Consider the following 72,089-nt stretch of genomic DNA (forward strand, 5'->3'; position numbering starts at 1 on the left):
TCTTGTGGTGTCATTTTTCTTTTCCTGTGGATAAAGGTATTTTCCGTAAAATCCACTGTTCTAAACATCTTAAAACACCCAATTCAGTGGCATTTAGTACACACACAATGTTGTGCTACCATCACTCCTGTCTGGTTCTCAAACATCTTCATCTTCTCCAAAGAAGGGCACATACAGCATCGCCCTAGCCTTTCTTGTGGGCCCTGGCAACCAGTGATCATTCTGTATTTGTGTACTTGGTTACCTTTGATTTAACCTGAATATTTCATAAAAATGAGTTGTACAATATGTGACCACTTATGCTGACTTCTCTCACTTAGCATGTTTAGAACATTCATCCCTACTCTAGCCTGTACCAGAACTTCATTCCTTTTCAAGTCTGAATAACATTCCGTTGTATGGATATACCATGTTTCATTCACCCATTCATCATTTGATGAACATTTAGCTAATTCTACCTTTTTGCTACTGTGAATAGTCCTGCCATGGGTGTTTTTGCAGAAACTTTTGTTTGGACACCTATTGTCAATTTTCTCGAGTACATACCTACAAGTGGAATTGCTGGGTCATAGGTACTTCCATCTTTAGCTTATGAAGCACTACGGAACTGCTTTCCAAACTGGCTACGCCATTTTCATTCCCATCAGAAGTGTGTGGGGCTCTAATTGGTCCCCATTTTCATTAATTTGCTATTTTAACTTGTGATTTTCTACTTCCAAGATGGTGACATGAAGTTACCTCTCATTCTGATTTTGATTTACATTTTCTTTGTTGACTAATAATATTAAGCATTACTTCAGGATTTTTTTTATATCTTCTTTGGAAGAATGTCTATTCAAGTCTTTTGCTGGTGTTTTAATTGAGTTGTTCATTATTTGGCGGTTGCATTGAAAGATAACAAATACTAGATAGCAAAATCTTAGCAGACATATTATTTGCAATATTTTCTTACATTTTGCAAATTCATGTTTACTCCCTTGATAGTTCTCTGGGATGGAAAAAGCTTCTGATTTTGATAAATTATATTTTTATCCATTTTTTTCCTTCTGTTGTGTGTACTTTTGGTGTCACATCAAAGACGTCGTTGCCAAAGCCACGGCCATGAGAACTTTTCCGTGTTTTCTCCTAAGTATTTTATTTATTTTTAGCTCCCACATTTAGGCCTTTGGTCCATTTTGAATTAATTTTTGTATGTGGTAGAAGACGAGGATCCACTTTTACTCTTTTGCATGCAGATACGCCCCAGGGCATTGATTATAAGGCTATTGATTTTGCACTGATCTCGGCCACCTTGCAAAATAATTGACCACAGATGTGTGGCTTTATTCCATATTTTTGATTATCGATAATTCTTGATTCCATTCCATTAATCCATCGATCTACAGGTTTCTCCTATGGCAATATCCACTGTTTTGCTTATCGTAGCTTTGTAGTAAATTTTGAAATAGGGAAACATGAGTATTCCAAATTATTCTTCTTTTTAAAAAGAGTATTTTGGCTATTTTTGGATGGGGGGATGGAGAGAGAGAGAGAGAGAGAGAGAGAGAGAGAGAGAGAGACACTCTACTTACCACGTACAAAATATGTATCCCAAAGACATGCACCCCCTCCCAATGACCCACCTCCTCCTCTACACCTACCTGCCTACAGTTGCCAATTAGGTTAATTAGGTTAACTCTCACAACCCAATGATTTCACCTGCAAACTTTCTTGCATTGTCTCACATATGAGCTTCAGTGGGGGACAACTAATATCTAAACCATAACAAAAGGTATTTGAATCTGTAGATTATTTTAGGTAGTATTGCCATTTTAACAACCTGATGTAAGAGTTTCAATTCACAAACATGAAATTTTTCCCATTTCTTTAGGTCCTGTCATTTCTTTCAGCAGTGTTTTGTAGTTTCCAGTGTTAAAATATTGCTCCTATTTGGTCAAATTCATTACTAAGTATTTTAAATTTTCATGCTATTAGATATGGGATTATTTCTTGATTTTCTTTTCAGATTACTGATTGATTGCACATAAATATCACTGATTTTTGTGTGTTGATCTTGTATACCATATCTTTGCTGAATTTGGTTGGAAAAATTAACAACTGATTTTGTGTGTGTGTAGATTCTTTTGAGTTAGAAGACCATGTCATCTGCTAATACTTGAAGCCTAATTGAATAATTGAAGCCTAATACTTGTGATGCCTAATTGCTCTACACAGAACTGTTTCAATGTTGAATGGAAGTGGTGAAAGTGGGAATTCTTGTCTTGTTCTGACCTTCAAGGCAAAACTTTCAGTCTGTCAATGGTGACATTGGCTGTGGGTTTTCTATAGGTGCTTTTCTATTAGATTGAGGAAGTTTTTTTTTTTTTTCTCTTCCTTCTTGGTATTATGTAAGAATGTTGGATTATGTCAGATACTTTTTCTGCATCAATTGAGATGATGGCTTCGTCTCTTCATTCTGTTAATGGGGTATATTAACAATGATCGGGTTTTGAACGTTGAACCAAAGTTACGTTCCAGAAAAAAAATATCCCATTTGTTTGTTGGTGTAAGACTCTTTAAGTATGCGGCTGACTAGAGTGTGCTAGTGTTTTGATGAAGACATTTTCACCTATGTTCATAGTGTATTAGCCTAGCACTTCCTCTCCTTGTGATATTTTCCTATCAGGGTGATGCCCTGGGGAGGCAGCATTCCCTCCTCTTCACATTTCTGGAAGAGTTTGAGAAGGACTGGTGCCCATTCTTCTTTACACGTTTGCTAGAATTTATCAGTGGATCCATGTGGTCCTGGATTTTTTTTTGCGGGGGGGGGGTGGGAGGTGGGGAGATTTTGATTACTGACTTAATTTCCTTGCTCTTGATATTTCTATTTTATTTTTTAGTCTGTTTAAATAATTTTATGTATCTAGGGATCTGTCCATTTCATCTGGATTGTCTGATAGACAGTTGTTCATTTTATCTCTTTTAAAATTCATGTCTGCCTCCTTCTAAGCTTAGTAGCAATGACTCTACTTTCATTTCTCATATTAGTTGTTTGTATTATTATTATTATTATTATTATTATCATCATTATTTTGGTCAGTCTAAAGATTTGTCAGTTCTGTTGATCTTTTTAAAGAACCAATTTCTGGCTGATTCTATTATTTTTCTTTTCTCTTTCTTTCTTTCTTTCTTTCTTTTCTTTCTTTCTTTCTTTCTTTCAGTTGTAGATGAACACAATACCTTTATGTGGTGCTGAGGATCCAACCCAGGGCCTCACATGTGCTAGGTGAGCACTTTACCACCGAGCCCCAGCCCCAGCCCCAGCCCCCTCTTACTTTTCTATTCTCTATTTTATTTGTCTTACTCTTTTTTAAAAAAAAAATCATTTCCTTTCTTCTACTAGCTTTAAATATATTTTGCTTCTCTTTTCCTACCTCCTTCCTTTGGCAGCTTAAGTTATTGATTTGAGATCTCTCTTCTTTTTCAATGTAGTCATTTACATGCATAAATTTCCCTGAGACTCCTTTGCTGCAATCCATACACTTTGGTATGTTGTGTTTTATTTTCATTTCTCTTACAGTATATTCTAGTCTCCTTGTGAAATTTTCTTTGGTCCATTGATGCTAAAGAGGGTATTTTTTTTTAAGGTTAAGTTTCCAGTTTTGCTTCATTATCAATTCTTATTTTCAATCTATTGTGGTTGAAGAAGACACTTTTCCTAATTTTAATCCTTTTAAACGTATTGAGATAGTTGTTTGGCTGAACACAATGGTGCATCCCTAAGTTTAATTCGTATGCACATCAGAGGAAAGCATATTGTCCCGCGGAGTGTTTGCACAGGTCTGTAAGATCTAGTTGGTTTGAAGTATTGTTTCAATCTTTACTATATTGCTTTAACTATTATTGAAAGTTGGGCATTGAAATTTCCAACCAGGATTGTAGAACTGTCCATTTTTTTCCCTTTTATTCTTTAAGTTTTTATCTCATATATTTGGGGGCTCTGTTGTTAAGTGTGTAGATATTTTTAATTGTCACACTTTTTGATGGCTTGAGCATTTGTTAATATATTAATCTTTGTCTCTTGTAACAATTTTGACCTGAAGTCTATTTTGTCTGATGTTAGTTTGGCCACCCCAGATCTCTTCTGGTTAATATCTTGTCTGTCCTTCCACTTTTAATCTGTCTTTGTATCTAAAAATGTGTCTCTAATAGACAGCATCTAAATGGATCTTATTTTTAAAATATTTTATTGCCAATCTCTTCCTTTTAGGTTGGAGAATTTAATCCATTTACATTTATAGGTATAGTGATGGATAATAAAGAAGGGCTTACTTCTGTCAACTTGACATTTTATTTCTGTATGACATTTTTGCTCTTAATGTTTTTTCCTTAATTCCTCCTTATTTCCTTTTTTGTATATATATATATATATATATATATATATATATATATTTTTTTTTTTTTTTTTTTTCCCCTAGTGTACTGTTTCATTACCCTTCTCATTGCCTCATCTGCTCACTTAAAAATCATTTTCTTAGTGGTTACTGTCAGGATTGCAATTAACATCTTTAATGTCTAACACTCTAGTGTGAATCAAACCTAGTTTTTATAGTATTCAAACTTCAGTTCCAACAGCTCCACCTTTCTTTATGTCAGAAATTACATCTTTATGCATTGATGCTCATTAGCAGATTTTTAGTTATTGTTTTATACATTTGTCTTTTAAATCATATAGGAAAGAAAAAAAGATTAGAAGAGCTACAAGCAAAACATATAAGAATAATAGCTTGTATATTTCTTTTTAAAAAATATTTTATTAGTTGTAGTTGGACACAATACCTTTATTTTATTTTTATTTATTTATTTATTTTTTAAAATTTTTTATTGTGGGTTGTTCAAAACATTACAAATTTCTTGACATATCATATTCCACACTTTGATTCAAGTGGGTTATGAACTCCCACCTTCACCCCATACACAGATTGCAGAATCACATCAGTTACACATCCATTGATTTACATATTGCCATACTAGTGTCTGTTGTGCTCCGCTGCCTTTCCCATCCTCCACCCTCCCCCCTCCCCACCTCTCCCCTCCCCTCCCCTCCTCTCTCTCTACCCCCTCCACTGTATAACCCTGAGGGTCTCCTTCCATTACCATGCAATTTCCCTTCTCTCTCCCTTTCCCACCCACCTCTCATCCCTGTTAAATGTTAATCTTCTTCTCCTGCTCTTCGTCCCTACTCTGATCTTAGTTACTCTCCTTATATCAAAGAAGACATTTGGCATTTGTTTTTTAGGGATTGGCTAGCTTCACTTAGCATAATCTGCTCTAATGCCATCCATTTCCCTGTAAATTCTATGATTTTGTCATTTTTTAATGCAGAGTAATACTCCATTGTGTATAAATGCCACATTTTTTTTATCCATTCATCTATTGAAGGGCATCTAGGTTGGTTCCACAGTCTTGCTATTGTGAACTGTGCTGCTATGAACATCGATGTAGCAGTGTCCCTGTAGCATGCTCTTTTTAGGTCTTTAGGGAATAGACCAAGAAGGGGAATAGCTGGGTCAAATGGTGGCTCCATTCCCAGCTTTCCAAGAAATCTCCATACTGCTTTCCAAATTGGCTGCACCAATCTGCAGTCCCACCAGCAATGTACAAGTGTACCCTTTTCCCCACATCCTCGCCAGCACTTGTTGTTGTTTGACTTCCTAATGGCTGCCAATCTTACTGGAGTGAGATGGTATCTTAGGGTGGTTTTGATTTGCATTTCTCTGACAGCTAGAGATGTTGAACATTTTTTCATGTACTTGTTGATTGATTGTATGTCCTCCTCTGAGAAGTGTCTGTTCAGGTCCTTGGCCCATTTGTTGATTGGGTTGTTTGTTCTCTTATTGTCTAATTTTTTGAGTTCTTTGTATACTCTGGATATTAGGGCTCTATCTGAAGTGTGAGGAGTAAAGATTTGTTCCCAGGGTGTAGGCTCCCTATTTACCTCTCTTATTGTTTCTTTTGCTGAGAAAAAACTTTTTAGTTTGAGTAAGTCCCATTTGTTGATTCTAGTTATTAACTTTTGTGCTATGGGTGTCCTATTGAGGAATTTGGAGCCCGACCCCACCGAATGTAGATCGTAGCCAACTTTTTCTTCTATCAGACGGCGTGTCTCTGATTTGATATCAAGCTCCTTGATCCATTTTGAATTCACTTTTGTGCATGGCGAGAGAAAGGGATTCAGTTTCATTTTGTTGCATATGGATTTCCAGTTTTCCCAGCACCATTTGTTGAAGATGCTATCCTTCCTCCATTGCATGCTTTTAGCCCCTTTATCAAATATAAGATAGTTGTAGTTTTGTGGATTGGTTTCTGTGTCCTCTATTCTGTACCATTTGTCCACCCGCCTGTTTTGGTACCAGTACCATGCTGTTTTTGTTACTATTGCTCTGTAGTATAGTTTGAAGTCTGGTATCGCTATACCGCCTGATTCACACTTCCTGCTTAGCATTGTTTTTGCTATTCTGGGTCTTTTATTTTTCCATATGAATTTCATGATTGCTTTCTCTATTTCTACAAGAAATGCCGTTGGGATTTTGATTGGCATTGCATTAAACCTATAGAGAACTTTTGGTAATATCGCCATTTTGATGATGTTAGTTCTGCCTATCCATGAACAGGGTATATTTTTCCGTCTTCTAAGATCTTCTTCTATTTCTCTCTTTAGGGTTCTGTAGTTTTCATTGTATAAGTCTTTCACCTCTTTTGTTAGGTTGATTCCCAAGTATTTTATTTTTTTTGAAGATATTTTGAATGGAGTGGTTGTCCTCATTTCCATTTCAGAGGATTTGTCGCTGATATACAGGAATGCCTTTGATTTATGCGTGTTGATTTTATATCCTGCCACTTTGCTGAATTCATTTATTAGCTCTAATAGTTTCTTTGTAGAGCCTTTTGGGTCTGCTAGGTATAGAATCATATCATCTGCAAATAGTGATAATTTAAGTTCTTCTTTTCCTATTTTTATGCCTTTAATTTCTTTCGTCTGTCTAATTGCTCTGGCCAGTGTTTCGAGAACTATGTTGAACAGAAGTGGAGAGAGAGGGCATCCCTGTCTTGTTGCAGATTTTAGAGGGAATGCCTTCAGTTTTTCTCCATTCAGAATGATGCTAGCCTGAGGCTTAGCATAGATTGCTTTTACAATATTGAGGTATGTTCCTGTTATCCCTAGTTTTTCTAGAGTTTTGAACATAAAGGGATGCTGTACTTTGTCGAATGCTTTTTCCGCATCTATCGAGATGATCATATGGTTCTTATTTTTAAGTCTATTGATGTGGTGAATAATATTTATTGATTTCCGTATATTGAACCAGACTTGCATCCCAGGGATGAATCCTACTTGATCATGGTGCACAATTTTTTTGATATGTTTTTGTATCCGATTCGCCAGAATTTTGTTGAGGATTTTTGCATCTAGGTTCATTAGAGATATTGGTCTGTAGTTTTCTTTCTTTGAAGTGTCTTTTTCTGGTTTAGGAATCAGGGTGATGTTGGCCTCGTAGAATGAATTTGGAAGTTCTCCCTCTTTTTCTATTTCCTGAAGTAGCTTGAAAAGTATTGGTATTAGTTCTTCTTTAAAGGTTTTGTAAAATTCTGCTGTATACCCATCCGGTCCTGGGCTTTTCTTAGTTGGTAGTCTTTTGATGGTTTCTTCTATTTCCTCAATTGATATTGGTCTGTTTAGGTTTTCTATATCCTCCTGACTCAATCTGGGCAGATCATATGACTTAAGAAATTTATCTATGCCTTCACTATCTTCTAATTTATTGGAGTATAAGGATTCAAAATAGTTTTTGATTATCTTCTGTATTTCTGAAGTGTCTGTTGTGATATTGCCTTTTTCATCCCGTATGCTAGTAATTTGAGTTCTCTCTCTTCTTCTCTTCGCTAGCATCGCTAAGGGTCTGTCGATTTTGTTTATTTTTTCAAAGAACCAACTTTCAGTTTTGTCAATTTTTTCAATTGTTTCTTTTGTTTCGATTTCATTAATTTCAGCTCTGATTTTAATTATTTCTTGCCTTCTACTTCTTTTGCTGTTGTTTTGCTCTTCTTTTTCAAGGATTTTGAGATGAAGTATGAGATCATTTATTTGTTGGTTTTTTTCTTTTTTTAAGGAATGAACTCCAAGCAATGAATTTTCCTCTTAGAACTGCTTTCAATGTGTCCCATAGATTCCGATATGTTGTGTCTGTGTTTTCATTTATCTCTAAGAATTTTTTAATTTCCTCCTTGATGTCTTCTATAACCCATTGATCATTCAGTAACCTATTGTTCATTCTCCAAGTGATGTATGCTTTTTCCTTCCTTCTTTTATCGTTGATTTTCAGTTTCATTCCATTATGATCAGATAAGATGCATGATATTATCTCTACTCCTTTATATTGTCTAAGAGTTGCCCTGTGACATAATATATGATCTATTTTTGAGAAGGATCCATATGCTGCTGAGAAAAAAGTGTAACTGCTTGATGTTGGGTGGTATACTCTATATATGTCAATTAGGTCTAGGTTATTAATAGTGTTATTGAGTTCTATAGTTTCCTTATTCAACTTTTGTTTGGAAGATCTGTCCAGTGGCGAGAGAGGTGTGTTGAAGTCTCCCATGATTATGGTATGGTGGTCTATTAGACTCTTGAACTTGAGAAGAGTTTGTTTGACGAACATAGCTGCACCATTGTTTGGGGCATAAATATTTATGATTGTTATGTCTTGTTGGTGTATGGTTCCCTTAAGCAGTATGTAGTGTCCCTCTTTATCCCTTTTCATTAACTTTGGCTTGAAATCTATTTTATTTGATATGAGTATGGACACTCCTGCTTGTTTCCGAAGTCCATATGAGTGATATGATTTTTCCCAACCTTTCACCTTCAGCCTATGTATGTCTTTTCCTATCAAATGCGTCTCCTGTAGGCAGCATTTTGTTGGGTCTTGTTTTGTGATCCATTCTACTAGCCTGTGTCTCTTGATTGGTGAGTTTAAGCCATTAACATTTAGGGTTATTATTGAGATATGGGTTGTTCTTCCAGCCATATTTGTTTATTTCTGTTACTAAACATGGTTTGTTTTCCTCTTTGATTATTTTCCCCCCCTTTACTGTCCTACCTCTCACTGTTGATTTTCATTGTTATTTTCCATTTCCTCATCCTGTAATGCTTTGGCGAGGATGTTTTGAAGAGATGGTTTTCTAGCTGCGAATTCTTTAAACTTTTGTTTGTCGTGGAAGGTTTTATTTTCATCTTCCATCCTGAAGCTTAATTTCACTGGATACACAATTCTTGGTTGGAACCCATTTTCTTTCAGTGTTTGAAATATGTTATTCCAGGATCTTCTAGCTTTCAGAGTCTGTGTTGAAAGATCAGCTGTTATCCTGATTGGCTTACCCCTAAATGTGATCTGCTTCCTTTCTCTTGTAGCTTTTAAAATTCTCTCCTTATTCTGTATGTTGGGCATCTTCATTATAATGTGTCTAGGTGTGGATCTCTTATGATTTTGCACATTCGGCGTCCTGTAGGCTTCTAGGATTTGGGATTCTGTCTCATTCTTCAAGTCTGGGAAGTTTTCTCGTATTATTTCATTGAATAGACTGCTCATTCCTTTGGTTTGGAGCTCTGTACCTTCCTGTATCCCAATGACTCTTAAGTTTGGTCTCTTAATGTTATCCCATATTTCTTGGATGTTCTGCTCATGGTTTCTTAACAGTCTTGCTGAGCTGTCTATGTTCTTTTCCAGTTGAAATACTTTGTCTTCATTGTCTGATGTTCTATCTTCTAAGTGTTCTACTCTGCTGGTAGTATTCTCCATTGAGTTTTTAAGTTGGTTTATTGCTTCCTGCATTTCTAGGATTTCTGTTTGTTTGTTTTTTATAACCTCTATCTCCCTGTATAGTTGATCCTTTGCTTCCTGGATTTGTTTGCGTAATTCATTGTCGAAGTGATCTTTCATTGTCTGATTTTGCTGTTTAATGTCTTCCTTGATACTCCAGATCATCTGAAGCATGTATATCCTGAATTCTTTATCTGACATTCCATCTGCTGCAGCTGTTACCTCTTCTAAAGTTGCGTTGACCTGCATTGCTTGTGGTCCTTTCTTTCCTTGTCTTTTCATACTGCTTGCGTATCTTTCCTGCAGGCGCGGGCGGCGGCTCTGCTCTCTCCTTATTCCAATTGGGGTGTCATGGCTACCACGCCGGCAGGTCACTGGGCCTGTTCTGGGCGCTGGCGGCGGCTCTATTCTGCCCCTACTCCAATTGGGGTGACGAGTGTACCACGCCGGCAGGCCACCGGGCCTGATCCGCCGGTTGGTTGCAGGTTTGCCTACCCTGCAGGTGCGGGCGGCGGCTCTACTCTGCCCCTACTCCAAATGGGGTGACGTGTCTGTCGCACCGGCAGGCCACTGGGCCTGTCCCGCTGGTCGGTCACAGATCTGCCCACCTTTCGGGCACGGGTGGAGGCTCTGCTCTGCCCCTACTCCAATTGGGGTGTCGTGACTACCCCGCCTGCAGGATGCTGGGCCTGTTCCTGGCACGGGCGGCGACTCTGCTCTGCCCCTACTCCAATTAGGGTGGTGTGTGTACCACGCCAGCAGGCTCCTGGGCCTGATCCGCCGGTCTGTCGCAGGTCTCCCTACCTTGGAGGCGCGGGTGGCGGATCTGCCCTGCCCCTCCTACCACGCCTGCGGACCCCTGGGCCTGATCTGCAGGTTGGTCACAGGTCTGCTCACCCTGCGGGCACGGGTGGCGGTTCCGCTCCGCCCCCACTCCAATTGGGGTCACGTGACCACCACACCGGCAGGGCCTGATCCGGGCGTGGGAGAAGGATCTGCTCTGCCCCTACTCCAGTTGGGGTGACGTGTGTACCACACTGGCAGGCCACTGGGCCTGACCCGCCAGGCTGTCACAGGTCTGTTTACCTTGCAAGCGCGAACGGCGGCTCTGCCCTGCCCCTCCTACCACGCCCATGTACCACTGGGTCGCGGGTCTGCCCACCTTGCGGGTGTGGGTGGCGGCTCCGCTCCGCCCCCTCTCCAATTGGGGTCACGCGGTCACCACGCTGGCGAGCCGCTGGGCCTGCTCCGGGCGCTGGCTGCAGCCCGGCTCCTCCCCTCTGGCTCGACGACAAATTGAGGAGACTCGGGTGTCTGTGCCTCACCCCCCCTACCAGGAGACCAACTGTTTCTGTCCCCTTTATTTTATTTATTTATTTTTATGTGGTGCTGAGGATCGAACCCAGCGCCTTGTATATGCTAGGTGTGCGCTCCACTTCCAAGCCACGACCCCAGCCCTAGCTTGTATATTTCTCTTTGTAGTTATCTTTATAGTGTTTCTTATTTCTTTATATGACTTGAAGTTAGTTTCTGTGTCCCTTCTTTCCAACGTGAAGGACTTCCCTTAGCAATTTTTGGAGGTTAGATGTACCAGTGATGGACTCCATCAACTTTTGTTGATCTGGTAATGTCTTGATTTTTCCTTCATGTTTGAAAGATGATTTTTCCTCACATAGATTTCTTATTGACTTCTTTTCCCCTTCCAACACTTTACAGATGTTAGATCACTGGCTTCTGGCTGTCACGCTTTCTGAGAGCTTCATCTTCTAATGTTACTGAGGCTCTCTTGTATATGATGAATTGCTCCTTCTTTTTTTTTTGCGGGGGGTGAAGGAATTGGGGAATGAACTCAGGGGCACTCGACCACTGAGCCACCTTCCCTAACCCTATTTTCTATTTTATTTAGATACAGGGTCTCACTGAGTTGCTTAGAGCCTTTCTTTTGCTGAGGCTGGCTTTGAACTCACGATCCTCCTGCCTCAGCCTCCTGAGCTGCTGGGATTATCAACGTGCACCACCGTGCCCAGCATGAACTGCTTCTTGTTGCTTTTAAGATCCCTTTTGTCTTTGGCAGTTTGACTGTGTGTCTTGGTGAATCTCTAGGTTTATGTACTTGGGGCTGTTGAGGTCCTTGGATATGCAGATGCATGTATTTGTTGCGACCCCTTGCCCGCAAGGAAGACGCAACTCAGGAATCTTCTTTCAGCAGTTTATTCAGGCCCTTGATATTTCTTCTTGAGAGCATTTTTAATCAATCTCAAGTTAATCTCACAGGACTTTTTTGTTTCAGCCTTGGAAACGCTAATTGCATCAGCCTTAAGACCCAAAATTTGACTAACTGGGAGGACCCATTGCGGTCCAGTCAGGTCTCAGGGAGCATTATCAGTGCCATACTGAGCCAAGTAGTTTCGGGGAAGCAATCAGGCTCAGGGACCCCCGCAAATAGCTCTACTTTAAACATAACTACCTTGGCTATTATCTCCAAGGTACTAATCCCAGTGCCTCCTTCTTCTAATAGTACTTACAATGCCACTCATTTCAAGGCCTCCCCTTACTGTACCCCTAATCTTGGTTTCCCCCCAACATTTACGCCTTGTCAGGATCATTCTTGGGAGAAACATCAAATTTACCTGGGACTAACCCCGCTTTGATCGCGGATCCCACTTATTGGGACTAACCCCGCTTTGGTCGCGGATCCCACTTACCTGGGACTAACCGGTGCACCACCCCTGACTGCTGAAAGTTCTGGTTCCCGGGTTTCGGCACCACTTGTCGCGACCCCTTGCCCATAAGGAAGACGCAACTCAGGAATCTTCTTTCAGCAGTTTATTCAGGCCCTTGATATTTCTTCTCCTTCTCGGATGCCCCTCCCAGCCTTAATAAAGCATCTCAAGCCCCAATGCGAAGCTGCCATGTGGAGCTTTCTCATAGGGTGGTGAAAAACCATGCGCCAACTCTCCCAAATAAGGAGTTGTTTGTCACAGACCACAGCGGAGCCAGCGCCATCTTGTAATGGCGACCATAGTCTGCAGAAACGGCAGAAGCGGCTCACCACATGTATTAGATCATCTGTGAAGTTTTCTACCATTATTCCTTCAAGTGTTTGCTCTTCTCCTTCTGGAGCTCCCAGTGTGTGCGCGTTGGTTTGCAGGGTGGAGTCCACAGGCATTGTTTTCCTTCTGTTCTCTTTTCTTCATTCTTTTTTTCTTTGCATCATAGACTGGGTAATCTCGACTGAACTGTCATCTCCAAGGTCACTGATTCTTGTTTTTCCCTTTGGTACAATCAATCCTGCTGTTGAAAAACTCTGGTGATTTTTTTTCTGCTTTCAGTTATCGTTCTTTTCAGCTCCGGAATTTCTGTTAGTTTCTTTTTTGAAATAATTTTAATCTCTTTATTGTTTTTTTCTATATTGAGACATTTCTGGTTTTCTTTGGCTCTTTGAGCATACGTAAGACAGTTGACTTAACATTTTTGACTGGTAAATCTGGGCTTCCTCTGGGGAGGGTTTCCATTAATTTCTTTTTTCCTGTGGACTATGGACCTGCCAAGTATTCCTATTTCTTTGCTGGTATTTTTGGTTGTTGTTGAAAACTGGACATTTTGAATATTAAAATGGGGTAGGTCTAGAAATCACATTCTCTCCTTCCCATAAATTTATTTTTGCTGCTTGCTTGGGGTCGTAGCTATTTGTTCAGTGACTCTCTAAACTATTTTCATAAATATTGTTTTCTTTATCCCGTGGTCCATGAAAATTCACTTTGTTTAGATTTGTAGCAAGATAGTGATTTAAACAACCTTTTCTTAAATGCTTAGAACCAAAGTCAAAAATCCAGAAACAAACAAAATCCACACACACAAAACCACCACAACAAAACCATCAACAACAACAACACAATCAAAACCCCACGTACCTTTCCCACACTTCTCCCTGTCTTTGCAGACTGGCTCTGTGTCGGGGGCGTTGCTTCAATGCTTAGCCCTTAACGATTCTGCTGTAGCCTTCACTTCCTGCTTTCATGGAGCCTAAATGTCTGTGGGAGATAAAGGAAGGAACCCTTAGTAGGTCTTTTCTGACCTCTCATCCCAGCCCTGGGCATGGTGGAGCCCTCCAGATGCCCCAGTGGGTGCAGAGAGCGTCCCCAGCCCTTCTTCCTCTCCCACCTGCCTCCTGCCCTGCTTCTGCCTCCCCAGGCTTCTTGGTGGTGTGCCTGCCGCCCTCTCTCTTTTCTCTCTCCCTTCAGGGCGCTGCTTTTGATAACTACCCTCCTGAGAATGTGTTGAGGTGGGCACAGCAAGTCCCTGAGCCGACTCTGCAGGAAAACCCCCAATTGCATCAGCAGAGACGACCACAATCCTTCGGAAACAACGCCAGTATTTCCCTCTCTGTCATCTGTGGGCTGGTGTCCCCAAGGCCACGGCCGAATTGGAGGGTCTGTAAGGGGGTGGGGTGGGGGTGACAGATGGGTAAGTAAACGGCCACCAGGCTCTGACCCTGAAACCGAGTGGCTTGTTTTTTCGCTCAGCATTCTCCTGCTTGATTGAAGTCTTCGATTAGATTCCAGAGATCTATGAAAACCAACCCATTGCTTCTTTCATGGAGAGTTGGGATTTTTTTCAATGCCTTACTTTGCTGTTTTTGGTGATGTCACTCCTCTTGTGTCTGGTTCTGATATTAGGACGGTCTCGGGTCCACACAACATGTTGGGAGGCATTTCCTCTACCCCTATGTCCGGTAAGACGGAAACTCATTTTTTTTTTCCCTAAGCATTCAGTAGAATTTACCATCGACACCACTGAGCCTGTGGTTCTCACGTGGAACAGATTTTGGTAAAGAATTTATTTACGAGGTAAAAAGTTATTCATTGTTTCTATTTCATTTTACGTACTTTCTGATAAGTATTAAGTGTATATTTTCATTTTATCTAAGTTGTCAAATGGATTTTCATGACCTTCTTTGTTCCCTATCATTCAACTGTCTTTACGACTTGTAGTGATGTGCTTTTCCTTAACCTAATATTAGTCTTCGTTGTTTAATCTCCTCTTTATTTTTTGCCAAGGTTTATGGATTTATTATTAATCTTTTTTAAAGTGCTGCCTTGGCTTTTGCTAATACTCTCTGTTATCTATGTGTTTTCTGTCTCCCTGCCTCTGGTCTCATTTTTATTATTTCCTGTCTGATACTTTCTTTTTTAAATTTGTTTTCAAATATATATAAATTTTTATATATAAAATTTATTTATTTTTATTTGTTATTTTTAGATATGCATGACAGTAGAGTGTATTTTTACATATTTATGCAAACATGGAGTTCATCTTACTCTAATTTGGATCCCAGTCTTGTGGTTGTCCATGATGTTGAGATTCACTGAGGTATGTTCATATATGTACATAGGAAACTTAAGTCAGATTCATTCCACTGTCTTTCCTATTCCTATCCACCCTTCCTTCCCTTCATTCCCCTTTGTTTAATGCACTGAACTTCTATTCATCCCCTCACCCTTGTTGTGTGTTAGCATTCACATACCAGAAAGGACATTCTACCTTTGGTTTTTGGGAGGATTGGCCTATTTCACTTAGTATGATAGTCTCCAGATCCATCCATTTACTGACAAGTATCATAAATTCATTCTTTTTTATAGCTGAGTAATATTCCATTATATATATATATATATATATATATATATACACACACACACACACACACACACACACACACACACCCCACATTTTCTTTATCCATTCATCTGTTGAAGGGCATACTTAGGCTGGCTCCATAGCTTAGCTACTATGAGTTGAGCTGCTATAAACATTGAAGTGGCTCTATCACTATAGTATACTGATTTTAAGTCCTTTGGTATAGACCAAGGAGTGGGATAACTGGGTCAAATGGCAATTCTATTCCAAGTTTTCTGAGGAATCTCCATACTACTTTCTAGAGTGGTTACACCCATTTCCATTCCCACCAGCAATGGATGAGTGCCTGTGTGTAGATGGACAAATACCTTTATTTTGTTTATTTATTTTTATGTGGTGCTGAGGATCAAACCCAGTGCCTCACACATGTGAGGCAAGGGCCCCACCACTGAGCCACAACCCCAGCCCTGTCTGATACTTTTTTGAGCTTAATTTGCTCTTCCCTTTCTAACTCCTTAAGGTACAAACAGAGCACTGATTTTAATTTAGTTTTTAGAAATGTCAGCATCGAGAGCTATAAATGTCTCACTCAGGATATCTCCAGCTACAGTCTCCAAATTTGAATTCATCATTTGGTTTGAAATATTTTCTAACCCTTATAATATCTTCTTTGATCTATAGGTTGTTCAGAAATGTATTGTAATTTCAAAAAAATTTGATATTTACTAGAGTCTAATGGTTCTTGATTTCCAAATTAGCTTCATTGTTACCAGAGATTTTAGTCTGTAAAATTTCAACCACTGAAATTTATTTGACTTATTTTCTTGTCAAACATGTGGTCGATTTTGATGACTATTTTATGTATTTCAAAAAGATGTATATCCTGATATTACTTGGTATAATGTTTCTACAAATTTCTATTAAGTCCAGTTGGTTGATATTATTTTACAGATGTCCTCACTAATATTTATCTGTAATTCTTTACTAACTACTGTGATAGGAGTTTTTAAAAATTGCACGATTTTGGATTTGTGTACATTTTAGTTTTTGTTTTTTGTTTCATGTATTTTGAAATGATATTATGATGCTGATAGGTATTTATAATTGTTGTGACTTCCTGATGAATTTTTCTTTTATAATTATGAAATGTACTTACTTATATCTGGAAATACTTTTATAGTCTCCTTTTCTAATAATATAGCTATACTGGTTTTCTTATACTTACTATTTGTATGATATATCTTTTCCTTTCTTTTCTTGTGGTTAATGTTTTAATATTTAAAGCATTTCTTTTGTACAAATAGAGTTGGTCTTGTTTGTCTGATTTAGAATGAAAGTACCTGCCTTTTAATTGTAGTGTTTAGAGCATTTACATTTAATGTAATTGTCGATATGGCTGGGTTTAAACCTATATCTAATGTTGGTTTTCTATTTGACCCACCCTTTTTTTCCTTCTGTATTCCTTGTCTGCTTCATTTGGGGCACACAGGATACTTTTACACTCTATTTTATTTCCCATATTCTCTTTCTTAGCCATGCTTCTTCCTATTTGCTGTTATCCTATTCATCAGAGTCTACTCAGAATTAATATTCTGCCAATTCACCCAAAACTTAAAAAAACTGGCACAGTAGAATTCTATTTCTTTCTTTGTTTCTTGTTTTTTTTTTTTTCATATTCAATGTTTTTTCAGGTTTTAAATAATTACCTATCACAAAACGAAAGGGAAAAGTGCTCTTTTTAGTATTATAACCCACATGGTTATATTCTCTAATGTACTCTCCATCTTTTCCTCAATATCTAAACTTTCATCTAGTTTAATTACCCCCTCAGCTTAAATAATTTTTATTAGGTTTTACTTATTTTAAATTTTAATTTGATTCATTGTGGGTGTGGTGCAAGTTCGCGGACAACAAAATTTCTCAACTTTTGCTTATTGGAAGCTGTCTTTATTTCACCCTTATTTCTGAACAACATTTTTTGGTTTTTGCTGGATATTCAATCATGGATTCATAATTTCCTCTCCCATCTCTAGTTTACAATGACACCACCCATTATTTCCCTGAATATATGTCTTTTCCTCTGACTGCTTTATGGAGGTATCTTGTAACCTTTTCTTTCTTTTTTAAAAAAGCATCTGACTCTGAAATGCCTGTATGTGATTTTCTTATATTTACTGTGTTTATTCTTGGAGAAATTTCTTGGGGAAATACTCCTTCAAGTCCATGTTGCCCTATCCTCTCTTTCTTATGTCTGTGGGACTATTTTAGACGACCTGATAGTATTCCACATTGGTGAGTCCCTATTAATTAAAAACAAAATTATTTTCTTTGTCCTTAGATTGGGTACTCTTGACTGACCTACCTTTAAGTTCACTGACTTTTCTTCTGCAACTCCATCTTGATTCTGAGGCCCCATAGTGATATCTCATTTTAGATACAGTACTTCTCAGTTCTAGAGTCTCCATTTGGTTCTTTAGTACTCGGTATATTTGAGGACTCTCATATTTCCAGTCTTTGGGTCCATGTGTCCTTTAAGTCCTTCCACATATATATGACAGCTGTTTAAAGTACTCGGATGCTAATTCTAGCTTCTAAACATCAAGGGTGTCTGCTTTTTTCTTGATTTTGCCAATGTGTGTGGCATTTCTTTAAAAAAGTTATATTCTGGATTTTTATTGTTGTTCTTTAGGTGATGGTGAGTCTGGCTCTGGCTCAATCACTGGTAGATCCTCTTGGTTCTGTTGGACCTGATTTTCTGTTTTCAGGGTAGGCCTGTTTAGGTTTTGCTTTCAGAGTTAGGATGTGGTCCTTTGCTGAGAGCCATAGCCAAGTAGGAATGACGCATGGCAATTTCCTTGTCAGCCTACCCCATGTTGCTTAGAGGGAGGACTCTCCATTGTGGAAGTGGGCTTGCCTTGGACCCAGGGCATTTGCAGTGACATTGCATGAATCTTTGAGAGTTTTGGTTGAAAGGTGACCCTGCTCAGGGATTAGGGTGGATCCGGGTTTAGGGTTTAGGGTGGATCCTGCTGGGAATAGGGCGTATCCTGCTGCCTCAGGCGCCCGCTCCTGGAGTTCCCGTGGAGTTCTCGCGGGGGTTCTGAGAGTATCTGGTACGCAGAGCCCGGTGGAGGGTGGATTTTCCCAGAACGCGCATGTAGGGTGCCGGTGAGAGTTCGGGAATAAAGAATTGCTCTTTGAATCTACAAGGTGGTGTGGTGGCCCGGTTATTTTGTGCCCTGCCAGACTGCGGCAGTCCTTGGTCTAGGTGTTCTCTTTCCTTTCCATGCACCGACTTCCTGACTTAGGAGCTGAATGAACCAGGTGCTCAGTGAGGGCAGCCTTCTTCTGGGTGGGCCATTACTGCCTCCACGGTGTGGCCTCTGGTAGCACCTCTCAGCCTTGGGCAGAAGCTCTCAGTCTTGATGTGCCCAAGCTCCACACGACCCCTGGCCGGCAAGCTTCAGGGGATGGATCTCCAAAGGACTTCTAGATCCCACCTTATAAACACCCCTGTGGTGGCTTGAATCTGGAATGTCTTCCAAAAGCACCTCGTTGAAGTCGACATACAGAGGTGGGGCTCTGGCCTCATAAGTGATCAATCCATTTGATGGATTGATGGTTTGCATGGACTGCTGGGTAGGCAGGGGGGGCATGGTGGGAGGAAGCAGGGGGCGTGCTACCGGGGCCTGGATTCTGGGCCTGCCCTGTCCTGTCTTTCTGCTTCCCGCTGCCACGAGCTGAGACGCTTTCTTCTGCCACATCCTTCCACCACAATGTCCTCCTCGCGTCAGGTCAGAGCGCTGGAGCTGGCCAGCCAGGGACTTAGACTTCTGAACGTGAACCGCATATTGTTTTTTCTCGTTTCGGTTGATCAGGTCGGGTATTTTAGTCAGAGCAATGACAAGCTCCAGTGCTGCTTGTGAGCCTGGAGGGGTTCAGGCTGGTGACAGTCCATGGGAACAACTTGGGGAAGGGAGAAAGCGTCACCGAGTGTTCCTTACCACTTTCCAGCTGTGTGATGGGGACTTCTTGTCTAAGTTCCCAGTGCCTCGGTTTCACCATAGGCAAAATGGGAATGAAAATAGTGCCCAATTGAAACGATTATAGTGAGGATTAAGTAAGGTGATACATGTGTCGTGCTGAGACCGGAGCCAGCACTTCCTCCTGGCCACGCAGAGCCGGGCTGTGGCTCCTCCAACACTGGCAGCAGCCCCAGAGACAGGGTTTGTGGTAAGAGCAGCTCATCCTGGGCACTGAGCTTCATGGGAATCTCTGGATATCTGTCGAGTAGGAAGGTGTCTGAGTCTATTGGCGTTGCTATTGCAGAATACCTGAGACTGGGTGATTTATAAACAACAAAATGTATTTCTCTCAGTCCCGGAGGCTGGGAGTTTCTGGATCAAGTCCTGGAAAGTTCACTGCCTGCTGAGGTGCTGCTGTCTGCTTTTAGGATGGTGGGTTGACGGTTGTGTCTTCAAAGGGGAGGAGCACTGTGTCCTTACATAACAGAAAGGCAAAAATGGGACCCAACTGCTCCACGAAGCCTGTGTTAAAAGGCTCTTTATAGACACTGAAAGTTCCACTGCAGTAACTGAGTCAGGAGGCCCCGGGGCCTGTCACCTCATTCCTTCTTGCCAGAGCACCACCTACACAGCTCCTGGGTGGGTCCCCTCCTGGCTGCCTCCCCCTTCTGCTTCATCCACATGGACAGGGCCCTGCGAGCGCGTGCTGACCCCCTTTCCTGAAATGCCCTGTTTTCTTGCTGGGCTGTGTCTTACCAGAAGCCAGTCTGTGTGCCAATTTCACCAACACTCTGCCAATAAAAGTGGCTCAAAATCAGCCCTCCATTTCCCTCGACCTCTCTAATCGGTGTCTGTGTCTGTACTTCTGTCTGTCTGCGTCTGTGCTGAGTGGGCCACTAACTTCACAGACTTAGGAGAGGTGTGTGGTCAGAGGAGTTTGGAGACTATGGGTTCCACACAGTGAGCGGCGTTGGTCACTGCAGACCTTCTCAGAGCCTTCATTCAGCTTATTTGTACTGTGACTCTCCGAAATGCCGGCACCTGAGCTTCTCTGTCGGCCTAGCTGGATTTTCGCTGTGCATCTCCTCCCAGGATAAGAGTTCTGCTTAATGCACCCAGGGAATGGTTGGAGCTGAATGCAACAGTAGCCAGACCTGCCATTTACAGAGGGGCCACCTGGGGGCTGGCAGCTTTGCTCATGGCCCCCTGCACTGTGTCCAGGCCTCAAAGGTTCCTGCAGGTACCCATGGCTGGCTCCATTCTGTATGAATAAATGGACGAGCGTCTGTGTGTTGCTATTTAACTCGTCCCTTTTCAATACATGCTTCCTCTGTGGGGGGAAAGGGACATTCAGCTGCCTTCTGGGCACTGGGCTTCACGGGAATCTCTGGGTATCTGTCGAACAGGAAGGTGTCTGTGTATTTTATTCTGCAGCACTCGGGGGCAGGCTTGCACACCTAAGAGTGGACATTTGGCAGAGGAAAAACAGGCTCCCAAATCCTCGCTTTCCCTCCCCCTCAGCACTCCCAGTACATCAATCCTGGAGTGAACCATCTGAAGGAAACGGAACCGGAGGCCCATGGAGGCTGAGCTCAAATAAACCTTTCCTCTTTTTAAACAGATTTTCTTGGTTATTTTGTGAGAGCCACGGAAAGCTGACTAACATACTCAACATACTCAACATTTTCATTTGGACAAATGGGGAAAAATCAGGGCCGGAGTGGGAAGCCCTGGTACTAAGCTGCGCATATTTATGGATCCTTTGAGCATTCAAGGGTTGAGGCCTACGGAGCAGGGCTTCTCGAACTTGACTTGTGTTTCAGAGTCATGAGGGGAGATTTGGGTCTCAAGCTGATGGCACCATTGGGAGCCCGTGGACCTTCAGGACATGAGGCCTAGTGGAGGGAAGGTGGGTCAGTAAGGCGGTGCCCCAGAGGGGTTCACGGGACCATGAACCCTCCTCTCCATTCTGCTTCCCAGCTGCTCTGAGGCGAAGAGCTCTGCTTTGTAGATGCTCCTCACCATGATGTCCTGCCCTGTCACAGGCCCAAAGCAACAGACTAAGTGACCAAGGACTGAAGTCTCTGAAACTGTGAGCTCAAATAAACCTTTCCTCTTTTTAAATAGATTTTCTTGGTTATTTTGTGAGAGCCACGGAAAGCTGACTAACACACTCCCTCCTCAATAAGCACCACTTGATATTTTATAAAGTGCCCCGATGGCACTTCCTAGGTCAATCCCGCCAACCTCACAGTAGGAGATGCCCTGCTGAGCATCACAGAAAAACCCTACAGAACCAGTATTTGAAATCTATTCCCCAGCTGCCAGCCCAAGACCTTCAGCCACCCTCTGTCCCCCAAATTCTTTCCTTTTTAAATGATTCACACTCCCCCCTCCCCCACCAATCCCACAGGCATATCCCACGCTCTCCTCTGGATGGAATTGTTTGTTTTGGGTTCTGCGGATTCATCAAGGATGGCCGGTGGTCATGGGGCACTTTGGGTATAGAGATTGCACAGGGGGCTGTGTGGGGGGGGGCAATGACATCTAATTAGCCTTCATTTTAATCTCCATGCAGCAATTATGACTTCTGAATAGCAGTGGTTGTTACTGAGGATGGTCGCCTAAGCAGTGCAGATAATTATTATAATTACCGTGTACCTAATGACGCCTAATAAGGAGCAACATCGCACAGACAGGGCTGCTGCTCAGCCTGGTGGTCTGGGCTCCGCAGGGGGAGTGGCCGGTCCCCAGGGTGGTGAGGGGCTTTTGATGGGGACGCCAGGCTGCCTGTTTGCTGGAGGCCAGGGCTGCAGAGGGTGCAGGGGAAGAAAACCCCTAGAAAGAACATGCTGGGCTTGGCTTGGAACCATGAGCGGGAAGTGGCTACAGGAGAGCTGCCTTTTTTAGCCACTGACTTCAAGGTCCGTGCTCTGGGGACACCATTCAAGAAATTCAGAAAGAGGTGGCCCTTTTAGGACCAGGAGTGGCTGTGTGCTTGTGCATGTGCAGATTAATTTAAAATAACCACTAATTTTTACAGAGGCCTCCTTCTGTGCTAAGCACTTTCTGCTAAGAACCACATTTCATTCTCACACCAATCCCATTTCTCAGATGGGAAAACTGAGGCCCCGTGGATCATCCCAGTGAAAACCATAGCTGGCACTTATTAAGCAATTTAATACCTGCCAGGCGCTGGGCATAGATTCCTCACCAGATTCCCCACAAAAATCACACCAGACAGATATTACTGCGACTATTATCAGCCTGCATTCTTATCCTGTAGGCGAGGAAGCTGAGTCATGGAGAGGGATAATGACTTGTCCAGGGTCATTCAGCTGAGATGAGGAAGAGCCAAGATTGGAATTCAAGCAGCCAGTACCTTCCTTCCTTCCTAACGGACACTTATAACTAGCCTAAGTCAGGCACGGGCGGAAGTGGATTGCATGCCAGTTGGGGGAGACCAGACAAAATCAAATAAGAAAATACACATATTAATTTAAAATAGCCACTAATATTTGTTGGGAGTTCACTGCGGGCCTAGCACTTTCCATTTATATATACATATATGATCAATAACAGTATTTATAGCAGGACAGCAGAATGAGGAGGTGGACAGGAAGAAGGGTAAGAAGAGGCATCTATTTGAATTTAAAGGAGGCTGGGTAGCCAAGACCTCCTAATCATCTGAAGCGTGAACAGATTTGAATGTAGTGAGAGGAAGGGAGTCAGGCAGATATTTCAGGAATGAGTGGTCTAAGCAAGTTCCACAGTTCGTGCAAAGGCCCTGAGGCGAACATATGTCAAATGTTCAAAGAACAGATAGAGGCCACAGAGATGGGGCAGGGTGAGTAGGGAGAGAGCTTTGCAAGGAAAGATCAATGAAGTGGTCAGGAACCAGATCCCGTCAGGCCGTATGGACCACCGAAATGTCTTGGTATTTTATTCTAAATATTTTGGAAGCCTTAGGAGGCTTTGGGTAGGACCTTTTGTCTCAGGAGATTGCAGGTGGCAGAAACCCCAGTGTAGCTGATCTGTCAGGGCCCTGGAAGCTCCCACCTAGACACTCACCTCTGGACTGAAGGCTGCTGGCTACCAGGTCCCGCAGTTCTGCACAGTGGGACAGGTGGGACCAGCCCCCTAATCCCTGGAGTCTGAGAAGTGTGCTCCATTCCGTCTCCCAGAGCCCTCAGCAGGAGCACGCTGCCCCGGTGAACGTTCCCGCCTTCCCCAGAGACTGAGGCCTGCGAAGTCTGCAGGGCTTCCAGCACCAGATCCCACCGGTTGCAAGACCTTGTCCGGCGGTCCGATTCCTTGGTTCTGATTGGCTCCTCTTGGGCCAGGCGACCCCGCCCCTGCGGCGCAGTCCAATCAGGGTGGAGCCCGTGGTGGGCGGGGCCTCTTCCTCACGTTGTGGGCGGGGCGAGTCGTGGCTGGGGTGGGGTCGGGTCGTGTGGGTGAGAGTTCTAGACACCCTGGAGTTCAGAGCCCCCTTCAATCGGGCACGTTCTCTGTGCCTAGTGCCTAATGGATGCTTAAGAAAAGCCATGAATCGGATAATCTGAATCTCACCTCTGTTTCTCCATTTACCAACGGGCCACTTCGTGGCCTTTTCCTCATCGATGACGTGGGAACAAGGAGGACCCCTAGAGTTGGCAGAAGGAGGCCTCTCATTAGGGATGCGAATAAGCATGCGCCCTAATGTACTGGGCATCTAGAAAGAGATACTGGAGTTCATGCCGGACCCATTATAACAAGTAGCACAGGAGCTCCCCCTCCCCCGCCCCATCTGCCCCCATTCTCTCAGCTGCCCCAGTCGCCCTCCCCTTCCCCAGTTCATGCTCTGCGCTGTGCCAGACCTGGCTTCCCAGTTAATGGGGCATTGTCCCTGCCTGGCGGGAACAAGGCAAGCTCAGCTGGCCTTAGTCACAGGTCAATTGCTTCATACAAATCTGCAAGGATCCGCGGGTGCTGTGACAAGGGGCGGGGTGCGGGAGGGCTGGGCTTCAGGCCTCAGCTCCAGGTGCCGAGGCCGAGGCCGCAGTGTAGAGGCCAGTCCAGACACGGTTTATGTTGTCCTGAGAAATGAGGGACCTGGAAGCCCGGGGCCCACGCTCTCTGAAGGACGACAGCAGGTGTGGCCCTAAGCATTGTAGGATTTGACCCCCTCTCTGGTGTCTACCCACTAGATGACAGTAGTACCTCCTCTTCCGGCTGTGACAACCAAAATTGTCCCCAAGTTGAGAGTCATTGCCTTGGCAAATGGAGCTTGGAGCTGTTTTCTGGAACAAATCCAATCCGTCTGCCAGGAAGCGCACCTGGGAATGGCGGGGCGAGGATGCCAAAAAGGAGAGGTGCAGCCCTGACCAAGGGCATCCCACGCTGGACAGGAGTGGTGAGCACCCCGGGGGCTGAGAAGGGGCAGCTGTGGGGAATACCAGAGCGGGGCAGCCTGGGAAGCCAGCTGGTGGGGCCGGGCCTGGCCCCCTGCAGGGGGAGGGAAGGAGGCCCTGGGCATGGCTGGACGGGAGGACACACTGCAGATAATGGAGAAACCTGAGCAAAGGACAGAGACGTGGAACTAGTGTGAGACCGTACAAGGACAAGCCTGGCCACAGGCTGGGGCCTCTGAGGAGAGGGCTTGGGAACAGCAACAATGATAGCAGTAGGTGGCTGGTGACATTTCCGAGTGTGCTGGTCGGGGCCAAAGGCTGTTCTGAGCTCTTATGTTATTTAGTCCCCCCAAACCATTGGAGGAAGATCTGGTTGCTGTTTTTATCCCACAGGCTTCAGAGGGTTGGAGGCTCACCATGCAGCCATCAGGAAGGATCCATACTGCAAAGTCCAGCTGGCTCCCCCTGGCTCTTTTCTGTCCCCAGAGCCATCATCCTGCTGGGTGGGATTGGCAGGAGGACCACCGGAAGGTCTCAGGGCGGATCCACCATGTGAATGAACGGACACATGAATGAATGAATAGAAAGGGTCTGGTCCCTGGGGTGTCCTGCTCCCCAGTCAGAAATTGTCTTCCCATTCCTGGGGTACCTATGCATTGGCCCCACCTGAAGGGTGCTCAGCATGAGCAACCCTCTAAGATGGTAGCTTCCTTTCCCTCTGGCCAGGGCACATGGGAAAAAGAGAGGGAGAGAAAGAGCTAGACATGAGGAAGGACTCACAATGGTATTAAACACTGGCAGTTGGGGGTGGTGGTGGGGGGTGTTACTGGTTGTATTAGTCTGCTAGGGCTGCTGTAACAAAAAGCCCAGATGGCTTAACCAATGGAAATTAATTTTTCCTAGTCCTGGGGGTTATGTATCTGAGATCAGGGTGTTGCGGGGTTGGTTTCTTCTGAGGCCTCTCTCTTTGGCTTGCAGATGGCCATCTTCTCCTGTGTCCTCACATGACTGTCCTCTCCTGTGTCCTCTTAAATCTCTTCTTTTAAGGACACAAGTCAGATTGGATTAGGGCCCGCCCCAATGATCTCATTTAACCTTAATCACCTCTTTAAAGGACTGTCTCCAAATAGGGTCCCCTGATGAGGGCCTGGGGACTAGGGCTCAAGGCAGGAATTTGGTGGGTGTGGGAGATGCGATTCACTCACAGTGAGGGTCTGCTCCACAGGGGCTCTGGCTGAGCTGCTGGGTGCCTGCAAGGCCCGGAGCCTGGGGTGTAGCCCCAGAGCTTGCTGGCTCCAACCCTCTGGCCACTCAGCTCCTGGCTGGCCTCGGGCCCTGGGCTCCAGGAATGGAGGCTCCCAGAGGCACTCACAACCATGAAGGGAGCACGAAGTCCCCCCATTTCCCCTTCCCACCTGTCTGTTTTCTCTTGATTTATTCAGCGCTTCGGTGCAGGTGCGCTCTGGGCCTCTCCGGTGCAAAGTGATTTCCATTTATTCTCACTGCGCATCACCTGGGTCTCCAGAGAATATTCTCATTCAAATTCCATTTGATTCAAATTCCGAGAGAGCATTATGTTCAGAAGTTCCCAATCAGGGGAGGACCCCTGGGAGCCACAAGGGTCTCAGTTGGTGACAAATCCCACTGTAGGTCTTTGGTAGGTGCCAGGCCTCCCATTACAAGCCACCTGGGAGTCTTTACAGGGGGACTTTGGAGCAAAGCTGCACATCGCAGCCTGCACAGTCTTCATCAGTCCTCGGTTTCCCCATCTGCAAAACAGGCTTCGTAAGGACCACATCTCGGGGTGAAGAGGGAGAGTTGTAGCGTGTCCTCTGGGGTTCCATCCACTGTCCTCCCCCCCTTGGGTTTCAGTGCGGCCACAGACTACCTGTGCTGTTATGTCGTTAATGACTCTTCAAATAGATGCACTTGCAAACACTGAAGGGGACTTATTTCAAAATGAAATTTTGTATTATTAGCTTAAGAGGGATATTAGTGTCACTTATCACAAATGGAAAGCAATAAGAGTAATTATAAAAGGCCACACAATGACTGCTCATCCATGTAACAAATTAGCTCTTTATAATTAAGAGCCAAACACTGCTGCCTCCATTTTTGGAAGCACACGGATGTGAAGTCCTCGTTGGGCCTGGCACCCAGTGGCCACTCCATAGACGGTGGCTGCTCTGAAGAGGGTGGAGCCAGGGTGGTGTCTGCTCTTGGAACATTTCTCTGAGTTGATCAAGGAGACAATTTTTTGCTTGAAGAAACTACCAGATTGTTTCTTCTCTGATCGAGTTATGCAATCTGTCATTTAGTGAATGTCAAAAATCACGACAGTCCTCAGAAGTGGAGTGCATGTCCCGCCCCGTGGGTCTGGTCGGGCTCCTGATTTGCTTTGAGCAACTGGACGTGGCGGGATGGGTTGCCTGTTCTCAGCCTAGAGGAAGGGCCTCTCGAGAGGGCAAGCCTTGCGCCTGCCCCTGCCCTGTGGACAGGTCTGGCCTAAGCTCTGGAGGATGAGAGTCCATGTGGAGCAGAGCGGGAATGTCCCAGTCAGACCACCCTGGAGCAGCCAGCAGCCAGCCACCTGCCGTTGGCCCCAGATGAGGGAGCCCAGCCCAGAGCAGCAGCAGAAGAGTCCACCTGAATCACAGATGGTGCTTTAAGCCTCTAGGCTTTTGGGGATGGGACTGTTACATAACAATGTCTGACTTTCTCCTTTTGTCTTGTTTGTTGGAGAATTCACAACCAAGGCAGGTGCCCTGTAATGGTAGTTCTAGAACATTCTTGAGGCTTGCCTCCAAACCTTAGAGTGACCGCTCTCTGTGTGACTGCTCTCCTGTGTTCCACCCATCGGCCGCTTCTCCACCCCATTCTTGCCACCTCCTCTACTACTGTTCTGGGGTCACTCCTGGACAGCAGAGCTTCCTTAGTGATGTCTCTGCTTGTGCGTCTCCCCACCCCCCCCAAGAATGGACTCTAAGAAGCGCCAATCAGAGAAGTTTCTGTGCTCCAGACTCTTCCAGGGCTCGTGGCTCTGCCAACAAAAAGATCTCATCCTGCAAATTCCCTGTCCACGGCCTTGGTGTGCCAGGCCTGGCCTCCTCTCCTCCCCTGACAGTGGGCCGAAATGAGATTCATTGCTAATAGAACTGATCTGTGCACATAATTTGCATTGATCCGTATGAACCATGTAATATTCCAACTCTACTCTAGAGGAGAATTACAAGGGAACCAACTCGTCGTAAAATAATCGTTGCCTCCGTCGGGGAACATGCCAGCTCCACTCACCTGCAAGACAACAAAGGCATCTAGCTCTGTCCCCTACATGGGCTCTCCATGAGCTTGACACCCCAATTACGTACTGGGGCTCCACTGACAATCCAGACTCCACAAGTGGCCTGGCTTTAAGTGGCAGTGTCCCCTAAAGGTGAGCAATTACGAAAACAGAGTGCACCCTCCTTTTGAGTTATACGCAGCAGGACTTCCAGGTTCCTCACCGTTTCATGTGCCTCGCAGGGTTCAAGAATTATAAAGGAGCCAGTGTGGCCAGAGAAGGATGAATTTAGGATCAAGAGGTGGGACAAAATCACAGGCAACAGTGACCAGAATGTCACACCTTTGAGGTCATGAAAAAAGATCAGAATTTTAAATCCAAATTGATTTAAAAAAAAAATGTCAGGAGATTTTGCAAAACTGGGACTGCTTTCCTGTAGAGCAAAATTGGGAGGTTTGTCCCCTGTGGGAGGGACATTTGCTCTTGAATTTTCCACAGTCCTCACCACTCCCTGTTGCCTCGCATGCTCACCTGCTTTTGCTCTCTGTGATGTGCCCCTTTGGTATTTTGCATTTGTAACCCCTGCAGGGAGAGGGTGGCAGCAAAGAGCGGATGTGGGATGGAAGGAGAAGGTAGTGTCCTCCTTCCCAGTTCCGGGGAGGATGAGGCCAGGCTTCTGCAGGATGGGCTCTGGGGGTGGTGGGCGAGGCCTGTCCCTCCCACCCCTGGCTCAGCGCTCCACTCCCTGCTGCGATGCTGTCTCAGCGGGGAGGCCCAGGCAGGGGCACCCGTGGGGATGCCATGAGGAAAGAGTGAAAATATTTTCCCGGGGAAAGCCAATGCTGCTGTTTGTTTTAGTTGCTTAAATTATATGTGTTATTTATTTTTTAAAGTGGTCTGTCATTATTGGTGAATGGGGAAGCCACCCGGCCTCACAATGCGACCAAAATTTTAGATATTGCTATGTAGTTATTAACAAATGAGCTTTTCATCTTTGGAACACGCACGGTGCATGGAGCCCCAAGGGCTGGGTTTCTCCTTATTGGGTAATTACAGTCCACGAGGAGCGGGGCGCCCGGGTGTTGGGAGCAGATGGGGTGGGACTTTCCAGACCCTCTGCATCTTGCCCCTCTACCCATTCATGTCCTTATTTAAAAATTCATATTGGGTGCTCCCAAGCTCAAAGTTCTGTTTCAGATGCTAAGAGGCTCTAAAGTGAACTCACTTAGTTATCCCAACAGCCCTGTGAAGTAAAATCATCCCCATTTTACATACATGGAAACTGAGGCACAGATAGGGTCAAGAGATCCAGGCTTCCTCTGAGGATGAAAAATTCCCGTGCGGTGAAAAGAAATGGGGCAGAGTCCTATGATGGATGAGGTCGCCTGTAGATCCAAAGGTCAGGCCTCACCAAGGAGGAGGTGGGGAGAAGGAGCCAGCCACGGAAAAGAACTGTGAGTGTCATGGCACCGAGGTAGGAATGAGCTGGGGCCACAGGGGGTGGCTTTGCTACAGAAACCTGATTGCTCTCTGTGGTCTGATTTTCCAGTGTCCTCTGGGAAGGTGCTGGGCTGGGACCTCAGCCACCCAAATGGGAGATGGGAAGATGGCTGCGAGTGGGGGTCTCTGAGGTGCAGAGAGAACCCTTCAGGGTTGGAATTGACCCTTACGTGGGGTTGGCTGGCCAAGGAGGTGCCCGGCCTTCTGGCTGGGTTTCTCAAAGCAGAGTTGGAGGACATCTCCCCTGGCGTCCCACCCCGACACTCTCTGCTTAGGAATTCCGGGCTTCCTTTTATGTATGCAGAGGCCCGGGCTTCAGCATGTCCTCCTAACGCCAAATGTCTGTGTGTGGAGCCCAGGAATTGGAATGCTGGCCAGTGACCTAGAGGATTCAGGGACATGTGCCTACAGTCACTGTTCCCTTGTCCTTCAAACCTGGATGGTCTGATTAGGGCCCAGCTCGCACAATCCAATCATTTCACCTGGAATATTCCTGCATTAACACAGGAGCTCTGGGGGACCCTCGTATTCAGGCCATAGGGAAAGGGTGCAGGTGATTCCTTCCCCCCACCATGGCCAGAGCTTGTTCGAGGGCTCCTTGGAATCAAGTGCCCCTGACCTGGGTGGGGGGAAGGAGTCATCAGAGCCATAAGCCTCAGTTAGTGGCATTTGCAGTCTAGAGCTCAGGACCTGAGATGGGGCACTTAGAGCTAGAGGTACCCACCTGTGGACTGTCTCCCTGGAAGGAAGTTGAACCTTAAAAGAGGACCCAGTGGCAGACCTAGGACCCAGGGCACAAGGTCCAGGAGGGAGATTTTAGTTTTTGCAGTGGCTCTAGCTGTCCAACCCCTGGAGACGTGGGCTCACGGGTCAGGTGGGGCCCAGTGTGATCTCTGCTCTCCCCTTGCTTGGTCCTCAGACCCAGGGGCTTGACTTCCTGCTGTCTGGCTCTTCTCAGCCGTAAACAGGAGGAACCTCAGGAGCCACTCTTGGGATGAAACGTGTGGGAAGCACTTAGAAGGCTGCATACCCTAGGCACTTAATCAATGCCATTACCGTCTTATGACTAACAAGGAAGGCTTGCCTCAAGGCCGGCCCAGGCCCTGTGATGACAGAGCACACCCGATGCCCCCTGTGGTTTGAGGAGTCGGGAGTCACTCCCTCCATAGGTAGTGACTGCTGTGGCCGTGGGCGACAATGGCAGTGGCCTTGCCCACCCAGCCTGGGTTCTCTTACCGTCCAGCTGCCATAAGCCAGTGAGTGTTTTTCCCCATCACTGCTCACCACCAAGTCACCCAGAGTTCTTATGCCATTGAGAAAGGCTGTGCCCTGCGGGGAGGCAGCGTGGCTGGCCCTGGATCAAAGTCTCTCTCTGGAGGACCTGGGCTGGGGGGTGCTGCTCCTCACCCCAGAAACGCTGTCAGCTAGCTTTGCATCCTCACGCTGGGACTGGCTTCCATTTGCTGAGAGCCTGTTGAGAGGAAGGTGGCAGGGGAGGACCTGCTAATGAAGGAGGAGGGGGAGGCGGAGGGAGAGGGGGAGGAGGAGGGAGAGGGGGAGGGGGAGGGGGAGGAGGAATGAGGGGGAGGAGGAGGGGGAGGAGGAAGGTGGCAGGGGAGGACCTGCTAATGAAGGAGGAGGGGGAGAAGGGGGAAGGAGGAGGAGGAGGAGGGGGAGGAGGAAGGTGGGGGAAGAGGGAGGAGGAGGGAGAGGAGGGGAGGAGGAGGGGGAAGAGGAGGGGAAGGAGGAGGAAGGTGGGGAAGAAGGAGAGGGAAGAGGAGGAAGGTGGGGGAAGAGGAGGGAGGAGGGAGAGGAGGGGAAGAGTAGGAGGAAGGTGGGGGAGGAGGAGGAAGGAGGGGGAGGAGGAGCGGGAGGAGGAGGAGCGGGAGGAGGAGGAGGAGGAGGAAAGTGGGGGAGGAGGAGGGGGAGGAGGAGGAAGGAGGGGAGGAAGGAGGTGGGGGAGGAGGATGGGGAGGAGAAGGAAAGTGGGGGAGGAGGAGGGGGAGGAGGAGGAAGGAGGGGGAGGAAGAGGGGGAGGAGGAGGAAGGAGGGGGAGGAGGGAGGGGGGGGAGGGGGGGGGGGGAGGAGGGGGAGAGGGAGGGGGAGGAGGAGAAGGAAAGGGGGGGAGGAGGAGGGGGAGGAGGAGGAAGGAGGGGGAGGAGGGAGGTGGGGGCGAGGGAAGAGAAAGGAGAGAGAGATCCTGAAGACAATCACCATCACTGCTGTCACTTCTACCTTTCCTGAACACTCAGCAATGGCATTCAGTGGCCCACACGCATTATCCCAGCTCACCCTGGCGGCAGCCATAGGAGGGGGTGCTGCCATCTGTGTCTTTTACACGAGTAGTGAGGCTCGTACAGTTGAAGCTCCATGTTCAAGGCTGCCAACCATCAGGGGGCAGAGCAGAATAGAACAGAAAAGGATAGGACCCACCTGGTGCTGGGTGTCCACACCACTGAGCAGTACTGCCCAGGTACAGCTACCCCGACGGGCAGGTAAGGCAACCCCTTAAGGAAGAAGGACCAGTGTGGCCCATGCTTGGTGCCAACAGAGCTAGACTGAGTGTGGGGTGTGAAGGACCGAGGAGCGTGAAGGGAAGACTTCTTGGCCGATGCTTCCTCAAAGAAGAGCCTCTGCCATGTGGTGCCCAGGACCCCCGCCACCCTTGGCATCTCACGCCCCTTGGGATTGCCAGACAAGGCGGCGGTAACCTCTCCATTTCAGCGGAAACCACTCGTTTTCCCCCCCTTCCCAACTGGGCTCTCCCCCGAGACCCAGGTGTTAATGAAATCAAACAAAATGAAAATGGGTAAATTATTGCAAAGCTGTGGACGCCCCGCAGGGCCACGCCTCGCTAGTTTCCAATAGCGCCTCATTCGGGAGGCTGCAGGGAAAGCGGAGCAATCTTGTCCCAGGGGCGAGGTGGTGGAAGGAAGGGACAAAAGAGACAAGATATTGCAATCAGGAGGTCACTGACCCAGGCTTTTGTATAATTATAGAATTTCATTTCGGGCCAACTGGACGGACGGCTGAGCTTGTTGGCAAATTAGTGGTGAAAAATAAAGCAATTTTTAGCAACCTTGAAAGAGTGGCCACCCCGATGGGGTATCAGGGGTCCAGAGTGGGGGGTGGTGGTGGGAGGGATGGAGGAGGAAGAGGGGCCCGGGTCAGAAGCAGCGATCATTTGGACCAACAAGGCACAAATATTTTAATCTGGGGCTTGGGAGAAGGTGCTTGGCGGGGCCCTGAGGTGATAAGTCGGCTACTCTTGGGGTGTCCCTTCAGAGGAGAAGGTGCAGAGATAAGAATATGGTCCAAATGCCTTCTTCCTAGAATGATCTCCAAAAATCAGGGGTTTGAAGGCTTTTTTTTTTTTTTTCTTTCTTTCCCCAGCATAGGGTCCAGACCAGTCTGATTTACAGCCCTGACTTTGCCAGGACATGACCAAAAGCCAGCCCCAAGTCTCTCTGGGCCTCATCCCCCAACCCCATTATAAATAAGGAGCAAGAACATTCACCTCATAAGACTACCAATAGCCCAGTCCATCACAGATGAGCAAGGGGCTCTGCACATTGCAATACTCTACGGTGTTGCTTGCTATTATTCTTCTCTAGCTATTTTGATGAAATCGCTTTTGGTTTTTAGCAAATAGATTTGTCTCCTCACCCTCATCCCTTACGACCTTTATTCTTTCATTATTTTATTTTCTCTGTCTGTCCATGCACCAACTGTACAATAATTTTTGTGGACATTTTTCTTTAGATTGTTTTACCTTGAAAAATTTCACTTAATACACCTCTTCTCACTTTACGCTAGGTCAAAATATCCTGAAATTGTAGATTTCATGGGTCCATTCAGTATTTTCTAAAACCGATCAAAATAAATATCTATTTTCATTTAAAATGCTCACTATTAAAATTTTCTGAAGTCTTACTTAAATCCATGGAGAGTGAGTCTCATATTATCTGGGCTGAAGGAAGCTCTAGTTTTTCTGCCTATTCCCGGTCTATCCTGGGAGGATCTACATGGGATTACTACACAGCTTCCAGAACATGGGACTTGCTACAGGAAGTGGGGATTCTATACCCTGCTCAAAAAAAAAAAAAAGTGTGCCTTCTGATCATGCTCTCGGGTATTGTGGGAGTTCCATAGTGTGACAACATTTTCTAAACATTTATCCTCAACTATTGAAGTTATTTTGACACAAGTCGATAAGAAGTAATTCATAGACCAGTACTATCTGCAGGCCACATTCTAAGCAGCCTGGGAGTGCAAATACCAGTAAATACTGACATGACAAGAAGCAGCAGGTCCTGGGGTCCTTCCAATTCCTTAGCCTTGATTCATCTACCTGTAAAATGGATCAAAGTGATGCCCTCATGATGCTCCCAGGCTGCTGACACTCCCTCTCTTATCCAAAAGGACCTCATCCATCCTGACATCATCCTGTTTATGGGCCCACTGTTGGGGAAGAAGATGATGTGAGACTTAAGAGATGGTAGCTGAGCTCCTCCGGCTACTCCGAGAAGCAGTGGTCAGCCCAGGGCAATCTCAGGGAGCCTCTGCCAAGCCTCAGGGCTCCTTGGAACAGCTGGGCAGGCAGAGACAAATTCCAAGGCCTGTCGCTCTCTGACATGTGACAAGATGGGATAGAAATGGAGAGTACATAAGGCTCCCCACTGCACTCATTCATTTTGGAAATAGGGGGTCATTTCCCCCAAATAATTCCCTGTGGGTAGTTGAGTCTGAGGAGTTCTTGGAGTGGGATACTGCTCCCTCTCCCTCCCGGGTGAGAAATCCCTGGACCCTCTGACTGTAGCTCTTCACGGGGTGGTGATTGGAGGCAGGGCTGGCATGACTTTTCGGGAGGTGCTGGGCATTGGGCTGGGTGGGCGGGCAAGGCTGGAGGAGGCTGTTTAGACTCTAACCGTAACCTCTCCACTGATCCTCCAAGGAGACTTGGTGCTCTTGAAAAGGGTTGATGCAAAGGTGCAGATGGTCAGCAGCACAGGCACGTACATCCTGGACTACAAGGCCCACCCCACATAACACCGTGTGGGTTCCCAATCCCCCATGGTGGAGCAAAAGTCCCTAAGGATTGGAGAGGGGATAAGATTTGCCTAAAGAGCTAATACCCAGGTGATGTGAGAGCCAGGGCGTGAACCCGGAACCACATGACTCCAAAGTGCCGAGTCCCTGGAGACTAAAAAGTGGTACCTTTACTCTCCTCCCCTCCCCATCCGTAACCTGCTTGAACATGGGGAGTGGAGGGTCAAAGCTGGTCTAGGCCCTGCACGGGTGTATGCCAGCCACCTCACAGGCAGGCCTCTCAACCGATATCAGAGACTGGTGGGCTGGCCACCCAGGGCAGGTGATCCCTGAGAAGGAATGTGGTTCTGGATGTTTCTGGGGAAGGCTAGAGAGGAGGAGTTATGTCTTTAAATTTTAGGATAGGGGAAAAGCTTGCAGCCGGTTCTGTAGGATCTCTAGAGGGGCTATGTGTGGACACCCAGGAAAGGGGTGGGAATGGGGATTCCACTTACATGATGCTCAAAACCAGATAAAGCTCATCCATGGTGTAGAAGTCAGGCTTGTGCAGGGGAATCTCTGGAAAGTGCCATGAGGGGGCCTCTGGAGAGCTGGCCATGCCCTATTTCCTGCTCTGAGTGCAGATTGACAGGGCATGTCCAGTTTTTGGAATTCATCTGTCCATCAAATTATTTGGGGAATTATTTGGAATTCATTTGTGCACCTTTATTACATTACTGATATGGCTTCATTTCTGTAGAAACACATTCACACCATCCTGGTGTCAACTTGCTGAGGATGTATGCAGTGGGCCTCATAAGAGAGGAAACAGGTAACGCTCTGAGGCTGCTGCCTGAATGAACAGGTGCGAGCAGGAGTCAGGAGAGCAGCCCAGGATGGGATTTCTGGAACGTTTGACGCCATGGTTAAGAATGCATTGAATCGAGGGCACTTTCTTGGAACGCAGACAAAGGCCCCAGGAGATGGGACAAGGTCATTGTTAAGAAGACTTTTAGGAGATTGGAGAAAGCAATGGCCCATGCCAAGGAGAGACAGAAACACACCAACACATGGTGGAGGAAGGGAAAGATGGAGGGAATGGGACGTGCAGGATTATTTGGGGCCAGAAGACCCATCAGAGGACGAGGTTTTATTGTGAGACCCAGGGGACACACCACTGAGAGTATGACATCAAGAACACCTCAGGGAGAGGGGCACCGGCTTCCTGAGGGTTCCAGTGCTGGAGGGACTCCGTGGATGGAGGGTGGCAGATGGCCGCAGAAGTGGGCTCCATCAGAGCCTGTCAGGATGGTACCTTCCGGATGCACCAGAAGCCAGGGCTGCAGTGATTGGAAGGAAGGGCAAGGCCAGGACAGCAGCTATGGCCGCTTGACCTACAGAGACGTGAGAAGATGAATAACAGCCGAGTCCCTGGAGCAAATTAGCCAGGCAACTAATAGGGTTGTTGCTTAACAGCTACCCACAGAAGTCGAGTGTGGAGGAGGCGACTGGAGCCTCTGCTGTCAGCCAAGGTGCAGCAGCAAGTTGTGTATGGTCTTTTGTGCCTGAAGCAACCAGAAATGGACAAAATCTATAAAATGCTGGTGATGCCTGAGAAATGGGGATCGTGACGGCAGCCTCAGGCAGGCTCCAGCTTACTATCTTGAGAGCTTTTCCAGGTCATGACACAGGAAGGGGAAACTCACGTAGACCCCCGGGGTTGAAAGGATGGAGTGAGAGTCTGGGGAGATAAAAGGCAGCGAGAGATGGTGTGACGGCAGACTGGGGAGGAGACAGTGGGACCGAGGGAGCACTCTAGAGCCCTGGGGAAGAGCGCCCTTCAGCACCCAGCAGAGAGCTGTCCTCAGCAGAGTCCTGGATGTGGGGAACCTGCCCAGAGCTAGGGATGGAACCTTCTGGAAGGATTGTAGGGGACAGCTCTGTCTACTCACATAGGCTGGGAACAGTGCTTGTTCCCACTACCCCAGTGGAAAACCTCAAGATTCAGGGGGCATTAGAATACGTAGGAGGGTCTTGACCCAGTGATGAGGAATAACTAGTCTAGACTGAGCGTTTAGCTGGTCCTGCTTAGCAACTCTTAAAAGCATGACCATAGAGAATCATATTAAAGCCAGGTGTGGTGGCATACCACACACTGTAATCCCAGCAGCTCAGGAGGCTGAGGCAGGAGGGTGGCGAGTTCAAAGCCAGCTTCAGCAAAAGTGAGGCACTCAGCAATTCAGTGAGACTCTGTCTCTAAATAAAATACAAAATAGGGCTGGGAATGTGGCTCAGTGGTCGAGGGCTCCTGAGTTCAATCCCTGGTAACCACTCCCCCACAAAAAAAAAAATTGGATTGTACTCAGGAAACTTAACTGTAACTAAAACAAAACTCAGGAATATTTTTAGGAGTCAAATATATTAATGCTATAAAGTTGAACTAACACTGTTTGGCATTCAATAAGAAATTACTAGGCATGGGGAAAAAGCATGAAAATAATCCTCATAATGAGACAAATCAATCAAATGAAATTGACTAGAACTGACACAGGAGTTATACTTAGTAGACAAGGACATTAAAGTAATTACTCTATTTGCATTTTATTTATTTAAAAAGTTAAGCAGTGATAAAGGATATATTTAAAATGACCCAATTTCACTTCTAGATCTCAAGAAACAATGCTCGAGAAAAAAAAATTGCATGAGATGAATGGTAGATTAGATATTGCAGAAGAAAATATTAAAGTTAGTCCACCCTCACCCATATTTCATTTTTTTTTGCAGTTTCAGTTACCTGTGGTCAACCCAGATCCAAAAATATTAAACGAAAAGTTCAAGAAATACATAATTTACAAGTTTTAAATAACTTTCATTAAGGTGTATCATCATAATATTTCTATCTTATTATTAGTAGAATTGTTAACCTATTACTATGCCTACTCTATAAATTAACCTTTATCACAGGAATATATTATAGAAAAAACACAGTGCACATAAGGTTTGGTACTATCCAGTGTGAGGCCTGCCCTGGGGTCTTGGAACATGTTCTTCATGGATTTTGGAAGAATGTTCAGTGAACCTGGAGACACAGCAATAGAAACTCTAAGCTGAGACCCAGAAGTGGCATCTTCAACCAAAAAAGAGCATCATTGAGCTGTGGGACTTCATGCTACTTAATATACGTAGGCCCTTGAAGGAGAGAGCACATGGGAAGGGAAGGGTTTCTTTTTGAAGAAATAAGGGTTACAATGTCTCCCAAATCGATGACCCTAGAGATTCAAGCAACTCAACAAAATTGGAGCACAAGAAACATGTAGAAATCTATACGGCAGCACGTCATAATCAAGCTTCTCAAAGCTCGTTGTAAAGATAAAACCTTTTTACAATTGTATTTATTCATTTAATTTAAATATAAGATCTTAAGAGCGGGGGGGTGGGGGGGGTGGGTACAAAAGCTATGTCATACAAAAGGATAAGGGTGACAAAAGGTTCCATGTTCTTAGCAATACACGTTGGAAGAGAGTGGAATGACATTTTTAAAGGATCCAAATTGGGGGAAACCCTGTCAACGTAAAATTCTATACTTAGAAAAATGATCTCTGGAAGGGCCTGAGTTGAGGACAGAGGAAGGTTCCTGGACACAGGCCCGTGGCCCGGCTTGCTGGTCAGGGCCCGGGAAGGAAGGGACTAGCGGATTGGAGACAGGAGCTCTGGGGATGAGGCTCATAGGTGGCTGGGCCTCCACGTGGGAGGGGGCATGCGCTCTGAGGATTTCTGATTCACACTTTAATTCCCACCAGTAACTGTCCCCCACAGAACAGGCGCCAGGCCACTAAGTTGACAAAATGACTCAACATTCTTCATCCTTGGCCAAAGCCAAGCTGGCAGGGTGAGGTATGAACGTCAAGGCCATTACTACAGAGAGGAGGGTTAGTAGGGGTCCAGCACCATGGAGTCCTACTTAGGAAGGGCCGTAGAGTTCCTGCCGCCTCTGATGGCCTCACGTGCAGTGCTTTAGTCCCACACTGAGCCCCTTGGTATGGCGCTATTGCTGGGTCATTCCAATGGGCTGCGTGGTGGCAAGCTGACTGCACCGGGCCCCTTTCGTTCTGGAGGACCACTGGTTCAACCTTGCAGGAGCAGACACCAACTGTGAGTGTCCCTTGCTGCCTGTAGAGTACCAACTGGCACAAATCTCCAGGAACTTATGGGATGCCTGATCCACAAGCACGGAATCCCGCGGGATATAATGTTGGTCCAGGGGACCCACTTTGGAGTGGTGCAGGTGTGAGACAGAGCCTGTGACCTCAAGGAGCCCCGGGTTCGTCACCTCCTCTATCATCCTGAGACAGCTGGCCTCACAGCTGGCTAGAGTGGCCTTCTAAATGCGTGACTGAAATGTCAGTTTGGAGGCAAAGGTTGGGTGTCATCCTTCAGAATATAATATGTGAATTATATCAGAGATTTTTATATGGCCCTGGATCCTTGACAGGAAAACTAGATGGACCAGGAGCAGGGGTGGCGGCTCCCGTACCTCACTCCTGACGGCCCAGCAGGGTATTCTGTGCTCCCGGCCCCCCATCTGGACTCTCCTGGGACTAGAGGTTCACGTTTCTAAAGGGGGAAATATTCTCACGAAGGGGCACAGTGAGAGTTCCTTTGATTTACAGTCCATGTTGCCACCAGGGTGCCTTGGACACCTTGTGTCCAGGGACCAGCAGGTAAGAGGAGTAGCGCCATGGTGGCGGGCATAGTTGACAGTCTCTTCAGGAAGGGTGAGGGCTGCTGTTACTGAGAGAGACGAAGAGGACCATGTGTGGAACCCAGGTGACCCACTAAAGTGCTTCTTCGTACTCCCTTGTCCCATTGTCACTGAGCAGGGACACACCTAGAGACCCCGACTGCAGACGTGCCTGACTACCGAGGGTCCAGACTCAGCAGGAGAGGGTGGATCCACACCACCAAATCAGCCACCGAGAATCGCCTGGGGGAGAGGACACGGATGACGGACCGTGGAGGAAGGAGAGGCTGAGCACTGTTTGGGGCCCCGAGGCCAATGCAAGCAGGAGAGCTGTGGTCACCCCAACTCCCTTCCTCTTGGAACCCGGGAGGGAAGAGAGGCTCACAGTAGCCCCGGAGGAGCTGCGCTTGGGCACGCACAGGGGCACCTGGTTGGGCTCTCCCTTCAGGAGCTCCTGATGTGGGCAGCGTGGTGGGAGGGACCTTAGGACCTACCAGGACAAACACGTGGAGCCTCCGCTTGTGTGGGGTTGCTCCTGCCAGCCGCCGAGCCCTCCCATGGTGCTGGAGCTGCCCGTTCCTGCTGGTTTGTGCGGGTCCCACCCAGGAGCCTGACTGAGACTTTCTCAGAACTCCACAGTCTCCAAGCCTCCCTACCCACCGTCCTTTTCCTTCTCCTCCCAGGCATCAGACAGGCCGTGGGTCTGTCAGTCCCTCCACCTCCTCCTGCTCTTTCCCCCTTTCTTCTTTATGAGCCTCTCCCCTCCCTCCCTCCCTCCCTCTCTCTGTATTTCTCTTTCTTTTCTTTCTTTCAACCAAGGATTGAACTCAGGGGCAACTTGACCACTGAGCCCCATCCCCAGCCCTATTTTGTATTTTATTTAGAGACAGGGTCTCACTGAGTTGCTGAGTGCCTCGCTTTTGCTGAGGCTGGCTTTGAACTCACGATCCTCCTGCCTCAGCCTCCCGAGCTACTGGGTTTACAGGCGTGTGCTACCGCACCTGGCAATTAGCATTTTTTCTAATAAATGTCCTTTGACGTCCCTCCCTGTCCTGCTGGTCCCTCCCTGTCCTGCTGTCTGTCTCCCAGAAGACGGTCATGGGTGCACGTTTTCTGCCGACCCCTCCTCCTCAGCACCATGCCTTCTCCCCTTCTCTACCTCAGGTTCTCCATTTCCCTTTCATGACTGTTGGTGAGGGTTGGCCTCTTCCTTTGTGAAACTGGTACAGGTGCGGGGCTATGGGGATGGCTGGTGTCCACTGCTGTCCCCCATCACCAGGCCCACAACAGACATTCCACAGATACCTGTTAAAGGAGTGTTCAGTGAATGGTGGGAGAATCGAGGAAGGATGAAGCTATGGAGGTGCTTTGGAGACTCTCCAACTCTCCATTTCTCAGAAGTGCCCGCTCAGGGCCCCGCTGTCATTTCCAGGGCAGATTCATCACCTCGGCTCCCTGGGGGGCTGTTTAGGGATGTGCTGGTCCTAGCACGGGGAGGCTGAGCAGCTGGGACGCGGATGCATGTGTCAGCCTGGGGCATGGGCCCCCCTCTCCCTGCCGTGGGCACTTGAGGAACATTGCCCCTTGAAAAGCATCTCGCTGGCATCGCCACCGCGCACGGGTGTTGATCTGGGAGTGCGAAGCGCTGTAATTACACAGCAGGGTGGGGACGGAGCGCGGGCTCCAAACGGTTTCTTTGAAGATGAAAGTCATTAGATTTCAATGAGAATCTAGGACGTCTCATCCCAACGACACCCGGATATTTAACCTACATCTTAGAGTGGGGCAAGCAATTGATGGTATGATTGATAATAACTTGATTGCGGTAATTGCAAAGGGGAATTTGAAAAAAGTTAGATTAGCAGCAGCAGGAAGTGAGTCAATGGGTGTCTTTGTTGAGCAAAATTTCTTAAAATGTTGCAGGTTCTCCGTACATTTTTCCCTTCCCTTCCCTCCCCTTCCTTTCCTCTTCTTTCCATAGAGTCTCATCCAAGAAAACCTTGCAGGGAAAACACATCCAGAGTGTCCTTTGGGTAAGTCCCCTGCTGCCTCTGAAGCAGGACAACCCCAGTGCCTGGCCTGACCCCTGTCCTGCTGCATCCCGAAGGGAGGGTGGCGGGAGTGGCAGTTCCCCCCCGGGGCTGGCACTGCCCTGAGCACTGGAAGCCCCAGACACGATGGTCGGCCCAGGGCAGTGGTCAGGCCAGGGTGGGGCAATGTCGAGTGCTTTGAGCATTTTATTTGAGGAGCTGGGCTGGTGACTTCCAGCTGGGCGTCCCCTCTGAATGTATTTGAAACTAATAAAATCCATCCCAAGGCGCTGGCAGTCACCGTGAGCGAGCCGAGCAGGCCTAACTCGTGCGGGCAGCGGGAGGTGGAGAGGAGTCCTTGTCCTCTCTCAGGGACACAGAGGCACAAGCTGGAGGACACACGGCAGCCGAGGCAGGGTGTTGGGGCTCATGCAGTGACTGACAGGCTCATCAAGGACCCCAGGAGGGTGGGGACAGGACCGCCAACACCGGTCACTCCAACGTGTCGCGACTCTGCAGGATGTGGGCCTGGTGGTGCCAGCTCCGAGTGGAGACTCAGAAGGTTCTGGATTCCTCTGCGATGGTCTCCAGTTCCAATAGCTCCAAGCCACCGTGATGGTACCCATATGAGGCGTCCCCCCAAAGCCGGGTGGGCGACAGCGCAAGAAAGTCCAGAGGTGAAACGTGAGTGACGAGAACCCCAGTCTAATCAGTGCATGCGTCCCCTTGAATGATGACCTGGGTGGTCACCGCAGGAAGGGAGGGTGTGGCTGGAGGAGGGGGACCCTGCGGGCGTGCCTTTGGGGTTTATACCTTGTCCCTGGTGAGCGAGGGCTCTCTCTGCTTCCGGGTTGTTCTATCCCTGAGCAACTCTCTTCCGCCATCACGTTCTGCCTCCCCTCGGCCCAGAGCCACGGAATCAGCCGCCGTTGGACTGAGACCCCTGAAACCACAAGCAGCAAATGACCTTTCCTCCTCTAGAATTGCCCTGGTCAGGTCTGTTGCGGGGAGCAAGGACAAAGCTGGCTGACAGCCACCAGATGGCCAACGGGACGCCTGTGTGGGAGGGTCCCATGAGCCGGCAGCTCATTCATTTCCTGAAGATCAAGATTTTACTCAAAGTCACCTCCAACGGACCGGCTGCCCTGGGGTAGCCCTGCTAGACCTTAACTCCACGTCCTCTTGCTGTGTCCCGGCACTGGATCCCCTGCACTTGTTTTATGTGGACCACGTCGAATGTAAAGGGTGGGCCTGCGGGGACCTGCCTTCCCTCGCTTGTCTGTTTCTGTCCCGGCTGCTGCAGGAAGGCCCTGACCATTGAAGGAGTGTGTCCAGAAGGCCTGAGCAGAAACTTCCAGAAAAAGACGTGGCAAAGGGCACCGAGGCTGGACCCTCGGCTGCAGGAACCTCAGAGGTTAACTTGGAGAAGACGCCTGCTCGAACATTCACATGGTGGTGGAGGTGGAGGGGTAGCGGGAAGAGGCGGGCGAGGGTCTGAGAGTTACCCTCGAATGCCTGAAAGGAGGAAGATGCTTTGTTCCTAGAACTCAAAGCTCAGGTCAAAACTAGAAGGGGGGACGCAGGACTTGCCATTTTGGTTTTTCAAATTTCCCCACTGAATTGTCAAGACTCAGTTGCAAGGGATAGATGGGCAACTCAAGCTGACGTAAGCAGTAAAGGGAGTTTATTGGCTTATTTAAATTCTGGGGAAGACAGCCCTCAGGAAGGGCTGGATCTAGGTGCTCAACAGCAGTAACATTTTTTCTCTCTCTCTCTCTCTCTCTTTGGAGTCCCTTTATCTTTCTGCTCTGTTTCCCTCTAGGTGGCTGGTAGCCCAGGATACATATCCCCACAATTTTTATCTCTTCTCTAATGGCTGGGGCAGAAGTCTAGGAAGAAAAATCACCCATAAGTCCATCCCTGGAGTGGGGTGGGAGACAGAGGCAGGGGGTGGAGTGGGATAATTGGGCAGATTTGTGGCCACCTCTGGAGCTAGTGGACGTGAGTTTAGTCCTCTCATACTCTGGATTGAGAAGAGGGAGGACTGAAAGGAAACCTGGGATGCCTTCACGGGAAGAAGGAGGCCTGGCTCATACCTTGGAGGAAACCATAGGCATCCACCACACCCACCAGGCGCTCAGAGAGACAAAACAGAGAACTCAGAAAAGATGTCGGCCTCTGTCTCTCTCTTCATCCCTGAACCTAGGGGTAAGGTTTTAAATGGAATCTTTCTCCCACACCGTCTACTCCTTACAATGCATTTTAGATTTCTCTATAAACACAGGGACATACATTTGATATCTTGCCTTTTAAAAAATTAAAAATTAAACTTTATATTGACAGTCAGTTTTTGAAGTTGCTGACGACTCCTCATGGATATTCTTTGTGTTTATTTGGGGGGTCCTGGGGATGAACGGGGCCAGCACTCTACCACTGAGCTGCACCTGTGCCCTGACATTATTCCTAATGACAGACGCTAGTGACCTTCCAGGTGTGGGAGGGACACAGCTGGACCTGCGTGGCCCCTTGTCAGGGATGCTGTGGGAGGGAATCCTGTCCTGGATGGAGGAGGAGCCCAGGCCTCTGAGGCCTTGGCCATAACTGTGGCTTCCTAGGGTCACCATGGTGTGGGGGGTTGGGAGGATGGCTTTGGGCAAACCAGGCCACACCTGCTCTTGTCCTTCCCTCTCTCTGGGTGTGCCTCCAAGGCCTGGTAGTTGCCAGGTGTTTGTAGGATCTCACGACTACGGAGCACTTTAGGGATCACCGCCTCTGAGGACGTCACAGAGGAGAGACGGCTCAGACCACTTGCCCCACCCTTTTGACCAAACAGGGACTCAAGCTTGTGGGACGGTCTTGCTCATTGGGAAAACTGAACACCCAGCTCAATGAGGAAAGTGGAATTTTAGCCGAAACCCAGGGGTAGCTGTTTGACAGCTTGATGATGTGACAAATGACATCTCAAGCTTTGTGGGCCAGGTATCTCATGAAACCTTGCAACACTGGTGTGTGGGGGGGGGGCACTAGCGGGGGGTGCTCGAATGACCCTCAAAAGAACATCCAACCCAGGTGGGCCGATAGAGTCCGACTCGTGCGTTAATTCTGACTGGGTGCTTGGGATGTGGTGTTCAGAAGGATTCTGAGGCTACATTTTGCTTCAGGGGACATTAGAAGATGACTGATTTATAGTAATGGCTATAAATAGCCTGGGCGTCCGTAAGTGACAGTGCGCCTGCCAAGAACTCGGGCATTTTTGGTCTAGCTCCAACTCTCTTACCGCTGGTCCCTGCTCACAGTGCTGCTCTTACAATCTCTGGATTCTCCACTCACCCATTCCTCTAGTGAGGCTTCGCGTGCGTCTTCACAGAGGGCGCTGAGGGCAGAACCACCCAGGAGACACAGCACCAGTTCTCCAGCAGCTCGGGGGCCTGGGGATCTGCACTTTAGAGCTTCCCTCTCTGGATCAAGCTGCCCTGTTGCATACCATCGCTGCCTCTGGCCCACCCGAGCACCTTCCCTGCACTGAGGCTTAATGGTTTTCCTTGACTCCCATTTTTACTTGGACTCATTTATTTTGAAAAGGAACTTTCTATGATCACTGTTTAAAAAAGAAAAAAAAAACAAAAACCCTTTGTCTCTTGAATTACATATAAGTATCTCTATTAAAGACCAGGCGAGTTGAGAAGAACTGGGCCACAGATGCAGAATTTAAAAATCAGACTTTCCATGTAGAAGAACCGCAGCCCTGGCAGGAAGGAGCAGGCCCTGGCCAGTTTCCTAACGTCAACCCCGGAAGCCTAGGTCCTTGTAGTTAAGCAGAACACTGCTCGAGGCCAGCTTGGGGAAGGGGGCCCGCAGCCCTTGAGTGGCAGAGACGAGGTCTCGCGAAGCTCAGCCTTGCGGACAGCTTGGGTCACTTTGCTGTTTGAGCAAAGCCTCGTGTTAGCCAACTTTCAAAAAGTCTCTTGGCGGGGGGTGCCGATGGCAGACATTGAGGGGTCCCAGGAGCATGCAAGGGTTCGACTGGAACTTTCTCTGAGTGCTGAGGGGCGGTGCCGTGTTAGGGAGGAGCGTGATTCCCTCTTTCCTCTGGGCATCCCCCTCCCCAGAGGAGCTGAAATGTCAATGGTATAGAACAGGAGCCAAACACGACCCCAGTCTACCCAGAGGTCACTGAGACTGGGCTAGATGGACTACCTGTGCAAGGTCCCTGTCCTGCAAGACGTCACAGATCTCTCAGCCTCAGCTTTCTTCGAGCCACAAGGAGGTTGGGGGGCCTCCCTCTCGAGGCAGGTGCGGGCCTGCAGGAAGACCCCTACAAGACCAGCCCCGGCCCTCCCCTGGACCCTGGCTCTCCTCCCTAAATTTTCTCGCCCTGGCCTGTGGTTTCCGTTTGGTGCATTACCAGAGGAACCAGGTCTCAAAGTTAATTCTCTTAATGAATTGTAAATATCCAGGCCGGTATGGAAAATGCTAACGATCTCCTTTGAAATTCTATGCGTGTCTGGTTCCAGTTTATAGGCCGTCCTCAGAAGGGGCTGGGGTGGAGCCGTCACTGTCTTATGCCAGTGTGTGTGTGTGTGTGTGTGTGTGTGTGTGTGTGTGTGTGTGGTACTCTCAACCGGCTGGCCGGCGGGGTCCCGGGGTGCCAGATGGTGCCCAGTTTTGGAGAGCTGTGCTCAGTGCCTGGCTGGAACCACCTGCATGCCCCAGCCTCCTCTTCCTCTCTCCCGTCCTCACATGCCCTCCCCTAGATTTTCAGAACCCCCGTCTCTCCCATAAGCCCACGAAGCCAGTCACAGGACTGACTTGCGTCTTGTGGCTTTCATGAATTGGCCTGTGGATTTGGGCAGGTCCTTTTCTGTCTCTGGGACTTGGTTCCCTCGTTTGCACAATGAATTTGGACACAAGTCGCAAACCCAGAAGCTTAGGGCTGGGCGGGTGATGTAAAGGGATGAGCACAGGGTGGGCTGGGCAGCCAGAAGCCACCAGCTCTGTCTGCAGGGCCAGCTGCCACCCAGCAAGCGCTGACTGCTGTCGCGTGGGAACGCCAGCCCCTGTGTGTGTCTTCTGATGTGCTCAAGAGAAATGGTGACTTAGGCAAAATCTCCCCATCTGAAACACTGCCAGTGGGCCTCCGGCTCGAGTCCCTGGCCCTGTGACCCTGCCTGTCCAAGGTCTCAGGAGTTATTTCCAGCGCTAGGGCTTTCACGCTGTCCTCGACCCCAGCTCTCTGCTTCCTATTCCTCCTGCCCTAGAGTGCCGTGCTTGTCATTGGTGATGGTCTGGGATATTTGGTCTTTCCTTTCCCTTCCTCTTGAACTTGTGATGTCACGTGACTTCCTTTGGCCAATAAAATGGAAGAGATGAAATGTGATGCACATGGGTAGGAACATCAAGAGATAACAGAAGTGTCCCCGTGCTCCATTTTTCTCTGCCACAGGACTCGTACTGTCCTCGTGCCGCCTGCTCCATCCACCTGGCTCCTGGGGTACCACGATGCAGATAGAGCCCCCTGCTGCCTGCAGTGGCCACCTAGAAGAAATAAGGGTTCAGGCTGTTTGTTAAGGCAGCATCACCTAGCTGATCCTGACTGCTACATCACCCTTTCATCCACAGCTATTGGGTTCACAGCTAGCCTTCCAGAGCCCAGAGAAGTTGCTCAACAATAGGAGTGAGTGGGAAAGGCCACCCTTGATTTGATTTGTTTTATTCTCTACCGTGTCTTCAGTGTGTAGTACAAGGCTTGGGACCTAGTATGTGCTCAGTAAATATTTGTTAAATGAATGAATGTATTGGTACCTAGGAGGGGTTTGGCATATGGGTAGGTGGCCATAAGGTTCAAGGGAGGCTGCAATTAGCTGTAGTGTTTGGGTGCAGCTAGGCTGAGTTCCTAGAGAGTCTTTCCTTGGTTATAGATCTCTTCCAAACTTCTGGGCAAATAAGCCCCGACTCCAATGTCCATGCTTTGAACCCACAGGCTGCAGTGAAACAGGGGAGAGCTCTGAATGTGATTCTGGTGCAAACTCTGCTCTTGGAATGCTGCAAGGCCCCGGGCAGGACCTTTCTGTCTTCCGGTCCAAGCTCCATCTCCACGACTGTTGTGACACCTTCATGATATCCACTTAGTGCTTTGTCTTTCTTTCTTTACATCCTTTATCTTCATCCCAAGCGACATTTATAATCCTATGACAATGACTGGGAAGAACTGGGCGTCTTTCTCAAACCTTCTGCTTTCCCCTGATGCCATTTGATTTCAGTTCTGTCAACATAATTTCAAAACCATGTCCCTATCCCAGTGGCTGGGGAGGCTGAGGCAGGAGGATGGCGAGTTCAAAGCCAGCCTCAGCAACTTAGTGAGGCCCTGAGCAACTCAGTGAGACCCCGACTCTAAATAAAATATGCTGGCAGGGCTGGAGATGTGGCTCAGTGGTTAAGTGCCCCTGGGCCCAATCCCTGGTACAAAACCCAACAACAGCAAACAAACCAACCAAAACCAAAACCACGTCCCGGGGGTCCAGCTGCCACCGTCCCCCACCCTGGCCCCTGCAGCTGCCTAGCTCCGGACACACCTGCTTCTCTCAGTTTCCCGCGCTCTCCAGGCCCTTGCCTGCTGTCCAGGATTTGCACAAGCTCCAGCCTGTGCCCTTTCCTCAAGTTCTCTCCCTGCTGGGTCCTAGTCCTTATGTAGGTCTCAGTGGACACGTCACCGCCCGTCAGGGGCCCTCCCTGACTTCGTTGACTCAGGCTCTTCACCCTGATCCACTCGCGGCCTCGTCGCCGTCTCCTGTTTGATTGCCCATTTACAAGGTTAATCACCTCTTCCCGTGAGAACAGGGTTTCTCAGCGTCAGCTCTACTGATATTGGGGGCCAGAGAATTCTGTTTTGGGGACTGCCCTGTGCCTTGGGGCAGCCTCCCAGGATGGACCTCTACTTTTTAGAGGCCAGTAGCACCCCCTTCTTAGTTGTGATGACCAGAATTGTCCCCCATGGGTGGTTTTGGGCAAAAATCACCCCGGGTGGTTGAAGAATCTCTGTTCTGGAATCTGAGGGTCACAACAGCAGGACAACAACTCCCTTGTTCAGCTCCATCCTCTCAGTGCCAGGACACGGCTCCATAAGTAATAGTTGCATTGAATGCATTGGTGACAAAAAAAAAAAATCATTAAAACAGGGGGAAATTTTGCATAGCACCCATAATCACTTCCATGTCCTCAGGGGTCCCGTAGCCACATTTTGGGAAATGCACACAGCGTCATGTCCGAGGTCACGTCCAGGGATCGTCCCACAGTGAGCTTCTCCAAGGGGACCGCGAGGAGCCTTGAGAGGGAGCCCCCTAAGCATCCTGATGGGCTGTCAGCTTTTAATGCAAAACTGAAAGAAAAGTTTGCAGCCACAACTCGGCACAATCTGAAGAAGATAAATCACAGTTACTTGCAGCCGGCTGACAGCAGTTTAAGCCGCTGCAATCATCCGGCTCCAAGGGGAAGCTTCTTTTATCTTACTAAATGCAAAAAGTAGAGCTGAAATTGGCAATATCGCAGCCCTCTCAGCGGCCCGGCTTTTTACATAAATATCAGCAAGCAGTAAGTAAATTCTGTTGACGAAATGTAATAAAACAAAGACTGTTTCAAATATGACCATTCCCCAATGCATTCAGGAGCCTCGTCCCACTCACTTATTTCTCGCTGCTGAGATTATAAGGTTTGCTTTTATCTGTCAGAAATCAATATTTCAAACATCGGATAAAAGAGGAAATTGAACTGGGAATAGGCTGAAGTGCTGTAAAAACTACAAAGCACAATTATCAAAAAGCACTTAAAGTGCTTAATAGGACATACATATAAAAATGCTCAAATTAATGTCAGGGAGCCATAATGAGAACTTTTCCTATGCTTTTCATCCTCTCCCCGTGTAATTTGAAGGCTGGCCAGTCCATCAATATGGTTTTCAATTTCTACGATGCCCCGAGGACCCTGAGCTCGGCATTGGTTAGAAATGAACCATTACATATGATTGGTTAATATTTCAGTTTATTGAAGATACATTATTTTGTATGGAGTGTTTAAGTTGTTGAGGTTTAACCATTACAAACAGTTATGACAAAAATAGATCTTGGGGTAAACAGCCTCCACAGTCATGCTTTTAATAAGCTCGGCCATAACCGGGAAATTGGATTTCCAGGAGCTGGGAGATGGAGGGGAAACTGTTGTGGGGAGACGTAGGAAGGGGTCCCCCATTCTGCTCTGCACCCATAACACATATTGGAAGATGGACAAGGGTGTCTCCTTCCTCTTCCTCTTCTTCTCCCCACCTGCTCTGTTTTAGATGTGTCTTTACTATGTTGCCTAGGCTGGCCTCAACTCCTAGGCTCCAGCGATCCTCCTGCCTCAGCCTCCTGCATACCGGGAGCCGCAGGGGCGCCCCACCACCTCTGGAACACGGAGGGTTTCTTTTTTCTTTCAACCTACTATTCTTTGGTTATTTTGCTGTTTTCCTCCTAGGTAAGGTGTTATTTCCCCCTAGGGATCGTGAACCTAGTTGCCCCTTTCTGGGCAGGAATGGCTTATCTGACATCATCCTGGGCTCGTCACCAGCCAGCTTTTTCTGTGAAGAGTAAATACTACAGGACTCGCAGGTCAAGAGGCAAAAATCAAGGGTATTAAGTTAGGCACGTACGTAAGAGCTGTTGAAAATGTAAGAGCCGTTCTCAGCACGGGGGCTGCAGGAAGAGACGCGGTGACCCCGTTTGTTTGCCCACCACTTGGCTGGGCGGAAGCGTGTGCTCACATAACTTCAGGATCCTTTGCCTCATGTCAAGGCTGAGGCCCAGGATAAAACCCAGGACCCCTCGACCATGACCTGGGCCCCCCTCCCCGGCCCACCACCCTCCCCTCCACCACATGAGTCCTCACACCAGCCTCTGTCTACGCCTTGAACTTGGCTCTTCCTCTGCCTGGAATATCCGCTCCCCCCATTCCCTCTGGGCTCTGGCTCCTTCAGGAGTTTCAGGCTTGATTCACGGTCCCCTCCTTGGAGAGGTCTTCCTGGCCCCCCAGTGCAGGCTCCCCACATCCCATCTGGTCTGGGCTTTAGTGGTTCCCTGGCTATCTCTTCCCCTCTTCAAGGGCAGGGACTGCGTTTGACTTTGCCCGCCTCTGGGTCCTCCCCAGGAGGAACAAAACAGTTCTGAAGGTGGCTGGCTTTCAGTTTCCACCTCGATGGCATCAAGGTCAATCTTGGGAGGGTCCAAGTAAGCTCAGGAGGAGCGAAGGAGTCAAACCGAGTGACGGCTCCTGGGCACTTCTGGGCCCACTTTGCTGACAAGAAATACAGCAGTCAAGAGACTTCCTCTGCGTCTCTCTTCAAAAGATCACTTCCTTCATTTCGTTCATGCTGTTCCTTTTGCCTGGTGTTCTGTTCCCCTCGCATCCCCAACCCTACTTCATCCATGAAGATCCCAGTCCTCTGCTAAATGTCTGGCTAAATAACCACTCCTCCAGGAAGCCCTCCCTGACCCTCGGGTCATGCCAATGCTGGGCCTGCTTGGGGCCCTTATGTGTCTGTGCCCTTCAGATGACAGATTCAGCTGGGGGCAGGGTCCTCTTCCACTTTCATCTTTTGAGGACCTTTGTGTGCACGGCACAGTCGGCATTAGTGGTGGCACAACCAGCGAGTGACAGCATCGACCTCCAAAATCAGGACTTGAACACTGACCAGGGACCCAGACCAACCATGCTGGGTCAGATGCAGAGAGCAAAGCGGGTCCTGGGTGCAGACCACACGCAACAGTTAGGTGCCGGTGGACACTCTCCAGGTCCTGCGGTCACGCCTGAGACGGTGAGTAGATCCTGCAGGAGACAGGAGCTCATGACACAGGGGACTCGTGCGGGACGTGTCTGGAGGGGACCCAGGAGGAGGGGTGTCTGTCTGTGGTTGGTACCTGGCCTCCGGACCCCTGGACCTTCTCTCTGATCACAGCTCTGAAAACATGACTATTTCATTCTCTGTCCTTGGATTCCAAGGCAGTCCTCAAATACGTCTGCGCCTAAGGACCGTGGGACTGAGGGATTGGATTCTGTGTCCCATTGTGTCAACAAGGCAGCTAGCACTTGCTGGGCGCCTCCTCCACGCGGGGCAGGCACTCTGCTGAGATCTGAACACATGTAAGTGAACAAAACCAAATGGCCTTGGGGACTGACAGCCGCCTGTGTGTGTGTGTGTGTGTGTGTGTGTGTGTGTGTGTGACCATTTTTCTGCACCCGGTGAAAACATGGCTGGGGCGTCTCACAGTTGCACGATTCCTTCTTGTGCAATGTCCACACATCCAGGGGAAAGGGGTCACATGCCCATGGTTGGACCAATACTGTGGGGTGGAGCCTCAGGGTGTGCCTCCCTCTGCAGGATGGATCAAACCCCCTTTTCAGACTTGGAGGCCTTGGGGCGAAGGGGATTGACTTGTCAAAGACTCTCCCAGGAGAGTGAAGATTGGACTCCGGTCCGTCTGACCCTGCAGTGTTGCGCTGTCTCCTCAGTGACGTCAGCAGGCCTATTGGATGCTGCGAGTCCACCGGGGATGAGGGCTTTGGAGTTGGGCAGGAGGGTCAGATCCCAGGTGAGCGGGCACTGAGGGGGACCTGGGGGTTGCTGACAGGCAGCAGAAGCTGTCCTCTGGGTCTAGGTGCAGAGGGCCAGGTGGCAACCCTAGGCTAAGTCAGAACAAGGGCGAGAACATTCCTGGCAGCCCCGGGGGCCAGTGGCTGGCCCTCCAGATGGGCAGCCCTCCGCAGCCACGGAGCATCATTCTCCATGAAAGGCTGCTGCGCCCCCACGGCCGAGGGAGGAGAGGTGGCCCTGCAGAGACCGCTGAATTTCACAGTAGCAAAGTACCTCTCAAAAAAGGAGATAACGAGAGAAAAGAGATGTCTTCTTTCCACAAAGGAGGAGCATTACTCTAAGTAGAGGATTTTGTAATTATATTCATTTGAAATAATCAAGCATTTCCACCTATTAAGGGAGTCAGAAAGGAGGAGCTGGAGAAAGTGATCCAGCCATTTCCCAGGGCTGCTCCTCATTGTTCGGGGGAAGAAAAGGATCTGCAAATATAGATTAGTCTCATCGGTGAAAGGAGGCGGAAGGCGATGGGGCGGAGGAGGAGGGCCAGCCCCGGGTCACTGTGCCCTGGAGCTCAGGAGCCCGCGCTAGGCCAGGTGGTTGCTGGAAAGGGACACTTGGGCACCAGGGAGGGATCGGGGTTCCATGGGGACTTGGTGCAGTGCTGTCTGAGAGAGAGTTCTGAAACTAGCCACTAGCCCCAAGTGGCTATTAAAGACTTGAAATTTGGGTGGTGTCATTAAAGAAATGAAATTTTAATAGTATTTAATTTTAATGCATTTAAATTTAGATTCCGATAGTTACCTGTGGCTGGTGACTTCCATACTGGGCAATGAAGAGGCAGGCCCTAGTAGATCATTTTCTAAGACCAGCTCCTACAGGGGACATGGACTCGTGTGTCCTCAGCATCTGGAAAAATGGTGTCCAGTGAGCAAGATTTAGTAGGTAACTGAGCAAAAAAAATAATAATAATAATTTTTCTTGCAACATGTTGCCCTCTTGGCCCATCTTTGGTTTTCCCATTTTGGAGACACATCAGATAAATAATAGCCTTGGTTCTCTGGTGAGTGGTGGCCTCGGGACTGGGAGACCATGGGAGAAGTGGAGGCTTGCGCCACGAGGACAAACAGAACTTCTCTGGGTCAAAATCTGGAGCCAAAAGCCACCCGTTGCAACCTCTGACATGGTTCATGCCAAAGAGGAACACAAGGGTCAAAGGGGACTCAGAGGCTTGGGCGAAGTTAATGGTAGACCCAGGACTCACATTCCGATTTTATCCTCAGCCAAGGTAAAATATTAATAGCTGACAATTGGCACAGCCCTGGAGAGACTCTTTTCTTCCTAAATGGTCTCAAAAATGGGGAAGATTATTCCTTGCACTCCTGTATGCTGGAGATTTTGCTAGATGCCAGGAAATGGGCTACTAATTAGCAGGATAAGGAGCATAACCAACCCTCTGCTTTCTGGATTCTGCGGCAAAAATCAAGATGAAGCATGAGATGGAAATCCACCTTCCCAGGGTCCTTCTGCAAGTTTGTCTTTTGGAGTAATGGCGCTAGAATGAGAAGAACAGAAACAAAGTAAAGATCGACTTGGGTCCTTTTAGTCTGTGGTCTGGGACGAGGCCTTTCATCTTTCTGAATCTCAGGGTCACCCTATGGAAATGGGAATCCTAGTCCTGTTTCACAAAGGCCGGCTCAGCGACTAAACGTGCCTGAGAGCACCTGCCACAGTAGGTGCTCAGTTAACGTCAGGGGGAAGGGAAGTCAGGGCGTGCTTTAAATGGGTCTCAGTAGAGGCGCCCTCTCTTTTTACAGGAGATCCCCATTTGTGCATCCTCTTCCTATGCTGCAAGATTCCTCTCCAATTGAGGCTTGGGGGACACAGCCCACCACCCACCAGAGTGGCTAACAATTTCTTGCACCCCGTTGCAGAAGCAGATACACATGACCTAGTCCTGACCAATGACCTGCCTCTGCCACGAATATTAATAGGAACCAGGATGAAGCAGGGGCCGACCGCTTCAGCAGTGCCCACCGTCCTGAGCGTGTTCTGAGCCGTGACCTTTGTTATTGCACGGTAATGGCACGGACAGTCACACTGGACTGGATGTGGTGGAAACGTGCTTCTCCTCTCCTGCCCCCTCTCCACACCGCATTCCCCAGCCCTCCAGGGGGGTCTGTGACTTGAACAGCATGTTTATAACAATCCCATTTCTGCTTCAGTTAGCCACTCGATTTTAGGTGATTGCAACTAGGATCCTAAGGGATACACTTTCCTCCAAAGTTTGATCCCAGCCACCTCGTCCAGTAGGAACCCGGTCCACAGGAGTCCTCATCGTTAGACTGTCTGCCACCAGGTCCCCACCATTATGAGGTTGCAGAGATGAGCAGGCACCGCTCAGAGAGATGTAGACACTCATCAATAAGCTGACCCCCCTCTAAAATCAGGGCCCAGAATGCCCTGTCTTCTCATCACTATTGGCATCCATTTATTGTCACTGAACATTGAACATTCAAACATAAACCACGTTGTTAACAGAAAGAGCTGATCATCCTCAAGCTGTAGGATTTCATAACGTCTATGAAAGTAATATTGGAAGTCCACACCACGCCACTGGCAAATAATGACCTGCAAGGGGAAGGAAAGCATCGTCAGGGACGGCCACAGGCTAAGTGGCTCAATATGTGATGTTCGATAATTGATCGTCAAATCCTTTAAGTGTCAAAGAGGAAGAAGTGACTTTGAAAAATTGACACAGCCTTGGAATAGTTTTACCCAAATCGCCCTCTGTACCCACCATGTGCGAAGCCCTGTCACGAGACGGAGGATGGTACCCATTGCCATTAAAACAGTTTTGACAGCAAAACGAAACAAAAAAATCAATACTGGAGTCTTTATCCTGAAAACTAACCGTTCTAGTTATTGCCTATGTTTTATCTCCTAGGAAATAAAATGAAGTCATTTTCATAACTTTTAGTTTCAGTTTGCAAGAGAAGGCCCTGGTCCGGTACTTTGTCCACTGACCATTCAGCAAAGCTGATTCCCATTTTATGTGGACTTTAACAGGAACCTGACCACCGGACAGTGAAGCTACGAGGGAGCACCATTTCTGCACCCAGCGCTCTGCCCAATGCCCTGGCCACCCTGCATCCCGGCTACCATGGTGCCCTGCAAACTAGACACTGTTCCTCTTGGGCTCTGCTGTACCCCTGACCCCAGGCCCATCCCAGCCGGGCCTGCACCCATGAGGACCTGGGCTGTTGAGACCAGAAAGCTTGGGGTCTCTGGCCCAGTCTGCCTCACACTCCTTCCCATCCCTCCTGTCCCCTCGGTGGCGGGCAGGAGCTGGCCAGGACGGCCACAGCTGCTCAGCAGCCCTGGGCCACCCAGGAATTCTGGTCACCGCGGCTGCTCTAATTGCTTTTTCCTCTTGCCTCTTTCTCGGGCTTTCTGCATGCTGATGGTGCAGACTCCGGTCTCCACTGGGTTGCAGTGGTATTTTTTTAGTGTCCCAACCAGTGTGTCCGGTTGACTGAGACATTTCAGGGAAGAAGCAGGTGCATTTACTTTTCAAGTATTATTTTACTAATCAATTGAAAAATTACCTTCATGAATGACAGAAGTGCAGACCTTTGGAGTATTTCATTAAAGGGAGCAAACATTAATTACGAATCCGGCCCAACCTTGCACAGACATAAATTATGGGCCTGATCTATTTTCTCTGTGCTTAATTGCAAGCAGTGACTAGTTCTTTAAATTATTATCTGCTGGGCCTCCAATGAAAAGAGAATTTATGAAGTGGTACCCCGAGGCCTTGTGGGTGCCTATGCTACTGTGTGGGGAAAGAAGAAGGAAGGGGGAGGCCACATCAGAGGACTCAGGGTGGCACCGATGCCCAAGGGAGTGTGTCACAGTTTTTCAAATAACAAAGAAAGGAGCAGTTTCCAAAACCGTGTTCTTTGCAGTCTTTGGGGATCTCAAAAGTCGGCCTGGGTCCTGATGAGACAGATGAATGACAGACAGGTGCCCCTTCCTCAGTTCACTTATTTCCACCTGCCAAAAAGTGGTCACAATAGCTGGACTAACCTACGATGACCATGCGGTCAACAATACCCCCCACAATTGGGCATCATGCATGGCTATACATGAAGGCCCTTTGGGGACATCTGGGGGTCATAACTAGCTTTCTCTTTTTTCAGATGATTTCTGCCTTGGCTCTTGCCCCCACCCTTGCTGAATTGTCACACCTGGGGAGTAAATATCCTTGAGCAGAGGGAGATGCAGGCTTGACCCTTGTGCAGGTGGTCTACTTTCTAAGACCATCGCTCAAAGCATCGAGCCCTAGGGGTTTCACATGAGCACTCCCTTGGTGGCAGGGCCTGGTCACGGGAGACTCCTGGCTGGGGGTGTGTTTTGGAAGTGAGCAGTCTCCAAATTGAGTATGCTGGATACCGGCTTGGAGGATCAGGAAATTCCTAGCAGAGAAACGTGGCCAGGCTGGGCCACGTGACAGGAGTCATTCCTTGGCCTTTGCGAGGAGGGGAGATTCTGGGCACTCCCCTGTGGGCCTGAAGTGGGTGTATTTGTTGTCCTAAAAACAGGTGGGACACCTGTGAGCTCATCCACAGGGAATGTGTGCACGGTCCCTTCTTCCTGGATGGGATAGGAAGTGACATGTTGTCCTCTGTGTCCCCTCCACCGTGTGCCTGGAGTCCCTGGACTACTCAGATGCCCAGAACTGCCTTCAGGTACCAGGGTGGGAGCAGACACCCCCACTAGCTCAAGTGAGGATTGGGGGCCCAAGGGTCCACCCTGGCCCTCTTCTTTTTCCTGCGTTTTAGGGATTTGGTGTCCTTTGCTGTTTTGTGGCCCTGGGGTGGCTCTTTCCATGATGTTTTTTCCTTTTCATTTGTAAGAACTCCCTGGTTTATGGCATTTTCCCCAACAGTGACAGATCTAAGGCCAACTGGACAGGGCCCAAAAGTAACAAGAATACGGCACCAAGATTAGCAGGTGTTGGGGGGTCTATAAAAATCCCACCAACATCCTGGGGCAGGCGTGTTTTCCAGAAGAAAATGAAAAGGAAATATGCCAAATCGAATATGATATTGCCTTTCACAATCGCGAAGCAGATTGTCTCCTAGTGAGGCCCAAGTTTCCTTCTATCAGTTGGTCTTGGATGAAAATAGATGGAACATTCATGCTAATCAACACAGCTTAATCCTGGTCTCTTTATCAAGGTATGGGCAGGATGCAGGGAAGCCATGGGGTAGATCAGTCCCATGGTTGATGGCAAAAAAATGGCAGCCAGGTGGCAATTCTACCCAATTCTCTCAGGCTGAAGCTGCAGCAGTTCTAGGGGCAGCATCAGGACCCAGCATTGGGGTGCCAACAAGCAAGGTGAGAAGAAGGTACGCGGTGACATTTTCAGTGGTGACCTCCAGCTCCAGGTCTGGGGCATGAATCTGGGATCGCTCTGAGATATCTAACCCCCAGTCCTGGCTCTCCTGTTCTCATGGATGTCTGAACAGTTACCGTCTTTTCAATCCATCTCCTCAACTTAAATGAGCCAGGTTGGTTTCTAGTACTTGTAACTAAGACTGCCGATTGAAGCACTAGGTGAACTAATGAAGACAGTGGTATTGGTTATTACAAAATGTCCCAGCATTTTAGTGGTTTAATATAGGGGAATTTACTTCTTATTTGGGGACCTAGTCTTAATACCATTTTGGTCTCGTGGTTCCCAATATCATCCTGGTCCTTGTGGGTGAAAGAAAGAGAGTGTGAAAAGTTGCATGGGTGGGGGGCTTGGGTGGAAGTCTATGCTTCATTTTGCTTCCAATTTAATTGGGCAAAACTCAGTGGCATGGCACCCTCTAGTAGTAATGGAGGCTGGAAATATTGTCCTTGGCTGCGCAATTGCTTCACAACATAGACTCCACAAGTCTCTGCCAGTTGCAAGGAGATTATTGCCACCCATAACTAAAGAGTAGAGAGCATTTAGCATCAGGAATAGCTGCATCCAGGTTTGTGTGTGTGTGTGTGTGTGTGTGTGTCTGTCTGTCTGTCTGTTTCTCCTCAGTTCTTTACCCACCTTCTCAAGTCCCATTGACTCATTAATGAAAAAAGATCCTCAAAGAGAGACAGATGTCAGGAGCATCAGGATGACATCTTACCAGCTTACCAAAACCAGTGGAAATACCGTGCACGTTTCCCAAGGGCTTCAAGTAAAATCCCAGGGCTGACTCTTATTGGACCACCTTGAGGATCCTGTCCTTTCCTGAACCAATCTCTGTGGCCAAGGAGTTGGAATAAGCTGATTGGCTGGGCCTCAGACAGAGGCCTACCTTCCCTGGAAGCCAGTGGAGTCTCCCGTACCTAAACCTCCCTCGGGAACTGAAGAATGGGAAGGGAGAGGGCGGTTCCCCAAGGAGAAACCGGGTGATTTTACCAGAATGGAAAATGGTGAAAGCAACACACACACACACACACACACACACACACACACATTTACTCTTGGCTGTGACCTGTGGAAAAAATGCTCCTGGGAAGTGGGGGACTGATCCTACAGTAGAACATTAATTGACACATGGAAGTTGTTTCCATCTTTAGGATTTTCCACACACAAAATAACAGCCTTCAGCATCTGGGTACCCAAGACAAATCCACTTTTCTCTTTCTCTGCCATCGACCCTTATTATATCCTCTGCTCAACAGCTCTGAGACCCAGGAAGCCGGGGTCCTGCCCCTGTGGGTTGGAATAATTGTTTCCCTTGCTGGGGCCTCACTTTCCCATTCGGTGCCGTTGACAGGGGTAGGACCCGATGATACCTGGGGTCCCTCCAGCTCTGACTGTGGAAGGCAGTCCTTCTGCTGGTCTTTGCTTAGATCTGGCAGACCCAGCCTGTGTCTTATCAGCACAAACAGGAAAATTGAAGGAACACTGGGTTGGTGCTGGGGATTCCTGCTAATCCTTGCTTTATTTTTGTAGAATAATTCAATTCAGCCATTCAATTCAACAAACATTTATTGAATGCCTATCAGAGTCAGGATAAGCCCAGCATTTGCAGAATTACTTTTATGTTGACATAAGTCCGTTCCCTGCTATCGTTCTGTGTGGGCTGTGCAGGTGGCGAAGTCAGCAGGGCCAGCGAAGAGACCCCATTTGACAGATGAGGACACTGAGGCCGCCTCTGCACAGCATCTAGGCAGTCCCCCCAGATCACCTGCCCTGTGTCTTTCCTGTGTCACAGTTGTAATATCACATTTGTGGGCGTGATTATTTGATTAATGCTGATCTGGGCTGTTTGTGTATCTAACAGAGTATCTGACACATAGTGGGTCCTCAACAAGCGTTTGTTGAATGAATGCATGAATGAAAGAAGGAAGGAAGAGGGAGGAGAGAGGAAGGAAGGGAGAAATCAAGAGGCTGTTTTCAACTCTCTGTGGGACCTTGGCCAAAGCCTTTTTCCTCCCTGGATTCAATTTCCTCCTCTGTCAAATGAGGAAGCTGTCAAATAAACAGTGATTCCCAGCAGGCTTTGCACCAGGGCATGCCTGGTGTGAAAAAAGTAATATGATTGTCCTGCTGGCACCCCCGATTGTCGGATCCCGAGTTACGGAGGGTAAGGGCCAGTTGTTTGCACTTTTCGTAAGCTTCCAGGTGATTCTAACACAGTCTGCTGGTCCCCAGAATTCGGAATTCCTGTGCAAGACAATCTCTCTGGATCAGTCCCATCCGGACATCCTGGGGTTTCCAGATGGTGCCCGAGGCAAGCCCACTTGAGCTTCTCCCCGGCCCAGGCCCGCCTGCCAGGCCAGCCTCCCTGCTCTGTGGCAGTGGTACCAGCCAGACTCGCCCTGGTAGTCTCCACCACCTCATTGTGCTCCAGCAAGCAGCAGGTAATTTGTGTCAAATTTTCCTCTCATCTCCTTCTCCTTTCCCTCCATCTCTGGGCTTTCAGGGGCGCAAACTCCTGAGTCTCCTACGCTGTGCAGATTGCGCGGGGGGCGGGCCCGTGCCAGTCGGGCCCTGCTACCTGAGCGGGAAGCTGCCCGCTCATCGGGGAGCACCGTGGGGCTCAGCATTTCCTCAGAGTCGGGGGCTGGTGGAGAAGGGAGGAGACAGGCGCTCAGGCATCACGGCCAGCACAGAGGGCGGTGTCGGGCAAACCCAGAGTCTTCCACTGTGACAAGTGGCCTTGGAGGAGAGATGTTCAGTCATGAAACAGCAGCTGTCTTTGAGAAGCATGGTGCCTTCTGTCCACTGCAACGGGCATCTGTCAAGCCAAGAGGCCCAGGGTGGGCATCACCCACACCTTGAGACTCAGCGTGTCTGTGGGGAATTGTACCCCTTGACCTGCCTGCATTATAGGACACATGGCGGGAGGCAACCAAAGCAGCCCGAGTGTGAGGGAGGGGTGCGCCTGCTATGCAGGCCCCCAGCAGCCTCAGCCCAGCACTGGCAACAGAGGGCGGGTTACGTGGCCACTCACGAGCTTTGTTTATTTATTTAGGGTACCAGGGATTGAACTCAGGGCCACTCAACCACTGAGCCACATCCCCAGCCTGATTTTGTATTTTATTTAGGGGTAGGGTTGCTTAGCACCTTGCTTTGGCTGAGGCTGGCTTTGAACTCTCGATCCTTCTGCCTCAGCCTCCGGAGCCGCTGGGATTACAGGCCTGCGCCACCGCGCCCGGCTAGCTCTTGTTGTTATCCCAGTGAGGTGGGTACTCTCCAAGGACAGGCCCAGAGGGTGTGGGTCTGCGTTCCCCCGAATGCATTAGGCAACACTGAAGAAGTGACTCAGGACAGAGTCCCCTCCATGCTGTGTGGCTGGGCGTCCTCTCTGTCCTCTCTGTGAGTGACGGTGGTCCCTTGTCTCCCTCGCAGCATCCACAAAGCAGGCACTCGTGTACTCAAGGAAAATTGATTTTGGATCAGATTCATATAAAACCCAAGAGTGGGAAGCAATCCTTCTCAGAATTCAGATGAAAAAACATAACAGTTAATATTAAATAAAGCGATTGGGCAACTCTTGCCTGCCTTTTCTTTTTTATGGTGTGTGCTGATGTGTCCTTGATCAGGACCTGTTTTGTTTATGATCAACGAATGACTCACCTTGAGCTGCTTTCTGTTTATCCCATACTCATTATGAATTTGGAGAGGTCATGTTGGACTTGGCCCATTTGGGAAGGCTCAGGAATTTGGGACAAAATTGTTGACAGTTCAGGAGCCTCCCAGGGGTAATGGATACCAGGTGGACACCTTGTTAGCCTGCAAGTTTCCAAAACAGGTTCTCTAAATCTGTAATCACCAGAAAACCCATTAATTTACTGAGCATCTACTATGAGCCAGGTACAGTTCTGCCTTCACAGAATGATTGAAAGAGGGGAACACAATCACCCCCAACACACCTGCACACACAGGTCACATTTCAGCTTGATCCCTTGATCTCTCTGACACTGTCCACTTTCCAAATGAGCACGGTGTGTTTCTTCTCTGTGGTCTCAGTTTCCCTGCCTGTGCAGAGGGGCTTTCTGTAAGGGCTTTCGAGCTCTTTTCTGTTCAGATTTCCAGAGCTGAAAAAACATAAACCAAAGACGGTGGTCTCGTGAGTCAGCAGAGCTGCCTCTCCTTACCCCTGGGGCCTTACCTCTCTCCAGGAGCCAGAGTTTCCATCAGGATCACAAGGGAACTGGACTAAATGCACACACCAGCTGAGGCTGGTCTCCAGATGCTTGGAATTTGGTGCATCCAGGTGCATCCACAGGCCAGCCACCCCCTGGAGGCACCACCTGGTGTGGTCACACACTTTGTGACTTGCCTGGACCTGAGTGTGGGATTTGGGATTAGCCATCTCTTGGAGTCCTCCCTATTCCGCCATTCTGTGGTTCTCGAAGGGGTAGGCAGGAGGGCTGGACCTGGCGGGGTCCTCCCCATGAGAACCTAGCTCTGGGTTCCTGGGAGAGGGTCTCCTAACTCTTTGGGCATCTCTCCAGCTGTCGGGTCCTGTCTGTGCCCTCTGACCCACCAAAGCCCAGAGGTGCTCAGGGGTGCCCGCCACCTCGCTCACGACCTGCCAGCCTGCTCTGAAGGAATGCGGAGCCAGGGGACATGGAAAAAACCCGAGTTCAGAAGAAGCAGTGGGCAGTCATACCTGCCCTAGGGCAGAAGTTGATACAGGGATCACAGGGGCCTGATGCAGATGTGCAGGGGGCCAGAAGAAGCCCCCAGAAGCAGCTGGTAGCCTCATGCTTGTTTCCTGGCTCCGCACCCAGGGGTTGCTTGCTCTTGTACCATTGCTGTTCCTGTCCTCTCAGCTGTGATAGGAGGGGCTTGACCCTGACCTGCTCATTCATTCCTCTCAGACTGCCAGGGCCCAGATGTCCAGGTTGAAGGGGCCTTTACAGTTCTCTGTCCTCGAGGACCTGCCCCGCCTCACCGAGTGCCTGGATAACTCCAGATTATTCACTAAGCAGTTCCATGTGCCAGGAAGCTGCCACCAACTTGGACCAGGATGTTTCTGCCCTGGAAGATCTGAATTGTGGGTACGGAGCTCACACTCACCTGTAATTCCACAGGCAAAATCTATGGGACACCAGAGAGAAGCGTCCTCTATGCTACTGAGGATTCAGTGAAGAGAAAATCTCCATCTCCTTGGCAGACCAAGGCTGGGAAGCAGCCCCAGCCGGGATGTGGGGACAGCCCTGTGCCCAGTGCTTGCTGTGAGGCTGCTACAACATGATTTGGGACCCTGGAGTCTCGAATAATAACCCGCTGAACTGATATCACACATTCTGGTTCCACAGATTCTTTGCAGACATTCCGATCTGGTGCAAGGCTGTAGGGTTGGCAGCTGCATGGGTCCCCCAGTGGGAAGGGACTCCCTGGGACCTCACCACCTCTCATTCCTGGAGTCAGGCTGGCACCTGTCTGTTCCAAAGCTGTGCTGATTTCCCAGGGCGAGGTATCCTACCCAGGTGGCTTCGGATAACAGAAGTGTATACTCTTGCCGCTCTGGAGGCTGCAGATCTGGCATCCATGAGTGGCAGGGCCATGCTCCCTGGGCAGGCTCTAGGGAAGGGTCCTTCTTTGCTCCTCCAGGCCCTGGTGGGTGCTGGCAGGCCTTGGGGTTCCTTGGCTTGCAACTCAATCCTTTGGCCTCAGCGGCTGTCGCACACGGCCTTCTTCCATCTCCTCCTCTGCCTATTAACCTCTGTGTGTCCTCTCTGGGTTTAGGGCCCACCTGAATCTGGTATGACTTTATCTTAACTACAGTGAATCCTTATTATTTGTGGATTCTGTATTTGCTATTTAACTACTCATGAAAATTTATTCGTAACCCCCAAATCAATACACGTGGTCATTTGCAGATCTGCACGGAGCCGTGAAAAATGTGAGCTGCCCAACGTGCAAAGTCCCAGCTGAGGCCAAAGAAGGCGATGCCCGGCCTTGTTGGTTCAGCCCTCATTAACAAGTGTCCCTTTGGAAGCTTACTTAGTAGCATGGTTTTCTTTCTTCTTTCTTTTTCTTTTTTTTTTTTTTGCACTTTTTTTGCTTCGAGTGGTGATTTTGCTGTTTAAAATGGCCCCAGTACTGAAGTGTGGTGTTCGTGAGGGCAAGATGGCTGATATGGTTTGAATGTGAGGTGTCCCCCAAAATCTCATGTGACAATGCTGGAATGCTCAGGGGTAAAACAATTCGCTCCTGAGAACGGCGACCTAATCTCAGTGGATTCATCCACTTGAGGGGTTAATAATTTGAATGAATTACTGGTGGACTGTAGGCAGGTAGGACGTGGCTGAAGGAAGTAACTAGGGCCATGTTCTTGGGGATAATGTATCTTGTCCCTGACTCCCCCCCTCTCTCTGCCCCAGATCCCGTGAGCTGAATAGTTTTCCTCCACCTGCCCTTCCACCATGATGTTCTCCCTCACCTTGGGGCCCAGGGCAGTGGAACCATCTGACCATGGTCTGAACCTCTGAAATGGAGCGCCCCAAATAAACTTTCCCTCATCTAAGTTGCTCATGTCAGGTATTTTGACCATAGGAATGGAAAGCTGGCTCACCAATATGAATATTAGATAAGCGTCACTCAGGCATATTTGTGTACTTGTTGGCCATGAGTTCATTGTGAACGAACCAACAATATGTGCTAAATAAGGTGTCTTCAAAGAGAAATACACGTAAAACACACACCCCACATTGCACAGTGCTGTCTGACAGAAAACATCGTCACCACAATTTCCTGGATCCTCACCCTCTACTCCCCCTTAGGAGTATGGGCTCAGAGTTCTCTAGTTCAGTGGTTTTGGTTACTCGGCAGAGCCTAACTATGGTCAATAAAAGAAACTGAATGAAATTATCCTCACAAAGACCCTGTTTCCAGATAAGGTCATGCATAGAGTTTCCAGGTGGTCATTAATTTTAAAGTGACCTAATATTCAACCTAGCTCAGACCCCAAACCTACGCTTTCTCTCTTTTATACCAGTAGTTTTCCAAACTGGCCAATCATTCAATCCTTCTTGAGGACCTCATGAAGAATGTGGAATTTTAGGTCCCACACCCAAAATTTATAACTCCTTTGGCCTAAGGGTGGGCCAGGAATCTGCCTTTTACAACAAACTCCTGCACAAGCTTGAGGACTTGTGGATACCACTTCCATCTGGATTTCAGTGTCCCCTTCCCAGAAGAGAAGGATCCATATACAATCTGCTCTTCTGGGGACTCTTGGCTTTCAGCCTCACCCCTTGTGATCAGGGTGAAGAGAAAGATTCAAATGACCCTTTGGATCCAAACTCAGTCATAAATGGGCATAGACTTGAATTCAATCACAAGACTTTGAAGCTGGCCCTACCCTCTCTGGGTCATTTATGGCCGTGTTTCTGCTGGAGTGGGTTTTATAAGGACCATAGTCTATGGTGAGTTCCTCCAGGGGAATCTTGGGTTTCGACTCTGGGAAATGCAGCCATAAGCATCGCAATTCTGCCTCAGGGACCCAGAGCACCAGGTTCAACCGGGCAAGCCCCTTACCCTCTCTGAACTGGCATTTATTTCTGTAATAAAGGCATATTGATACTCACTGCCTTAGAGGGTTGGATGAGGATTAAACTTTAAAATGTGGTAAAATCACCCTGGCACCATATTGAACTTGCAATAAATGTTAAGTAGTAGTATATTAAGTGTTTGGAACTTCAAATTTCCATGTTTTTCTCCAAAGTACTTTCATTTTTGTTCTCTTATACCTGTTTTTAAAGAACCCTACAAAATAAGCAAGATGGTCCTTGCTTATCTGGATACCACCTATCCCCCAAATTCCAACTCTCTGGATTAACTTCCTGGAATTAGAAAAGAATTTGTTAAAAACATGGTAGAGGAGATTGCTGCTAGTTCACGAACATTCTTCCCTGCTAAGAAATTCTTGACTCTGGCTTTATTTATTTTTTTTTTTAATTTTTTTTCCTTTACGGAAATTAGGAAGATTCTTTTTTCTTTCTTTCTATTTTCTTTTTTTTTTTTTTTTTTTGTGGTTCTGGGGATTGAACCCAGGACCTTGTGCAGGTGAGGCAAACACTCTACCAACTGAGCCACATCCCCAGCTTGATTCCCACTTCACACCCAATTTTAACAGGAATCAGTTTCATATTAAAAATGGTTCGTTAGAGGTGAATTGATGTTAGGTCAAGTTCCTCGATGGCAGCAGCAAGAAGGGACAACTGACAGAGAGAGAGAACAGATGCAGCTTCAGAAAGAAGACACAGTGGCTCAGGAATTGGCCATGGACACTTGGTGAAGGGTGTCTAGCTTCACACTGGTTGGTGACCATGAGGACTTCGCTACAGTTATTTTACTGATGATAAGTTTGGAGTAATTTTGAGGAGAGTAGAAGTCTTCAGGCAGATTTACTTGGGCTTGAATCCCATCCTTACCAGCCCTGTGATCGTAGGGCAGTTCACTGACCTCACTGGAGCTTCCGTTTCCCCATTTGTGCAAAGGCATAATACATCCCTGAGACAGATCTGGAGGATTGGAGATAATGATGGTTGTAAAGCATTTATCACAGTGGCTGGTACTAGTATTTTGCAATGGCATGTTCACAAAATATGATCAAAGTATGTTATATGCACATGCAAATAACAGTAAAAATGTCGCACTTTATAATTTCTGAAGCATTTTCATACCTGATCTCTCAATTGCTCCTCACAATGACCTTTCATCCATCCATCCATCCATCCATCCACCCACATATACCCATATATCATCTATCCATCTGTCCATCCATCCATCCATCCATCTGTCCATACACATATCCACCCATATATCCATCTATCCATCCATCCACATTTCCATTTATAAATCTATCCATCCATATATCCACCCATATATCCATCTATCCATCTGTCCATCCATCCATCTATCCATCCATCCATCCATCCATCCACATTTCCATCTATAAATCCATCCATCCATATATCCACCCATATATCCATCCATCCATCCATCCATCCATCCATCCATCCATCTATCCATCCACATATCCACCCATATATCCATCTATCCATCCATCCATCCATCCATCCATCCTTCCACCCACCCTGTGATTGGCACTGGCTAGTTACATGGTAGTGGGCAAAACATAACAAAAAGTCTTCCCCCTTAAGAGCTTAGAGTCTGGTGGGAATACTGGATCACAGACAGGTAAGGAAACAATCAAGTAGCTGTGTAAAAACTTCAGATTTTGTAAATAAACACGATGCTGAGAGAGAAAGAGATTCATGGGGAAGTCCTCGTTAGACAGTGGTCAGAGATTGCTTTGGTGGGAGGACCACATCTAAGCTGAAATCAGGGAGGGCAGCCACGGGCAGACTCAGGCAAGGGGGAGATACCTGGGATCCGTTCATTCACCAGCCACCTGTGTGGAGTTGCTGGAGGCAAGCCACACCACGAGCTTCTGCTTTCTCTTGGTGTCTGAGGAGCTCAAGGGGTTAAATGTGAGCTCAAATGCGAGCTCAAGGTCGCAGGGAAGGAAGTGGCCCACTCAGTATTCGAGCCCTGGCCACAATAGATGAGCCACTGCCAAGAGGTCAGGAGTGTCCTCTGATGTCTCCAAAATGACTTATATAAAACTGTAAAAGATTTCCATGACTTTGGCCAGAAAAAGGTGAATTTTGGCATCCAGCGAGGGTAAACTATTTCATTGTCTAGAATGTTACCTGAGGGGAATAAATACCTCCCTGTGTCCAGCCATGTCCAATATGTGTGATACATTGCTTCACAATTAGTCCCTTGTTGTGTCGGAGAGACTGAGGCCAAGAGAGACAGACAGAGTTTTCTCAATCATGTGGAGGGCTTAGGGTGGGGCCTGCCATGGTCTGGATGTGGTTTGTCTCCCAAAGATTCATGTGCTGAAGCTTGGTCCCCAGCGTGGCAATGTTGAGAGGTGGTGCCCTTAAGAGGCAGGACCTACTGCAAGGTCATTGGGTCACTGGGGGTGCTGCCTTTGGAAGGGATTGACATGATTCTTGGGGAAGCCCAGTGAGTTCCCTCAAGTGAGGGTTGTGACAAATGAGCAAGTCTGGCTCCTGCACTCTGACTTCCTCTCTCCCCGTCTGATCTCTCCCTCTCCTGTGTTTCCACCATGAAGCCTGGAACCATGAGGCCCTCACCAGAGGCTGAACTAATAGGGCTGCCCAATCTGAGACTTCCAGTCTCCAAAATTGTGAGCTAAAGAAACCTCTTCACTTTATAACCTACCCAGCCTCAGGCATTTTGTTATATTAATGGAAAACAGACCAATCCATGGTCTGATCTTGACCTTGGCCTCTTCCAATCATCAAGCCACAGCTCATCTATCCTGTTCATAGAAATCCCAGAAGGGTTAGCCTAACTCATGGCCCCTCTAAGGCAGCTTCTATTGCATGCCCCTTTGTGGGTTTTCCAACCCTGATGAGCCAGGTCATTTTGGTATTAGTGTTACAAAGTCCAGTAACCCTCATTCACGTCTTTTCTTCCAAGAACAGTGCAATCTTGGATTATTGATAAGCCAGCTGCCCGTTGACCTTTGGTGCTGCTGGTTACAATGTGGTTTCTGACTTTGCAACCAAAATTTTCCAGAACAACTTGTGCTTTGGCCATTAATCTATAACCAGGCATTTCCCTGTTGATTTGGGGAGAACAACCACCCGTACTCTCTGTGCAAAGGGCTAACGGTAAAGCAACGCATCACATATGTGTCTCTCTTGAGCGGCGTATGGATGTCAGCTGCTCCAGGTGGTTCCTAGCATCTCCCGAGGCCCTGCTCTTTCCCTGGAGAGGACCCAGCAGGGACAAAGACATGGGAAAGGAGCTGTGGCCATGACCCATCTGTCTCAGTCAAATGCAGACCTGGGAGCAGGGCGGCCAAACTAGCGCGCTTCTGACATGCCCGGCTGAGTTCCAAGGCAAGAGAGCAAAGATGTCCTGACTTGGGGCTTGTTACGCGTCCACAGTTGGCATGCTTTGGTCTGACCGTGGCCTTCGGTCAGAGCAGCTGCCTGAGGCCCATCTCTGCAGGCCCCAGGCCTTCCCTCCCTCCTCTTGGACCAGGGATTCACGTTCTGGAGGGCTTGGGAACGTGACTGGCATGAACCCTCTGCAGGGCTCGAGTGGATGGGCACTGGGTCAGTAGCGAGTGTGGCCCTTGGATAGTTGAGGTGTTCGGGATGACATTTGGGTCTGTGGTGCATATGCATGGTGGCCTAGCAGGCTGTCCTGTGGGGAGGGAGCGTCCTCACAGATCCTCAGAGCTTGTGAACATGGGTGTGCTCTTTCTCTCATGGGACAGTGGGCAGGCCACTTAAAGTGGACAGTTGTGGCACTTACCACTTAGCACCCCCGTGAGGATGAAACGCAGTAGCACACCATTTTGCAGGTGGAGGAAAAGGTAAGCAAATACGAATAAAGATTTTTATTTAAGGATCGATGCCCCCAGTATCCAGGTCCTAAGCCCTGCCTTGAAGGGCCAGTGGGTGAGCCCAGGCGGAGACGGCTGGGAGGGCTCCTTGGATTTGCGCCTGTCTGGCTACCTGGGGCCCTTGCCATGCAGATCCACCTGGAGGTCACAGGGGGGTATTGACCTGCAGTGTGAGGGCCCATGATGGCCCTAGTCTACGTCCATGGTGACTCTATAGCAGGTTCTGCCCAGACCCAACCTGTATCCTCTCAACCTTTCACCTGCAGTTGCTGAGGGTTCCTTCCAGGCGGGTGGAACATGCACCTCCTTCTCTTTCCCTCGGACATCAAAGGAGCACGCTGGAGGAAATGACAGCATCTAACCAGGTAGCATGTGTGTTTGTGTGTGCATGTGTGTGCACACGCATGTGCACGTGTGTGGGTGTGTGCACGTGTGTGGGTGGTGAGCAGGACACAGGGGCCAACCTCCGTCCCTGGGGATGGCAGCTGGTGGGGAAGTGGCCCCACCTCTTGGTCCTCCTGGGAGTTGAACCCAGGTGTCTTCTGCACGTCTCCTCAGGGGGCCCCGGTGGGACTGGGCCCAGTCACTCGGGGCCTCACCAGCACCCTGACACACTCCATACTGTCCCCCCTCCCTACCTGACTTGGTTTCTCTCTGCCTCGCTCCTGGGATCACTATCTGTCTCCAACTAGGGTCCCCTTTTGCAGATTGACCCCAAACGCCTGCCGGAGTTTCTGGGACCCAGGGCCCCTCAGCTGAAGCCCCTGCACTGACCCTCCTGTGAGCCGTGTGCTGTCAGAGCCTCACATCCTGTCAGCTGCCCTCTGAGGAGACCTTGGGGCCTCCCCCCACACCAGCATGTCATGAGTGGGCCCCTCGCCCAGCCCAGGCGCTGTCCCCATGGAGCGAGGCCAAGGTGTGGCTGGCTGAGTTCTCCAGGGTTGGCACCAGCTCCACACAGATGGGTGGAGGCCATGTCCTCTGTGCCCTCAGCGGGCAGCAGGGCAAGCACTGAAGAAGCCAGCCTTGTCCCGTCTTCATGGAGGAGATGAACAGGGAGCCGAGGTGCAGGCCACTGTGGGGACCCAGGCGGGGAGGAGGGTAGGCGCAGGCCAAGGAGGGAAAAGGTTGACTTGAGAGGCTTTTTGTTGGTAGAGGCAGCAGGAGTTCCCGAGGGCTGGGCTGGGCTGGGTGAAAGCAAGAGAATAGAAGACACGGATATTAGGTTTGGGCTTCCGATGTGGGCTGGGCCTGCGTTCGGTTGGTGGGAATGTAAATTAGAATAGCCACTGTGGAAAACAGTGTGGAGGCTCCCCAAAACAAGTGAAAACAGAGCTACCATGCGATCTGTCAATACCATTCCTGGGTGTGTGTCCAAAGGAAAAGAAATCAGCGTGCAAAGAGGTATCTGCTCTCCCAGTCTTATTGCTCACAATCACCAAGACATGGAATCAATCTAAGTGTCCACCAGGGGATGAACGGACAAAGTGTGGTACATACACACAGTGGAATAGTACTCAGCATTAAAAAGGAAAAACGGAGCCGGGCATGGTGGCACATGCCTGTAGTCCCAGAAACTTGAGAGGCTAAGGCAGGAGGATCCCAAGTTAGAGACCAGCCTCAGCAACTTAGCAAGGCCCTAAGCAACTTAGTGAGACCCTGTGTCAAAATAAAAAAATTAAAAAAGGGCTGGAATATGGCTCAGTGGTAAAGCCCCTGGGTTCAATCCCTAGTACCCAATCAATCAATGGATCAATGGAGAAAAGAAATACTATACAGCAAGATGGATGAGCCTGGAGGTTATCACATTAAGTAAAATAATTTAGGTTATGGAAAGACAGACATTACAAGATCTCACTTAGGTGTGGAATCCAAATTTGTCAAACTCAGAAACAGAGCAGAGGGATATTTTCCAGAGGCTGGGTGGAGGGGCACTGGGGAAATGTTGGTCAAAGGATACACAATTTTAGTTAGGCAAGAGGAATAAGTTTAGGAGATCCATGTAGGACGCGCTAACCACCGTTAATAACAAGGTGCCATGTATTTTAAAATTGCTGAGAGGAGGTTTTCAGTGTTCTCACCAGGCACACACAAACAGGCACCAATTATGTGAAGTAATTCATGCTAAATAGCTTGAGTTAGCCCTCCGCCTGCTGTATGCCATCAATAGGTACAAGTTGTCCTTGTCAATGAAAAACGAATGATAAGCCAGGCACGGTGGCACACGCCTATAATCCTAGTGTCTCAGGTGACTGAGGCAGGAGGATCCAGAGTTCAAAGCCAGCCTCAGCAACAGTGAGGTGCTAAGCAACTCAGTGAGAGCCTGTCTCTAAATAAAATACAAAATAGGGCTGGGGGTGGGGCTCAGTGTTCGAGTGCCCCAAGTTCAATCCCTAGGTATCCCCTCCCCCAAAAAAAGGTGCAGTAAACTATGGAAAATAGTTGGGTGGTTCCTGCAAAACAAGACTGAGGTGGATTGTGGGGCAAAGGCAGATGGGGCTAGGCACGTGTCAGAGGCGGAGTGGCAGAGCAGGTGGTTGACTCAGGGAGCCACATGACACCCTGGGCCTCCCTGGCTCCAGAGAGCAGTCCCCCGGAGATGAGCCGAAGGATGGGGATCTCTGACAGCCCATGTCCCTGACTGGCTTAAGGACAAAAGAACACAGCCCCTGACTTTGGGTGGATGCAGCCTCCCTGTTGGCTGTGTCCCTTGGAAACCTGGGTCACTGGAAGGAGAGGTGACGAGTGGGAGGTGACATTACTGCTCACCCAGGAGCCATCTGCTCACTAATGCAAACAGCCTCGTCTGTCAGGACGGGCGAGAAAAAATGACCGGGCCACCCTGCGGCGTAGCCCAGGGAGAGGGGTCCCTGGCCCCGTGAGGTAATCCCTCTGATGATGTATGGCCCGGAGGAGGGTGGGGTTAATGATCTTCAGCGGGACCCGGGAGTAAAACCCAGTAATTTCATAATACAGGGTGTGATGGATTAAGGCGTGTTAATATCAGGAGTATACATTAAGGGAAATG

Source organism: Marmota monax, unplaced genomic scaffold (assembly GCF_021218885.2).
Source record: "Marmota monax isolate L192 unplaced genomic scaffold, Marmota_monax_Labrador192_F-V1.1 WCK01_AAM20220418_F8-fsc00024, whole genome shotgun sequence".
Lineage (NCBI taxonomy): Eukaryota > Metazoa > Chordata > Mammalia > Rodentia > Sciuridae > Marmota > Marmota monax.